At 39.5% G+C, this 70,971-nt stretch overlaps 4 protein-coding genes and 1 pseudogene across 8 annotated transcripts; 3 read left to right on the forward strand and 2 right to left on the reverse strand.

The window, feature by feature from the left end:
• Positions 1–16,964: 16,964 nt before the first annotated feature.
• LOC112935058 (U6 spliceosomal RNA) lies at positions 16,965–17,077 on the forward strand (annotated as a pseudogene).
• Positions 17,078–17,914: 837 nt separating this feature from the next.
• LOC112935026 (membrane-spanning 4-domains subfamily A member 4A-like) lies at positions 17,915–25,910 on the forward strand. 2 transcript variants are annotated; one of them, XM_072745698.1, is made up of 9 exons: positions 17,915–18,117; positions 20,273–20,337; positions 20,701–20,824; positions 21,110–21,278; positions 21,625–21,759; positions 21,942–21,998; positions 22,291–22,419; positions 23,184–23,285; positions 23,614–25,910. In XM_072745698.1, exons 4-9 carry the CDS (start codon positions 21,159–21,161, stop codon positions 23,701–23,703), a joined length of 633 nt encoding a protein of 210 aa, XP_072601799.1. In that variant the 5' UTR covers positions 17,915–18,117; positions 20,273–20,337; positions 20,701–20,824; positions 21,110–21,158; the 3' UTR covers positions 23,704–25,910. The 2 variants fall into 2 exon arrangements, with proteins under 2 accessions (XP_072601799.1, XP_072601800.1); XM_072745699.1 differs by lacking the exon at positions 21,942–21,998.
• A 654-nt stretch (positions 25,911–26,564) lies between these two features.
• LOC140593661 (membrane-spanning 4-domains subfamily A member 3-like) lies at positions 26,565–40,854 on the forward strand. 3 transcript variants are annotated; one of them, XM_072745694.1, is made up of 7 exons: positions 26,565–26,646; positions 29,602–29,776; positions 30,971–31,102; positions 31,831–31,887; positions 32,702–32,845; positions 33,936–34,037; positions 38,681–40,854. In XM_072745694.1, exons 2-7 carry the CDS (start codon positions 29,621–29,623, stop codon positions 38,819–38,821), a joined length of 732 nt encoding a protein of 243 aa, XP_072601795.1. In that variant the 5' UTR covers positions 26,565–26,646; positions 29,602–29,620; the 3' UTR covers positions 38,822–40,854. The 3 variants fall into 3 exon arrangements, with proteins under 3 accessions (XP_072601795.1, XP_072601794.1, XP_072601796.1); XM_072745693.1 differs by having other exon boundaries at positions 26,584–26,646; positions 29,439–29,776; XM_072745695.1 differs by having other exon boundaries at positions 26,586–26,646; positions 29,609–29,776; positions 38,681–39,831.
• Positions 40,855–43,081: 2,227 nt separating this feature from the next.
• LOC112935041 (membrane-spanning 4-domains subfamily A member 4A-like) lies at positions 43,082–49,004 on the reverse strand. 2 transcript variants are annotated; one of them, XM_072745701.1, is made up of 7 exons: positions 48,886–49,004; positions 46,091–46,226; positions 45,569–45,703; positions 45,308–45,364; positions 44,641–44,757; positions 43,686–43,787; positions 43,082–43,302 (listed from the first exon to the last, which is right to left on the reverse strand). In XM_072745701.1, the coding sequence occupies exons 1-7, from the start codon at positions 48,954–48,956 to the stop codon at positions 43,219–43,221; spliced, it is 702 nt and encodes a 233-aa protein (XP_072601802.1). In that variant the 5' UTR covers positions 48,957–49,004; the 3' UTR covers positions 43,082–43,218. The 2 variants fall into 2 exon arrangements, with proteins under 2 accessions (XP_072601802.1, XP_072601801.1); XM_072745700.1 differs by lacking the exon at positions 43,082–43,302 and having other exon boundaries at positions 43,424–43,787; positions 48,886–48,990.
• A 15,074-nt stretch (positions 49,005–64,078) lies between these two features.
• LOC112935035 (high affinity immunoglobulin epsilon receptor subunit beta-like) lies at positions 64,079–70,913 on the reverse strand. Its single transcript, XM_026018615.2, has 7 exons — positions 70,762–70,913; positions 69,367–69,490; positions 68,706–68,840; positions 66,748–66,804; positions 66,071–66,226; positions 65,625–65,723; positions 64,079–64,747 (listed from the first exon to the last, which is right to left on the reverse strand). The coding sequence occupies exons 1-7, from the start codon at positions 70,821–70,823 to the stop codon at positions 64,649–64,651; spliced, it is 732 nt and encodes a 243-aa protein (XP_025874400.2). The 5' UTR covers positions 70,824–70,913; the 3' UTR covers positions 64,079–64,648.
• Positions 70,914–70,971: the final 58 nt, after the last annotated feature.

Raw genomic sequence — 70,971 nt, forward strand, 5'->3', positions numbered from 1 at the left:
CAGGCCCGGGTGGCCTCATAGGTGAGTTCTGCCAAACATTCAACGAATTACTATCAAGTTCTCATCAACTCTTCCAAAAAGTAGAAGAGGAGCAAACACCTGCAAGCTCCTTCTGTGTGGACAGTCTTACCTTGATACCCAGACCAGGAAGTACATCACAATAGAGGAAAGCTGCAGACTAGTGTTGCTGAGGCATAGAGATCAAATCCTAACAGATCATAAGCAAACGAAATCCTGCGACATGTAAAAGAATGATACACCATAACTGTGGGATATATGCCAGGGATGTAAGGTAGCTTTAAAGCCTGAAAAATCAATTAATGTACTGCACCATCATTGCACAGAAAAAAAAAAAATGCACCATTGATAGAAAATGATCATCTGAATTGATGCAGAAAAAGCACTTGACAAAATCCAACACTTTTCGTTATAAAAGCACTCAATAACTAGGAATAGAAGGACACTTTCTTAAAAGGCATCTATGAAAATCCTATAGGTAATACCATACTTAATGGTGAAAGACTGGACGCTTTCTCCCCAAGAGTAGGAATAAGATAAGGTTGTCTGTAGTCACCACTACTGTTGTCAACATTGTCCTTGGAAGTCCTAGTTAGGAAAATAGGAAATGGGGGGGAAAAGAAATAAAATAAGAGATATTCAAATTAGGAAGAAACAAAACTGTTTCTGTTGGCACATAACGTCATTGTGTGTATAGGAAATCTTAAGGAATACACTAAAAAAATCTATTAGAAGTAACAAAATTAGGACTCCTGGGTGGCTCAGCGGTTGAGCGTCTGCCTTCAGCTCAGGGTGTGACCCCAGGGTCCTGGATCGAGTTCCGCATCGGGGTCCCTGCATGGAGCCTGCTTCTCCCTCTGCCTGTGTCTCTGCCTCTCTCTGTGTCTCTCATGAATAAATAAATAAAATCCTAAAAAAAAAGAACTAATAAACTAAATCAGGAAGGTACAGGGTATGAAATCAATATACAATAATCACTGTAATTCTATACACTTGCAATGAGCAAGCTGAAAATGAAATTAATAAGACACTTTACAATAACATCCAAAAGAATAAGAGTATTTAGAAATACATTTAATAAAAGAGGTATAAAATTCAATGCTACAAAAATATTATTCAAATAAGATATAGTTAAATGAAAAAATATGTTTATGAATTATAATGTTTAATATTGCTATAATGGCACTAGCCACCAGGGACCTATAGAAATTCAATACTCTCTCTCTCTCTTACAACCCCACCTGGCTACTTTTTAAAAAGTTGATACACTGATTCTAAAATTCAAATAAAATTGCAAGAGGCCCCGTATAGCAAAAATGTTTTTGCAAAAGAACAAAGTGTAGGACTCACATTTTCAGTTTCAAAGCAATAATAATCAGGAAAGCATGGTATTGGCATAAGGATAGACATCAGTACCAACAGAATAAAACTGAGAGTCAGAAATAAGTTCATGTGTCTGTTTACAGTCAACTGATCTGTGAAAAGAGTGCCAAAACCATTCAAAGTAGGAAGAACATTTTTTTCAACAAATGGTATTGGGAACAACTGGATAGCCATGTGCAAAATAATGAAGTTGGACCTTAGTTCATACCATAAATAAAAATGAATCCAAAGTGGATTAATCTAAATTTAAGAGCTAAAATTACAAAACTCTTACAAAAATATAGAATAAATCTTCATGACCCTGAGTTTAACAATGGGTTCTTAGAGATGAGACCAAATATGTGGGAAACAGAAGAAAAATAATCAAGTGGACTTCATCACAATAAAAGCTGGGCTTTGGAGGAGACCATTAAGGAAGTGAAAAGTCACCCATAGAATAGGAAAAAAAATAACAAATCATATATCAGATAAGGGACTTGTATACAGGATATGTAAGGAACTCTTGTAAGTCAATACTAAAAACACAAATGACATAATTTTAAATGTGCAAAGGCTTGGACTAGGCATTTCTCCAAAGAATATGCACGCATGGCCATAAACATATGAGAAGATATTCAAAATCATGAGTCACAGGGATCTCCAAGTCAATACCACAATGAGATACCACTTTATATCCACTAGAACGATTAAACCAAAAGGTCAGTCAGTAACAGATGTTGGTGAGGATGTGGAGAAATTGGAACCGTCACACACTGCTGAATGGAAAATAGCTGATCCACTCTGTAGAACAGGTTGGCCATTTCTCATAGGACCCAGCAATTCCACCGCATGTCTACACCCAGGAGAATTAAAAACATATGCACATACAAAAATTTACACATTAATGTTTACAATAGAAAGATTCATAATAGTCCAAAAGTGGAAACAACCAACATGCCTGTCAACTGATGTGGATAAACAAAATGTAATATATCTTTATAATGGAATATTCTTTGGTCATAAAAAAAAAAGAGAGAAAGCACTATACATGCTACAATATGAAGTAGTTCTTTCTGGACCATCTTGCCACCTAGTCCACATAGAACTTCTTTCAAACCCAGATACAGGAGTGACAGATTTCTATAACCTAGAAAATTTCCCAGACACCTGATAAATGATATTTCTAAAGCTCCATCATTTTCTTTCTCCTTTATTTTTCATACTTTTGCTGCTAGGGGCCTAATGTGGGCGTACTGCTGGGATCTGCAATCATAGACAAACATGGCTTGGCTTGAGACCCTTTTGACTTTGAGATATAAAGTCTGCAGAAATGGGAACATTAGTGTCTACTTCATGCTAATATTCCTCATAGACAAGCAGAGTATCGTGAGTAATGAGTAGTCAATACTGGATAGTGAATCTGACGCTGGTAACAGATGGTTTCTTTACAGAATGGGAGAAACTGTGGGTACCAGTGGGATAACTGTGGATATCTCCTTCAATCAAAACCAAGGTATCCAGTTAGGGAAGGCTGGGACATCCAACGCCTCAGGACACACACCAGGCAAACTGCAGAGATTCCTGAAGGAGCATCTCAGGCAACTGGGGGTACGTGCATCTTAGCCAGGTGGAGTTTTGGAGAGGAGAGACTGGAAGCTTTGTTTAATCTTGATGATGGCGGCTGGGTTGACTGGAAGGTGGTAGAGTGGAGCCCTGGGAATCCCTTGGAGGAGCCTTGATGGACACCAGAGTGTGCCTGTCGGGGTGACGTCAGCCAAGAGGACAAGCCTTCACAGTGATGCTATTTTAACTGTTGCCATTAGAGGGAGATGTCATTGCACTGGGCTCTACTGAAGAGCTTTTTTTTTTTTTTTTTTTTTTTTTTTTAAGTTCAATTTAGTTGACATATAGTGTATTATTAGTTTCAGGGGTAGACTTAGTGACATCTGAGGGTTCACTCCATGAAAGATCTCTATGTTTGAACAAAGAAATCTTCTCTCTTGGAATGTTCACTGACGTCTATACTTTATTCTGTTCTGTCTTTTATCCAGGTGGTTCAGATTATGATTGGGGTGAAATTCATCGTCTATGGGACACTTGGAATTACGGTTCTCCATTACACAATACACAAAATTGGTTTCTTCTCATTTCAGATAGGCTTCCCCATATGGGCAGCTTTCTCTGTGAGTACATCTGACTTATGTCTAAAATAATTAATAGTCAATTAACTCTTCACTCAGTCATCCATTCAGTTGTGCATTAGCCTGCAAATGCTGCAGAGTTTTCAGACATGCTAATCGAAGGTTCAGTGTTCAATCTCAGCCATTCTAAACCTTCCATTGTAATATGAACCTTAAGGACTACGTGCTGGGGATTATTTGTTAAATTCTAGGTGTGTACTAGGTGTGTAGCATGAAGCCATACAGTAAAATCCTGTTCACTTGCTTAGGAGACTATATTGGGTTGGGTTACTAGATAATCCCTGGTTCATCCACAGAGTTATCTTCAAATGTGCAAGGGGTATTGAAGTGTTGAAGATAATGGTAAGGTAGTGAACTATTCCTTTCAGCTTCTCTGTTTTCCTGGCCAAAATTACTGAGATGAATATCATGTTGTATGAGTGCATATAGTCCCTTCTCTGAACCTCAAAATAATTAATTTGTATCTAGCTCTTTTTTTTTCATTTTTCTCCACCTTCCATTAAAACATTCACAGGAATCCTTTGATTTCACGCCTCTACTTTATGTAAGGATTTTTATTTTTTTATTTTATTTTATTTTATTTTATTTTATTTTATTTTTTATTTTATTTTACTATTTTATTATTTTTTTAATGTAAGGATTTTTAAACCTTTAAATAATGTCAATTATTTTGATAATAATGTGAATACAGCCATGAAAATTTAGTCAATCATCTACTTGAAGTTTTTAAGGGATTTCCATAGGAAAAAATATACACTAAGGATGAAGTTAGTCCTTTAGAGGTGGACCGTAAATGTCCAGGAAGCAGTGCTAATATGCCCATTTCTCTCTCATGAGCAGTTTATTATTTCTGGATCTGTGACAGTTGTGTCTGCAAAGAAGCAAACAAAAGCTCTGGTAAAGTATCAGTGAATTCACATTTATGAATAGTATGTGGCCACTAACACTCTGATTTCCTATAAAAGCCCAATGAACCAGAAGTTCCACAGCTTTCAGTACATTTGAGAACAAGTTCAAACGTCTTTTCTTTCCACTAATTCATCTGATCACTCCGGGTCTGGATATAATCAGAAGCTCTCTCAGGTTTAGATTACATATATTCCCCTGGAGTTTCAGAACACAGACCTCCATGAGTAAACCTGGAGATAGATTTTATGATCATGAATGGTGTTGATATAGAGAAATGAATGCCTTTAGCCTTGAACAGGGTAGACATCTATTTGGGCCCATCTAGAGCAAGCAAAGGAAATAATAAAGGTTTATGGGGACCTGTAAGAATATGGAAGTAAGAGTGGCTGGGTGGCTCTAACTCTTGATTTCTGCTCAGGCCCTGATCTCAGGGCTGTGGGATGGAGCCCTGCCTTGAGCCTGTGTCAGGCCCCATAATGGGCTCCTCACTCAACACAGAATCTGCTTGAGATTCTCTAGCTCCCCCTGCCCCTCCCCCCACTCAGTTGCCCATACCCTGTCTCTAAACGACATAAATAAATCTTTATAAAAAAGAATATTGAAGTAAAGTGTCCTGAATATTTTCAGTGAATGAACTTTCTTTCTATTTCAGCTGAGAGGAAACCTGAGAGCTAACACTCTCAGCACAATTGTTTCAGGCACTGGAATTCTTGTTCTCTCAAACAACTTAATAAAAATCAACTTCCTGAAGTTTGAGAAAGAAGATTTATGTTCTGGCATTACATCAGTTGCAACTGTAAGTATTTTCCTTCTGAATGCTGAAAAGGCTGATAACTTCTGAGGCCCAGGATCAGGAGATCAGATAGTCTAGGCACAAATCTAAAAAAAAAAGTTCCTGCACTTGAGTTTTATTCATAAGTTCTAGCTAAATTTGATGTCCTTTTAACAAGAGGCAACATATTCCATTCAATTCAATCGGGCAGAGAGCCCAATATTCCTGTATCCCAATTGGATAGCTTCATGAAAAATGGCAAACTAATGGATCAACGTTATTTATTTCTTGGTCCATGACTGCTGTGATTTCCATTGTCAGCTTTATATTAATTCTTTCACAAATTTTCTACAATAAGTATGCATTACTTATACAATTAAAAACAGTAAATAATAATAATAATAACTGCTGTACAGAATTATATTTTATCTGTATTACCAGTACCTGTGAACAGACTTTCTACTATATGGCCATGTAGAAGAAAGGGAGAATGAATGTCAAAGGAAGAAGAAAAGAAATATGTACTATACTTGGGGAAAAAAATTTTTTTTTAACAAAAACAAGAAGATTAGAGGATTACTACTGGTGGATAAGTTAGAATAACAGGGCCTGGGTGCCTCCTTTCACTTGAAACACCCCCAACAACAAAACTCAAGAAATAAATGAAACAATGATTCTTAAGACACTGGACATTGATGGTAATAAAGAACTCGATCCCTGAGTATGAAGTAAACCTTACAAATGAAGCAAGCCTAAAAACTACTCTCACGTACTGACTTGTGAGCATTTCCTGGCCAGAGCACAGGGTTGGAGAATCCAGGCAGACCCAAGAAGACTGTCCAAATTGAGGAGATGGGGGAAGCTGAGAGTCAGGAGAAGCTACAGCATCTAGAGTCTACAGGAGAGAGCACCTGAGAAAAGAGATCTGCAAACAGAGATAATTCCAGATATATTCAATAGGTCTCTTTTGATATTAATTGCAGTACTTATCAGTGCATGCTCATGAAAGAATACCAAAGGCGGAGAAAGCATCGCCCCAAATGATTAGAGGGAACAATACCCGATATTCACATACGGCCATGAACAGTGTCTGTTTCTACCTGCAAGTCTGTAAAAACATCCTGTATCCAACAGGATAAAAATACAATGTCCCACATCTAATAAAAAGTTACCAGACCTACAAAGAAACAAAATAAAATGTTTTATAATGAGATAAATCAATTGAAACAAACTCAGGAAAGACACAGATGTTAGAATTAGCAGACCATGATGCTAAGAATTACTTTATTCTGCATCTCATATTTTCAAAAATTAAGTACAGACATGGAAAATATATTTTTTTAAGTCCCACATCAAACTTCTAGAGAAGAAAACAGCTTTGTTTGGGGCGCCTGGGTAGCAGAGCTGGTGGAGCATCTGACACTTGATCTCAGCTCAGGCCTTGATCTCAGGGCTGTGATTTCAAGCCACACACTGAGCCCTATGTTGGGCATGGGGCCTACTTAAAAAAAAGAAAAAAGAGTAAGAAAACTATCATATTTGAGAAGAAAAACCGGACGACAGGATTAATGACAGAATAAACATTCAAGAAAATAAATACTAATAAATAAAATATTAATAATGACCTTGAAGAATAATATTAAAAACTCTGCAAAGTGAAAAATAGAGGCACAAAATAAGAAAATATTAAAGGAGCATCAGTGACTGATGAAATAACTTCAAGTTATTGAAGAGACATGTAATTGGGGTCCCCACAGAAAGAGAGTGTGGGACAGGAAAAAAATATTTGAAGAAACATTGGGTAAATGTTTCCAAAATTTAAAAAAATCTCTATATTTATAGAATCCGAAGTTTAATGAACTTCGAGTGTAAGAAATCAAACAGGAACTATGTCAAGGTTCATCATAGTGAAATTTCTCAAAACCAATGACTGAGATATGAAATATTAAAATATGAAAAGCAGCCAGATGTGAAGAAAAACACAACATAAAGAGAATTGACAACAGATTTCGCATCAGAAAAAACACAAAGGAGAACAGAGTGAAGAAAAAATTTTAAAGTACTGAGAGAAAAAAATTTGTCACCCTAGAATTCCATGTCTAGTGAAAATATCTTTCCACATGAAGACACAATAAACATGGTTTTAGACACACAAAGGCTAAAATAATTTCTATGCAGAGCCTAACAATACAAAAAAGTGTGAAGTACTTCAGGAAGAAGGAAAATGAGCATCTACACAAAGTATGAACACCATAGATGGTGACAATGGGAAAATATATAAGAATTTTGTGTTATTTAGGGGATCCCTGGGTGGCGCAGCGGTTTGGCGCCTGCCTTTGGCCCAGGGCGTGATCCTGAAGACCCAGGATTGAATCCCACGTCGGGCTCCCGGTGCATGGAGCCTGCTTCTCCCTCTGCCTGTGTCTGTGTCTCTGCCTCTCTCTCTCTCTCTCTGTGTGTGACTATCATAAATAAATAAAAATAAAAAAAATTATAAAAAAAAAAAGAATTTTGTGTTATTTAGATATCTTTAAAAGATAATTGACTTTTTAAAAAAGATTTTATTTATTCGTGAGACACACACAGAGAAAGAGAGAGAGAGAGAGAGAGAGAGAGGCAGAGACACAGGCAGAGGGAGAAGCAGGCTCCATGCAGGGAGCCCGACGTGGGACTCGATCCTGGGACCTCAAGGTCACACCCTGGGCTGAAGGCAGGAGCTAAACCGCTGAGCCCCCCAGGCTGCCCAAGGATAATTGACTCTTTAAACAAAAATAATAGCAATGTATTTGGGAAACTTAAAAATATGTATAAATTATGTGTAAAATTACAAAAGCATCCAGTCCAAGAGGGTAGAGACTATATTATTATATAGTCCTTATATCACAAATAAAAGCGTTATAATATCAATTGAATATAGATTATGATTGTTTAAATGTATATAATATAAATCCTAAAGCAACCACGTTAATAAGCACAGTTATATCTAATAAGCAAAAAATATTTGAGATCACAAGACTATATAAATAATCCAAAAAAGGTAGCGCGGGAAGGCCACAGGCGTGAGGCCGCCGGAGGTCACGGTAGGGCGGGGGGAGCAGTCCTGCTGGGCCCTGCACCTTTCAGATGAATGATTATAAGGGGATCTTCAACCTGTAGGACGCTCCTGGTTTCAGTTAGGAGGCCAGGTTCAGGAAAGGGAATTTGGATCCCCTTCCATCTCTCCTTGAATCCCCTATCCATTGAGAACACTTGCTCCTATAAACACTGCATCTTTCCTGCGGAGAATGAACAATATCATGATACCAACAACTTATAAAATGATCCTAACACAGGAAAGTAACCAAGCTATTTTTTTTTTTTTAGCGCAGGCATTGTTGTGCTAAAATTCATAGGACCGCTGGCTTTCTTTCTTTTTTATTCCTGAAATTCAGTTTGTCAAAAGCAACACGTTACATCTTTAGGCTCAGACTCCACCCGGCAAATCACTGCCTTGGGGACCACCTAGATGGAGTCCAAAGGCCCGAGTGGGCTCTGGCTGGGGGGTCCAGAAGGCAGGGGAGCAACATCCAACCCAGTGCGCTCTACTCTCTTAACAGGGCCTGGTGGTCGTGCTGATGCTACTCAACTGTCTGCAATTTTCAATCACACTTGCTCTGTGTGTGCTCACCTATCACGTGGATGGCGAGAAAATTGATTGGGTAAGTGGCAGTTCTTGAGAGAATGGGGATGTAATGGGTTATTTTATTTGGCGACCTGGGCTGTGATTATTTGCATGATCTTGGAGAGAAACAAAGACAAAACAGGTGGTATAGAATTTCCGAGAACAGCTTTATATATATATATATATATATATATATATATATATATATATAAATTTGTTTTTTATTGGTGTTCAATTTTCCAACATATAGAATAATACCCAGTGCTCACCCATCAAATGCCCCCCTCAGTGCCCGTCACCCAGTCGAGAACAGCTTTTTATACGCCGACCGTACTTTTGAGCACAATGATCGCTGCTTAGGGTAATCAGAAGCTTTACCCGACGGCGACACCAAGTAATTCCGTTTTGTTGCTAGTTTATGGATCCACTGACGTGCATATTTAACAAATGCAGGCGATGCACTGTGTGACTCAGCAAAGATGCAAACACCAGTCCTTCCTTGGAATGACTCCAAGCTGCAGGGATGAGTCGTGCCCTCGGGCACCGGGCACCGGGCCAGGAACTCAGACCACCTTCAAAGCGCCTGCAGGGTGTGATTTTCTCTTCCTTTCCTGCCCCAGCTCAGGAGTAGGCGGCCCGCACCCGGTGGTGTCACCCTCGCCTCCTGCACCGTGTGGTCTCTCTCTTGGGTACAAGTTGCTGCTCTGGCTCCTTCCTTTCTGCCTGCATCACACCCCAGATCTTTGTCATGAGGCCACACACGGTTGCAAGGGACGTTCAGTCATTAGCTGGACGTCATCTGTGTAGGTGAAGCCCAGGGGTTCTGCTACCCAAGGACACAGATGGTATCAAAAGCGGGTAGGCAACCCTGTCACATTGGGTCCAACCTTCCTCCCCCAACTGAAGGTCCCTCCCCACTCCTCCAGGAGAAAATCCTTGAGAAAACACAAGTCTGCTGCATCTGTTGTTCTTGGCTCAAAGTCCAGGATTCTTGAGTGATTTGCCATCCTCCCCTACAACCCTGGAACTACTTACTAGTTTAAGAAGCTACTAAGTAGAAATCCAGCTTGCATGCACGTATCCTCAGAGCCAAGAGGTAATAGTTGATGAAGAGGATTAAAAATAATAACAATCCCCAGTTTGAAAAACAAGCCCCGGTAACCTCCCTGTTACACATCCTTAGGAATGATCTGACGGTGAGCCGTCCACGCGAGGGCATGGCTTTCCCCTCTGCTCTTTTCCTAAATAGCCCCTTACTGTCACCTGTCTGGATACTGAAGCGTTCTCCCTGCCTGGGGCTGGGTTGCTGTGCCCCACCCTCTGATGGGGCAGGGGCATCCGGGAAGCAGGTGTCCACCGTTCAGGTTTCTGCAGTGCTGACTGCTGAGTCGATGAAAAGAGTGTCTTAAAAAAATCCGGGGTGGTTTAACAGCCCTGTTGTCTTCAGCCTGAGCTTCCCATCTGTGATCTGTGCCAAGCACGCTGTTTCAGACCCAGCAGGAGAGGAAACGCACATTTACTTTGCGTGTGCCATTCAGGAGTGGCTCACAGTGTTCTTCCTTGCACTCCCTTGGCTTCAGAATCTGGCCACTCAGAGATGAAAATAGCCTTGAAAGATCAAGTCACATTCAATGTTAATTAATTGAAGTCAAATAAAATTAAACATAAAAAAAAAAGAAAGAAAAAAATCACAAATCGACAGCTGCTTGCTCAGGTAAATGCAAATGGATTTTTTTTTTTTAAAGGAGTGAGAGAGAAAATGTAGCCTTACCCCTCCTATAAGTGTCTTAAAAAAAGGGTGCTAAATATATTTTTGGAAAACACAATGGTCCTCCTGCATACAGGTAGATCTTACATATATTCTCTTGTGAAATCTTCTTTACACATTTATGTGTGAACGGACATAAAATCACACACGTGCAAATATATATTAAGCTTCTAACAGGCACAGATGATTTCTAGGCCCTCATAAATATCCAAGGTTCCCAGAAATAGCCAGGCTGACTTCCAGGTTAAGGACAGACAAGGAGGGTGGCGACATTGTATCCTTCCCTAGTGTGTGTCATCCTGACTATCTTTTAAGGGGTAAACTTTTTTTTCCGTTATATTCCGCAAATTCTGTGGACATGGGCAAATGGGCTGGTCAATGGCCAGATGCACCCTGACACAGGGGTGGACCTTGGGGTAACTTGGCGGCGTCAGTGGTGCCTGGAGTTGACCCCCACTGGGCCGTCTCTGGAGGGAGTTTCCTAAGTAACAGGCACTCAGAGTAATGTGGGGTAGACTTCGGAGGCCAGGATACAGCATCAGGAATCGGACTGGAAAAAACTCTGAGGATTTAGGGGAAATGATTCTGAATGATGTTTTGGCTTATTTGCAGCTTTCGGCATTATTTTCCCGGAAATCAGCTTCAGAGAGTCCTGATGAAGGCTTGCTGCCTCACCCTTCACTCTACCAGAATCTTGAGAGGAAGGACACACTGTTATACTACAACACCTGAGACAGGAGAACAGGACTGAGAATGTGCGGTCATGGAGGTGGAAACTGGAAAAATAAAACAACAGAAGGCTGAAAGCTTGTCTGGATCCTGTTTTATTGACTCCTGTAATATTAACCGGCATAGACAATGATGCCGTAAGAAGATCTAATCCCCAAAATGCTTTTTATGCTCATCATAATTGGATCACATGAGTTGCATATCCCATGTGACCTAATAGATCAACAGGTGCACCTGCCAATTAAAATCATATTAAGTCAAAACAGACTGAAGGATTTAGCCGTGGTTCCATGGAGGCCTGAGTACAGGTGGAAGCAGATGAAAGACAGGTCCATACCATGGGCCTTCTTTGCTGTCATGTCTAACCGATAGAGCTTCTAACCAACAAAAGATTTCTCATTCTCTTTTCATGTAGGCAAATCTGAATAAACATTACAGCCATTACCAGTATCAGAGGCAGCTTCTCAAATGTAAAAGACTAGTAACTTATTTTGACCAAACACTTAGGATGATTATTTTTCCTGACTTTCCTTGGGATAGAGACACCACATAACAGTCACAAGCCTCCCTCACAAAATCCTCCTGGATATAATTTTTAAAATTCTCTTTACTCTAGTAGTCTTTCTCCTCCCTGGCTTTATTGAGATATAATTGACAAAATGTAATATTTTTAAATTATACAATATGGTGACTTGATATATGCACACCTTGTAAAATGACCTCCAGAACTGAGTTAACGGACACATCCGTCACCTCACACAGCTGCTGTGTGTGTGTGTGAAAGCTTACAATTTACTCTGTTAGCAAATTTCAAGTATGCAATACAGTATTATTAACTATCGTGACTGTGCTGTATATCAGGCCCTCAGAATCTTTCCACCCTATAACTCTTTTTTTTAAGTTCTTAATTTAATTGTTTACTTAAATTTCAAATAGTTTACATACAGTGTAATATTAGTTCCAGGTGTAGAATTTAGTGATTCAACACATAACTCTTTATTGCAAGTCTTCCCTGAACTCTTAGCACCACAGTGAGGCTTGGGTGGCCCATGGCACACTTGAGGAGAATGACAATATGACCCCGCCCAATTATATATCCAAATTAAATGGAACATCTAGCACTTTCCTTTCTGAAGTCATACTCTTTTTACCTTTATAGAAATAAAAATAAGAGCACAAATGCTTAACAGCACCCTACTAAAGTGCGTGTAACTGACCTGCAAAAAACTGTACATTTAAACTAGCAATCTATTACAAGAAGAAAACTGGGAAATTCAAAAAGATGAAATTAAACAACATGCTGCTACTAAACAACCAGTATGCCAAATCAAAAGAGAAATTTAAAAATATCTTGTGACAAATGAAAATGGAAAGAAAACACCAAAACATGGGATGCAGCAAAAGCAGCGCTAAGTCGGAAGTTCATAGCCGTGAATGTCTACGTGAAAGAATAAGACCTCAAAAAAGCAACCTAACTTTACACCTCAAGGGCTAGACTAAATCTCCTTTTACATATTGTTTCTAGAATAATTTTCTAGAATAAATCTTAGCAGTGGATTGTGGAAATCTCAAATTTATGAGGATAATCCTCAGTATTCTTCCCAACAAGAGGTAGTCTATGGACTAATTAAGCTTTCATATGTAAGTTAAAATATCTCCCTAAACAGAAAACACATGCTTCATCAGCAAGGCCATTGGCACATGATTGGTAATGGGGACCTCAGGTTTGTGCTCAGAATGGAAAGCAGTGATCAAGGCTTTGTTACCTGAAACCGTGACTATCCAAATGTATTCCAACCGTGGAGATAGGAGCTGTGTCACCATCCTGCAACCGACTCCATCACAGAACACCATCTGCTAGAAATGAAGTTGCAGAAAGATGCTTAAGGGCAGTACGTCCTCAGCTCCCCAAACAGCAGGGAGCTGTGCCTTGCTCAGTAAAACCGCAACACAGTGAACCTCATACCCATGGTCTCAAGTGCCTGGTAGGGATGCAGCTCGTATGCCTGCCTGCTGTGTTTGGGGAATCTGCCAGGAAAGCTTCAGAAATGGGCTTTCATGAAATGATGCTCCCTAGTCTTCACCAACATCTAGGTAAGACTGAACGGTGTTTGGGGACAGAGCTAGGTATTTCTCCTATTTTCTTACATATGCAGCTATCCTCTTAGATTCTCAGAGGATCCTCAGTCTGGGCCAGCAATTAAGGCTCATATAAGTTTTCATTGAGTTGTCCCATGCAAAGAAAATATAGAAGAATTAGTTTTACAAAAAGCTCTTGTTATGGGACTAGTTATTAGAGAAGGCCATTGATGTCTAAGGGCATTTCCCTTTCCATAAAATATTCATATATATATGACACCTGGGTGACTCAGCAGTTGAGTGGCTGCCTTTGGCTGAGGGTGTGACCCCGGGGTCCAGGGATCGAGTCCCACATCGGGCTCCCTGCATGGAGCCTGCTTCTCCCTCTGCCTGTGTCTCTGCCTCTCTCTGTGTGTCTCTCATGAATAAATAAATAAAATCTTTTAAAAAAATTACCTGACTCTGGTTGCAAACAATGTGACTATTTTATAGACTCTCAGAATACTTCTAAGCTGGGCTTTGAAATGATCGCAATCATGGAGTCATTCTTAAAGGGCAGGAGAGAATCTCCTAAAACCCGTATTCTGTCCAGAATGTGCAACCCTGAGTACTTTTTCAGTGGCCTTCAATGTTGGCTAGCTAATTCCCCTTTATCCAATTAGCCACTTCATCCAATTCTATGCAACAAATAATTCTTTTGAAAATGTATATCAATGTAAGGACTGTGATCCATGAAGGAGGTGTACTTGACGTGGAATCATGTTCTCCAAGTACTCATTGTTCTTGCTGAGAAATAGGATATTGCACAAAAAGGCTCTCACTCCTGAAGAGTGTGTTTTGTAAATCACAAGTCAGTTGAAGAAAAATTGTAAAATATGCACTTGATCATCATGAAGAATGAGTCACGGTTTGTCCGGAGAGAAATAATTTGCTTTTAATTCAGATATGACTTGATGATGACAAACTAGGATTAAAAGATTTAAAAAAAAACAATAAATTAAGTAGTGAAGACAGAAAGTAATGAGCTACTTATAGTGTTATGAAAATATAAGAAAAATACACTTTTTCCTAACAAAACACAGAATTAACACAAAATGCATTTTGTTTGTAGGGTAAGCCAGGGTGGAATATTTCATCGCCATTGAGAATATGTCCATCATTTATGAAGGAGAGTAAGCAGGGTCAATGGCAGAAACTCACTGTGCTCCATCCCTCAATCTTTTCTTTAGACAGGATTTTATTTTATTTTTTAAAAGAGTTACTTAATTTTTTTAAAAGTTTTATTTATTTAAGGAATCTCTATACCCAACATAGGGCTCAAACTCAAGACCTCGAGATCAAGAGTCACACGCTCTTCCGACTGAGCCAGCCAGGGACGCCCCTATCCATGATTTTAATTGGCAGGGGATTATGATTTTGAGGCTCATCCTCTTTGTGCTTGGACTTGTCAACTCAGTGTCTCTGGATTTAGGTGCAAGTGCTGTTTGCTATGATGTGAGCTCAGTGAATGTGGTCTGGAGGACTTGGAATGTGTTCTAGGGCTTCTCCGCCATTCTCATATTTACCTCTATTGTTATTAGGCAGTACGCAACATATAAAAGCCCTGAGCCCCTGTTTAATGCTACACATCTGTGCGAGGAGCCCATTAGTGCTCAGTTTTGCCCCTGGGATCCACAGGCATAAGATTGGACTGGGCACAAATTGAGGAGGTGCCTAAGGTGTACATGTTTGGATCAGAACAAGACAAAAGTAGCCCCAGGAAGGATCCATAAGGACATTAGGAAATCTACGGCCTTGAGCAAAAGAAACCCCACATGCTCATCTGTGGTGTGTCCTGATATCTCCACAGGCGGTAGTTGACTTATCTTCCAATGAGTAGGAACTCCCCATAATACCTCCACGTCATGATGATGATGGTGTGGCTTCCCAACCCACCTGCATTGCTTGATATATCTCTTCAATGAGAAAATCCTTGATTTATTCTAGTTTGTGCTCTTGAATTTATATCAGTCTTCACAGCGAGAGGAGCTGACGTGTCCTCAGCGATATGACGGTCATAGGTTTGTTAATGCTGACTTTGCCAGGGTCATCTACTCTTTCCATTAATGTATCACCTTTGAACATAATGAATTAAGCATACAATGCTCATGGCATCTGGACTATCATCACGCCACAGCCTTCTTAGCATGAAAAAAGAGGCACATCAGGAAGTCTGTTGAAGGTTTCGGGTGCCGTCTGCTCCTAAAGAGCAGGTCTCAGGACCACTGATCTGTACAATTTCTAGAAAGTCATTCACTTCAGATCATACTGTGAATACCATTTGGAGTCATGCAATAGGCCATCTGTGCCAGAGTGTGATTTTTCTGACTCCTTCTGCACAAAACCATGTGATACATTTCACATGTAACCATGAAATATAAATAATTAAAAATGAACCCTGTCCTTAGCACCTGACCCTATAGTAGGCTCTCCTGTTACTTACTTAGGTCTTTGGACTTGGACCCAAACTAACATTGGCTCTCTGGTCTCCAATCTGCTGATTGTGGAACTTCTGACTTCTCAGCCTCCACAATCACACATGCCAAATCTTTATAATAAATGTCATTGTTCATATCAGAGCATCTTTCTGGTTCTGCTTCTCTGGAGGACCCCGATCAATACAGATAGACTTGTATCGTGAAAATAAATTGAATTCATAATTACAAGACTTGTCATGCACGGAAGGTTGGGCGGAGATGGCTTTGCTGGTGAATTCTCCCGAACATTCAATGAAGAAGTAATACCAATATTAACAACTTTCTGAACATTGAAGAGGAAGAAAAACTTCAGAGCATATTTTTGAGGCAAGTAGTAACCAGCTCTCTCACTCTGCAAAATGGATTAAAATATCATAAGAAAATAAAATATGCATCTATTTACATGAACTTAGACCCATATATCCTTACCGAGACTAATAAATTAAACCTAGCAACATATAAAACAGGTATGTCACAGGAAAACTGGTTTATGCAGGGTGTGGAGGTTGTTTACACCTCTGAATAAAGGGGAGAAACTATATGGTTGTTACAATAGGGGAGAAAAAGCTATTGAAAAGATCAAACTCTTCTTTTTTTCTACTACCACCAAAATCTGCACCTGCTGTGGCTCCACTGGTGTCTTCTGGGCTTCAAGGTTCATTGCATTGGCCCTCCTACTAGTCACAGCATGGAGACCACAGGGTGGGGGTTGGGGGGAACCGCAGTACCCCCACCTAGGACCCCACACCCTCCCACACCACCCCCCTCCAGCCCATCCATTTTCAGGGCTAGTTGGCTCACAGGTGAGTTGTTACCCAATCCTTAGTGGATTCTGACTTCCAAGGCCACTGTCCTGTTGGTTAAATTCCTTTCACAAGGAATTTGTGAAATTTATTCAGCGAATAAAAGAATATGCTGAAAATTCTTAAAGTTAAGAAAAGGAGGAGCAGGGCTCGCTTTTGCAGCACATATGCTAACATTGGAACAATACAGAGACGCTTCACGCAGCCTCTGAGCAAGGATGACACTCACGTTTGTGAAGAAAAGGCAGAGCATTCCTTTTGATGGATATGAAACAAGAACAGGGACAGTTAGTCCTTCTTTTATTCAGATACAAGGATAGGAAAAGAGCTTATTTTTTCCTATTAGAAGCTTTACCTCAAATTATTAGGCCTTGAGGGAAGGCAGGGGTGGTATGGAACACAGAGATTCTCCATCATTCATGATGGAAACTATGGGCAAGACCATAAAAGAACCCAGAGGGGTCACAGAGTGGAGAGAATGACAGTTAATGGATGATTGAGCCAAGATGAAAGAATATGCAAAGGCTCCCTTTTACGTTTGAAGACTATAATTCCAGAGATATGGACAAACAGCACATTACTCCCATCTTTGGATTTCCTGACTTGGGCTCTATAAATATTATGTGCTGTTTTTCTAAAATTATTTGTCAAATGGTAGAAATGGGAGTAAGGAAGCTTGCTAACATCATGGCGGAGGAGCAAAACATCATGGCATTGTTAGCAAAACATACAGAGTATAATTTGGGAGCCAACAGAGTAAAAATCCCATATTTATGGAAAAAATCCCATATTTTCTAACAAAGGTGAGGACTTCTATGCGCAAGTTAAGGTTTTATTTTAAATCAAAATATTTCCCCAAACAGAAAGCACGTGGTTCATGGACAAAGTCTTTGAGGAGTGGTGGGTAAACAAGAATTAAGATTTGCCCTGGCAAAAAGAAGAGTGTGCCAAGCTTTGGCACTCAAATTGCAGCTATCTGAACAGCAGAGATAAGCCGTTATCTCTGTCAACATCATCAATTTACTCCATCATAGACCCATCTGCAAGAAGTAGAGTGCAGAAAGATGCCTTTAGGGTGGTGCGCCGTTATCTCTTCATAGGACAGGGCGATCTGTCTTGAGCAAAACTTGTGTACACCAAATACCCAGGGCCTCGAGTGCCTGATGGAGACACAGATCATATACCGCTTGCTCTGTGGGGGAACTTCCTTGGGAAGACTCTGAGACCGACTCTGGGTACTGAAGTTCCCACGTCCTGTGTGGATATCAAGTTAAGACTCAATGTTGTTTTGGGACAGGGGTATGTATTTTTCTTTTATTCTTACTTAGGTGGCTATTCCTCTGGGCTATGAGAGGCATGTCCATTCCAAGCTGGTCCCTAATACTCATGAGAATTGCTCCAGGGGATGAAACCATGGAACAGGAGTAGAATAATCTTATAAAAACTACTTTTTGTAAAACTAGTTGTTTGAGAAGGACATAAATGTCTAAAGGGATTTTTTTCCATAAAAAAAATGCTTGACTCTCTGGTAGCAAATTAAATCTTACAGTTGTAAAGAAGCATTCCAGATTGTGCTTTGAGATTATCTCGGCCATGTAATCATTTTCAAAAAACAGAAAACAAGTAGCCTGAAAATCATATGCTGTCCAGAATTTGCAACACAGAGTTCTTTCCTAGTGGTAGGGACCACTAGTGTGGGGCTTTATTCAATTTTATGTAATGAATGATTACTTTGTCCTTTTTTTGTCAGTGAAAGGATTTGATCCAAAAGGAGGAGGTTCTTGATCTGGAATTATATTCTCTGTATAATCATTACTTTTTTGAGAAAAAAATACAGGACTGAGTGGACTCTGAGAGTCCTGCTTTGTAAATCAGGAATCAAGGAAAACATATTTTTTAGGGTGTTGACTTTATTATCAGAAAGAGACAGTCAAAAAAAAAGAAAGAAAGAAAGAAAGAAAGAAAGAAAGAAAGAAAGAGACAGTCACAGTTTGCTCAGAGAAACATATTTTTGCTTCAGATATGATTAATAATATGGAACAGAACTAAAGTTTTTTTTAAAAGTAAATTAAAGAGTCAGGACAGTAGCATACTAATTATAATGCTATCAAGATGTAAAAAAAAAAAACACATTTGTTTCCATACCTATGTATGGTTGGTAATAATCTCTGTTGGTAATAAAAACAGATTTTGCATATGAGAATTCAGTATTCAGAAACTCATAGAAACAAGGGTAGAAATAAAGTCAGAATTCTATATAAAAGATCATTGGCCTGCATTAAACACCAAAGCTTCTATTCCCACTTGACTCCTCATGCAAATTCAACATCTAAATACCAGCTTTCAAATGTGTATGACTTTTCCCCACCCATTTTCCATTTGAAAATAATTACAGTTGACCCATGAACAACACAGGGGTTCTGGGCACCCTCTCTCCCCACAGTAGAAAATCTGGTATAACTTTAGAATCCCCCAAAACTTAAGTATTAATGGCCCAGTGTTGACTGGAAGCTTTACCGATAACTCATGCATCTTATGTTACATGTATTATGTACTATATTCTTACAATTAACTGAAGAAAAGAAAATGTTACTAAGAAAATCATAATGAGGGGCCCCTGGGTGGCTCAGTGGTTGAGCATCTGCCTTTGGCTCAGGACGTGATTCTGGAGTCCCGGGATCGAGTCCTGCATCGGGCTCCCTGCAGGGAGCCTGCTTCTCCCTCTGCCTGGGTCTCTGCCTCTCTCTCTCATGAATAAATAAATAAAATCTTTAAAAAATAATCATAATGAAGAGAAAATACATTTTCAGTACCGTACTATAAGAATCCACAGGTAAGTAGACCTGTAAGGTTTGAAACTGTGTTGCTCAAGGGTCAACTGTATTTTCTTTCTTTTCTTTTCTTTCTTTCTTTCTTTCTTTCTTTCTTTCTTTCTTTCTTCTTTCTTTCTTCTTTCTTTCTTTCTTTCTTTCTTTCTTTCTTTCTTTCTTTCTTTCTTCTTTCTTCCTTCCTTCCTTCCTTCCTTCCTTCCTTCCTTCCTTCCTTTCTTCTTTCTTTCTTTCTTTCTTTCTTTCTTTCTTTCTTTCTTTCTTTCTTCTTTCTTTCTCTTTCTTTTTTCTTTCTTTTTCTTTTTTTCAATCTCCTAAGAATAAAAGGCATTTATTTCTATTAAAGGATCACCAGATTTTATGGAACTCAATAAAGGTAGTAGAAGAAATATTTGTTTTATTGTTATTGTTTTATTATATTTTCCTGATAAATTCGAACGTACCTGTACACCATATAGCTAGAATTTTTTTACAGTGAATTCTAGAGGAAAAGTGGAATTGTAGCTCCATGGACTATACCAAGTGTCCTATGATTTCACTTCAAAGAGGAATGTATGCAAGACAGAGTATCCATTGCCATCATAATGAAGACAGAAAAGGTGATAGTATTTCTTGTTTATACTCAGGATGGTCCATGTGTTCAAATAAAGAGAGATTTCTTGTGGTCAGAGAAGGGAAGCATTTCTAATATGTGAGTATTTTGCTTGACGTTTCTGTAAGCAGATCATGAGTAGAAAACAAAGGTTTGGGCTCGGGCAGATGTGGTTCCCAGCCACCGACCCAGCTTCGCCCGTGCGGACATATGGTCCCTTCCAGGCTTTCTGTGAGTCGTGTGTCGTCTGTGTGGCGAGTCAGTTGGAGGCACCAGGAAGAAGCAGCTCTGAGTCTAGGAGCACACATGTTACACGGTGGCTTGTTGGGTCAAGTGCTGTTAGTTCTGAAACTTCAGAAGGAGCCTGAACCCAGAGACAAAACAAAAATAACTATGCCAGAGCTACCTAGGAACAGAGGTGTAAAGAAATAAACTAATAAATACTGTCTTTCCATGGGACAGGAATACCAGGACCAGTGGACAATATTTATTTTCAGCTTCATGGTCAAGATGGTCAATATCGTTTCAAGACAATAGGATCCATAAGGCACATGCTCTCGGGCTACCATCCTCAGTTTCCTATAATGTAAGTTTATGTTACTTAGATAGCCTTTCTGGAACTCAACATAATAGTGACTATGTCATTCTGAACTGCCCGAAGTACACTGTTAAATACTTAATAAATGTCAGATTTCCTACCCTTAAGAACTGAAACAATTGCATGGCCCAATTTCTTACACTTAGCACAGCACTTACTTTTACTTTAAAATATTTATGAACACTAACTATTGCATGGAATCAGAGACTAATCCTTTTACCTGATCTTTCTGACCAACATATGCTTCACATGTGTCATGACTCAACGCCACAGTGAGGGGAGCAACAGGTTGTGAAGAGTGACGACATCAAGGGACACAACCATGGATCTTCAGCAGAGAAATCCAGCCATCCACCAGGGCCAAACTGGGCCAGGGCCTCTGCCTCAGGAGGCACAGAGAAACCTGCAGAATTTCCTAAAGGGGCAGCCAGTTATTATTGGGGTAAGTACAATGAAGGTCATCTAAGGATTTTGAGGTGGCTCATATTCCCCTGAATTTGCTCTGGGTCAAAGCTACATGATTACCTGAGACAAAAGTTTGGAGTGGTCACAATAATTACCATATCAAGAAGAAAATAGGACTTTAAAATGAGAAAACACATATACCATTTAGCCAAATCACCAAACTATTTTATATTTGGGAACACTGAATGGAAATTTAAGCGCTGATCTTGGAATTCCCCCAAGTTAAAGGGCTCCTGAGCCATTTACGCCTCCACATGTGGGGCACGTAATTCTAAGAGGAAAGCTGATTCCTCCTAACTCAGAGGCACTTTCTCATTTTCTAGGTGAGCCAAATCATGATTGGCCTAATGAATATTTGCCTGTGGATTATGGTAAAAGTCTTCCTTTCATTCCATAAACTACATCTATTCCTAGAGGATACTGTATATACCTTCATTTTCCTTTTGGGACCAACTTTTGTAAGTAAAAGATAAGTTGGAACAACTTGTCTCTGTATCACTTAGGATATATGTAAAATCCTTAATAGTTATATGTAAGCACAAATAAGGAGGAAAAGTATTGAGAAATATTTGGTGTTAGGAAAAAAGACTACAGAACGAGGTATTCAAAGACTAACTCCTTGAACTTTATCTTTGTACAGTTAATCACATCCGGAACTGTGTCTATTGTGTCAGGGATGAAGACAACAAAACGGATGGTGTGTTTATCTACAGTTTCAGAAAATCAAAGGAGGCATAGCATAGATTGACCTTCATTTTCGAAATAATCAGGCTGTCTTTGATTCTCGGGGTTTTTTTTGCCTTGAGTTGTGATCTCAGGATGATTCTTTCCCTGTTCCCTATAGGTCACATAGTAGATAGCAACCCTGTGCATAATTTTTACAAATTCCAATTTTACCTCCACTTTAAGTAAAATGTTCACATGTGTACAATCAACTTGCCAGGTTGAAGAGTGTCAGAACAGGGACTCAGTTTCTGATTCTTTTTCAGATCTATGGCAGCATTGGAACAAACACTGTGGCCGCCATATTGACAGGAGTGTCCCTAATAATCGTTGCATTCAGAATAGCCATATCCCTTTACTTCCTACCAAGCACATCAATTCGTTATTTCATGATTGTAAGTATTGATAGATCTGGTGAAAAAAAAAAACTCCTGATATTTATCCACATGTATAAAATTTCTTGTAGAAATCTTTCTCATCACAGGTGGGCAATAGGGCACCACTTAAAACTGACAAATCATTTGCAGAAAGGTCAGGGCCTTGACTCCAAGTGAATATCTACAAAATATAAATTATTGATGATGTCAGGACTTATGTACATCAGGTGAAGCTAAATAAGACTCTTATTTTAGGTAAGATCAGAATGGGCGCCAATGAATTCGGTCAATGATTGTGATTGTCTTCACTGAGGTAAAGACAAGTCTAGATGTTTAGTCCATTCAGCACAGTGATAGACAAAGTCCAGGATCCTTTCTAGAAAGTATATTTAACAAAACTGACATGGATCTACTGATCATATGGTGAAAATTACTATGAGCTAGAAAGGAATTCTAAAACATTCTAATTTTTAAACACCTCAATAAAGTAAGGTTTGCAAGTGAGCAGCTTTATCAGTTGGTTATGTCGAGAAAAAAATGGATAACAGGATCTTGTGTGAAAATTACAAATGAATGAAATTGGAAATTTGGGAGTCTGTAAATTGGAATAATTATGTGTACCTTTGCTCAGATTTTATCTGAAGGTGAAGCCAGAGTGTAGTATCTTACTACCGCTGACAATTTGTCAATGAGTTAGGAAGGACAACATTCAGGGTCCGTGACAGAAGCTCCCTTGCTCAGTTCTTCAATCTTTCCTCTCCCTGCATGATTTTAATTTGCAGGGGATTATGAGTATGAAGCTTATCCTCATCATCCTCGGACTCATCCTCTCAGTGCTGCTTTCTGCTTTTGGATGCAGCGCGGTCTGCTGTGGTACGACCTCGGTGAGTGTCCGTGATCTAGAGGACTTACAATGTGTTCTGAGATATTCTCTGCCACTTTTCCATTTACCTCTTTAAGTTGTCCTGAAACAGTTCAAAGCATACGAAACATCTAAGACCCTCTTTCACTTTAGGAGCCCCTCACATTCCATTTTGCCTCTGGCAGCCACATGAGCAGGATCAGACGTGGCACTAGCAGAAGATTGCTTGGATGGATAGAGATGTTTATGTCAGAAAGAGAAGAGTGGCCCCAAGGGAACTAGGGCCATGGGCAAGTGAAATGTCATATCACGTCATAAAATATCATCTCCTGTGTGTTCTTCCTCCACAGGTGGTTGTCGACTTATCCTCCAATGAGTGTGAACTTCCCATATCTGCTCTTTATCATAATTATGATGATGTGGCTTTCCAACCCACTTAGTTGTTTGATATATTAACTTCTGAGCTATCTCTGGAATTACTTAAATTGCATTTTTGGGAGTAAATTAGTAATCAAGAAGTAAATAGTCTTCAGTGTTCTCAGGAGGAGAAAAAGGCTACAGATTTGCTGATGTTGACACTGCTATGGTCTCCTACTCTATCCCCAATCATGATAACATTTGGACATGATAAGTGAAGCATATGATTCATCCACATCAGCACTGGCATCATCTCACACCTCTTGTAGTGTGAAATAAAGGGAACATATCAAAAAAGTTGTAGGTATTTGGGACTCTGGTCTGGCCTCGGAGGATATGTGCCAACTGCTGACCTACGCAATTTCTGAAAAGCCATTCACTTCAGACTATAATGCTAACGCTGTACTGGGAGTTGTGCAATAGGCCAGCTGGGTAGATCATGCTGTTTCTGACACTCGCTCTCTTAAATATACAAATTTCCAGAAATAAATGAATTAAAATAAGCCCTGATCCTATCCTTTCACCTTGAAGCAGCCATTGTTTCTTTTCATTTTATGTTGTAGTGTTATCTGTATCATGAAGATTTGACATCATGAAGTCAGTTACCACCTTTTAACCTCAGGGTTTTATAAAGCCTTTCAATGAGTAAAGTGTGACTGGTGTATTAAAATAAGAAAATACCCAGGCTGGGTGGCTCAGTCAGTTAAGCGTCTGCCTTCAGCTCAAGACATGATTCCAGAGTCCTGGGATGGAGCCCCATGTCCAGCTCCCTGCTCAGCCAGGAGTCTGTTTCTCCTTTTTTCTCTGCCACTACCCCCATCCTCCCACTGGTGCTCTCTCTCACTCTCTCATTGTCTCAAATAGAAGAATAAAATCTTTTTTAAAAGTAGGAAAATACATACACATTCTGCACACAGGTAGTGCTTCTTCGGTGACTAATCCCTTGCAGGTCCTTATTCTCTTTGCTTCATGGATCCTGATGCAGCCTGAAACAACCTACACACTACTTGACAAGGGAACAGTCATTATCACATGTTGACTTTTTTTGACAGGCCTGGAACTCTCTCAATTTGTAATCTGTCGTCAAAATATGCATGTGGCCTCTCTTAGTATATGTCTAACCAAAATTTAAGGAGATACTAACAGATGGCTTAATGCAATCCTGCCCCTGCCACCTGCAATAGGATCGGAAAACGGCAATCCGCTGTGTGATTCTGACTTGACTGTTGTCACAGTTTGATAGCATGTTGTCAACTACAGTACATTTATTGGCACTTAACACTGTCTTGGACATTAGACTCTGCTCTATGGGAACAACAAAAGACTGTAGAAAAAACATCTAATTGTGGCCTAATAGATTAAACTTTCTTATTTTAATGCTCTTTTTCAGAAAGCAAAGTCTACTTTACATTTTCTAATTCTGGATTTTTTAAAAGATCCTTTGGGACTCTCTACATAGACAATTATATCTTCAATAGGGACATTTATATTTCTTACTTTCCAAATTCTAAGTCTTTTCTTACCATATTACACTGGCTGTGACTTCCAGTAGATGTTGAACAGGAGTGGGGAGGGCAGATACACTAGTATTGGGAGACAGAGGAGTACATTCAGTAGGCTACTATTGGGTATGCTATAACTGTAGGTTTTTGTATATGGCTTTTTTCAGATAATGGGAATTCCCACCTACTACTAGTTTTCTGAGAGTATTTTTCTTTATCATGAATGAATAAGTTTTGTCAAATGCATTTTCTGTGTATTGAGAAGACCATGTGTTTTGTATTTATTTTGTCAACATGATGAATTGTATACATTGATTTAAAAAAAATCAGTTTTGCCTTCTTGAAATAAATCCCATTGGTTGTGGTGTATTATCCTTTGATACATTTTTGGATTTGATTTGATAACACTTTGTTGAAGATTTTTGCTTCCATATTGAAAGTTATTGTTTTGTAGTTCTTATGATATCTTTGTCTTGTTTTGATATTGCAGTAATGCTGACCGCATAAAGTACAACAGATTATGTTAAATTATTATTTTTTCCTTAAATATTTGGTGGAATTAGTCAGTGATAATGGCTAAGCAGTTGGAGTTGGTTTTGCTGTTGCTGTTGTAATGGTTTTGTCTATACATTCAATTTTTTAAATAGATATTAAACTATTGAGATCATCTATTCTTGAGTCAGTGTTTATAATTTGTGTCTTTCAAATAAAGATTCTATTTCCTTCAAGATGTTAAATTTATTTCATAAACTTGGTCACAGTATTTATTATCCTTTAACTGTCTCTGAATTCTGCAGTGGTATCTCTTCTTTTATTCCTCACATTGATAATTTTTGTCTTCTCTTTTTCCCTTGGTCAATCTGGACAAAGTTTAATCCATTTTATTGATTTTTATTGTAATGTCATCTTAATATAGTTATATATTAATACTTTGCTTGGTATATTTGAGCTAGATCATTGAGATAGAGTCCTGAAATTTAAATATTATTGGAAATATATTTATTTTTCTGGGGTTTTAATGTTTATTTTACTTCAGTGAAGGTATAGTTTATAAGGTGCTAAAGCAAAGACCAAGAGAAGTTGGTTGAAAATATGAATTTCCTAGAAATTGCTCCAAAGGAAAGAATTTTATTTAGTAAGCTAAAAAAATACATTCTTTTTTAGATTAATAGAAAGAAATGGAAAGACAATGTGCAGAAATAAAACTATCAATTGGTATTGCGGATTATGGTAATAAGGCTTCTAATTTTGTGCAACAAAATATGATATGTATCAACTTTCTCTAAACACATGAGAACTGCTTATCTGGAATTCTATGTGTGGAAATACAGCAAATGAGGAAACACAGAGATCAGAGCATAGATTTTCCTCCCCCATATGTTGTCACAGTCCTTGATAGATACAGAAGAGACGTAAGCTTAAGGAGACTACAGGCTCCCACATCTTGTGGTGGAACATATCTAGGTAGGTAACCTTTTTTCCTCCATTATCCTGAACACCAGAAAGTACTTTTGTCTATGTTCTGGGAGGCACAGGTGTGAAACCTGACAGACTGAGGCTGGACTGAATGTGGGCTCAAGGCAGAGACCATTCTTCCTTTTTTTCCATTGGTAGATACTCACTGCCCAATATTTCAGGAATTTTTTTAAGGTAATGAGAAAGTTCCAGTGACTTACATACATTTGATCTTGTCTTCATTCCTGCTTTCCGACTTTCTGATTATGCAAGCACACCTTACTCATCAGTGGGTAGAGAGTAAGGCTTAGCATTAACAAGGAGGTTTGTCTCCAGCCCTATTTTCTAGGGGACGTAATTAAAGATACAAGGGAATAATTTGGTTAGAACTGTGACAGAAATTTTTTGGTTACAATCTGCAAGTGCAATTCAGCACTTCAAGACTGGATATGGTAAGCCAGCTAGGTTCACAGTGGCATTCTTAGTGAGAATCATGAGTTTTATAACTAAGCTGGTAGAGGTATAATGAAGAGGATTTGGTGGGTTTGAAGCTATATTAACTTAAAAGGTTAATAGGGCTTTGATGTCAATATTTAAGGTGAGGACAATGTGGTAAGCAAGGTGAATTTTTGTACTGTGGAGTAGCCAAGAAATATTGCAATGTCATTCTCTAAATAGACAACAGAGATGGAAGAGCAGCATTTGTTAGAAACATGATAACTGTAAATGTGAAAATCTTACCAAAATATTGAACAGTTGGATGGTGGCTTCAAGGAGCAGTCAAAGGCTAAATTACAAGCGTAAGATTGATAGAATATTACAGTATTTAATAACATATATCTGTAACAAAAATAATTAAAGTGAGTTTAGTGAATCAAAATGTGTCCAGTAAATATTATAGTCAATATTTTAAACCTAGAAAATAAATATATTTATTGAGTGAATGAATGAGTAAATAATGACATTTGCAATGAGGAATAATGGAAGATACTTTTTGGAGTCAACAATTTATTCCCCCCCAACAAAGTTATACTGAAAGCTATGGCTCCCTCAAAAACTCAAACCTATTATATGGGAGCTTCAGGAGGCTGAATAGGGGATGTATTAGTCTGAGCCAGGCTTGATCTAAAGAGAAGATTTTTACTTATCAGACCTATGGCTCTTTGGTCTCACATCTATAAATATGTCTGTGAACTTGGGCAAGTTTTTTTTTTTTTTTTTTTTTGGTTTGTTTGTTTTTTACCATCTTTGGATGTAAGAGTCACATGTTAAAAAGATATAATAACTGATTGAATAGATATTTTTTTAATGAAATATTGACAAGACTCATCCACTTAAGAAATAGAAAAAGAAAGTTCTTGTTAGCACTTCCAGCGTTCTCATATAAGATAAATTCCTTGTTTCAACTCCTTAATTGAAAGCAACTAGTGGAAATAGAAAAATTGAATACTTAGGATTAATCTTAAATATCCCATAAGAGTCCATGTCATGATATCTTAATCTTTTCATTGGGGCTGCAAAGAAATTTACACACACACATTATTGGGTCCAGTGTACACTGCTATCTCCCCCCCACACACTTTTTTTTTTAAAAGAAATTTGGCATGGACCGCAAAAGTCAGAAACTATGTTTCCACTTTGATCCAGGAATTTTGTACAAAAGCAGTTATATTAAGGGTCTAATTCCTTATAATTAGCATAATGGGAGGAGGAAACATAAGAAATTGTACAAAGTGTAAGCAGAACTAAATTAAAACATACTAGGGAGAGTGATAGAATTCATAGATACCAATGCAATAAGGAAGAGTCTGCCCCTATCTCTCAAACTTAACTTAATGTTAGCACATAGTCATAAAGTTGATATGGTAGAAGATTATATAGAAATAAAAAGCTAATATTTGGGGAGAAAAGGTTCAAAATGAGCTAGTTTTCAAAGATGGCCATTCTGGGATTTGCTCTTCTATGGAAATCCATCACTGTTTTTGACAAGTACCAAAGCATAGCCTAACTTCTTGAGAAGATAACTGAGAATTTATGCTACATTTATCACATCTCTGATGATACTGAGAAAATCGGTTGCATCATTTCTGGTGTCACACCTATGAGGCATAAACATAATTATATTTTATGTTGACAAACCTGGAGCTTCAACTAAATTCTTTGTCACACAGTAATTTTTTAAAAAAGATTTTATTTATTTATTCACGAGAGCCACAGAGAGAGAGAGAGAGAGAGAGGCAGAGGCACAGGCAGAGGGAGAAGCAGGCTCCATGCAGGGAGCCCAATGTGGGACTCGATCCCCGGTCTCCAGGATCACACCCTGGGCTGAAGGCAGGTGCTTAAACCTCTGAGCCACCCAAGGATCCCTTGTCACACAATAATTAAAGGTATGGTGGCTTTTATCTAGTGTATCCCCAGGTGTCTATTTCCTTAGCATAATTATGGATACTACTCCTATTCTCTTTCATTCTCAAAACTATCTTGGATTGGATGATAAATTACCTATACATTTAATTAAATTAAAGAGAAATGTCTTTAATTCAGATCCGTTTGCCTCTAAATCCCAGGTTATTTTCACTCCACCAAGAATAAGGCTAAATAGATATATCACAATTCCCATGGTGGGTACTTTTGTACAAGTCTGTGACCACATGCAACTTAAAAAACAAAACAAAAAAAAACAGACTTGAGATTTACAAATTTCCTTAACTTGGGAGGATATCTTACAGTTATGTAGGCTTTGATATTTCTCAACCTCTGTCATCTCTCTCCTTAATTTACACTGTTGTTTATCGCATCAGTGGTATCAGAGTTAGCAGCACGGACACATGAACATCACATGGCCAGTGGCTTCTCTTCATACGTGATAAAGACCTCAGATAAAGGAAACCCAGTATCTACTTCCATTGCGATAAAATGAACAGTATTTGGCATATGACAGTACCTAACTGATGCTATTATCAGATGACAGATCTATTACAGAATGAGCAAAACTTTGAATTCTGATGGGATGACTGTGGACATTTCTTCAAACCAAAACCAGAATACCCCATTGGGAAAGACAGAAACATCTGGTGCCCTGAAACATCCATTAGACAAGCTGCATAAATTCCTGAAGGGAAACCTAAAAGCACTGGGGGTAAGTAAACCACTAATAAAGAATTTTGAATCAGGAGAAGCAGGAGGATATATTCAGGATGAAGGATTATTCTGGCTAATGAAGTGGTTGGCATAGAGGCACCAGGTTATGACCTATGTCAACCATTCTGTGTCAACCATTCTGTGAAGTGGAAGTACAACACTTTGATTAAAAGCAAGGGACTAGAGTTTCCTCAAAAAGTTGAAAATAGAGCTACCTTATGACCCAGCAATTGCACTATGAGGTATTTACCCCAAAGGATACAAACATAGTGATCCCAAGGGGAATCTGCATCCTAATGTTTATGGGAGCAGAGTCCACAACAGCCAAGCTGTGGAAAGAGTCCAGAGGACGTCCACCAACAGATGAATGGACACAGAAGATGTGGCATAGCAAGGCAGCGGAATAACACTCAGCCACTAAAAATGAAATTTTACCATTTGCAACCATGTGGATGGAACTGGAGGGTGTTATGCTGAGTGAAATAAGTCCATCAGAGAAAGACATTTATCATACGGTGTCACTCATGTGGAATTTAAGAAACAAAACAGAAGATCATAGGGAGAGGGAGGGAAAAATAAAACAAAACAAAATCAGAGAAGGAAACAAACTTTAAGAGACTCTTAACTCTAGGAAACAAGTTGAGGGTCACTGGAGGGGACGTGGGGGGGATGGGGTAAATGGGTGATGGGCATGAAGGAGGGCACCTGATGGGAGGAGCCCTGGGTGTTATATAAGACTGATGAATCACTGAGCTCTACCTCTGAAACTAATAATACCCTATATGTTAATTGATTGAATTTACATTTAAAAATAATAAACATTAACAAAGAAAGAAAGAAAAAAAGCAAGGGGCTGTGTTTATATGGGCATGGGGGGGGGGTACATTAAGAAGAGACCATAGAAGTCCTAAGCTCTTGGATAAGCCTCATACTGACTATATCTTATTGAAGCAAGGTGGGCCCACATGGGCTGGCCACTGAAAAAAAAAAAAGGCAGATTCTCCGGGAACTGATTCTTCTTAGCAGATCTTTTAATAATAGTCAAGGGGGTCAACCCTATGAGTGACCACAATATTTGGACCAAGTGATTCTCTCTCTTGAAAAAGGTTCACCATTGTCTTTAAAACATGGATTTTTGGATTTTTGATAATTTGGGTGGTTGGTAATTTGGCTTGTTTTATCTCTTGTCCAGGTGGCTCAGATTATGATTGGTGTGAAATGCATCTTTTATGGGATAATTGGATTTCTTCTTCTTGATTCTGAAATGTACAGAATCATTTTCTTCTCGATTTACACAGGCTTCCCTATATGGGGGGCATTGTCTGTGAGTATCCCACATCTCTAATTATAACCATTTAATCACTCATTCATCAACTCAACACAGAACTTGTATGGCATCCTGCCAATTCTCGAGTGCTTGCAATGATACTAGGTTAAGATCTGATTTGCAACCTGAACTTGAATATATATTCTCCTATAATAATGCCCTTAAGTTCTGTTCATTACTGTATAGCATGAACCTATTTGGTATAATCTTGCGGTTTTGCCTGAGGAGAATATCCTGGGTTTGACACATAGAAGAAGAGTCTCTGAAATGTATTATTAATATGTGGATCAGAGAAGATGCTGGGGATAGGGAGATGTTCCTCCTTTTAAGTCATCACGCTTCTTGGCCAAACACACTGAGAAAAATGCCATGTAATTTGAGCTCGCGTTTTCTCTTTTCTGCATCCCAAAGTGTATCTTTGAGTTATATCTACTCTCTTTATTTCATTTTCTCCACATTGAATAAATTGTTTTCCCCTGTGATTTTTACATCCACTTCTTTTATTTAGCTAAAGGAATTTTACTATTCATAAGAATAAAAGGATGACCCTGGTACCTTAATCGTGTGGTGCACACACTTTAAGGATCTGCTTTCCTCCAAGTTCTGAAGGGAGGCCCAGGAAGTAGGGGAGGGAGAGGGAGGGCGAGATGCATCTGGCAACGAGGAGGAAGGGTGAGTTGAAAGTAGCTGCTACTCTGCAGACATCTTTCTTATTTTATAAACAGTTTATCATCTCTGGATCTCTGACTGTTGTGTCTGCCAAGAAGCAAACAAAGTCACTGGTAAGCTAACAAGTTTTCCATTTGTCGTTCAGAAAGAAAATGAGAACTTATAACGCTCTGACTTCCCGTGTGAAGCCCAGTCCCCCAGGGGATTCATTATTTTGTACTACATTTCATCCTGTAACTGTCGCGTTGGCCCAATGACTCAGTGATCATCCTATGGCTGGATCTCCCTGGATTTTAGAAATTGTGATCCTCAAATCTTGTCACCTAAGAAGAATGAATAAAGATTTACGTAGCTACTAAAACCTCTCTATGGTATGAGGTTGGGCGATGTGAATAAAGAGAAAACCATGTCTTAGGGTTGAGCAAGGCAAACTTTTATTTTTGGTGGAGGGAAGAGCTAATACAGAGTCAAAAACTACAGAGGCTAAGAGGTCTATAATGCTTTATATCCTATCCATGGTATGTGCTTAAGAAAGATCAGGGATCCCTGGGGGGCTCAGCAGTTTAGCGCCTGCCTTTGGCCCAGGGCGCCATCCTGGAGATCTTGGATCGGGGGCCCCCCCGCAGGAAGCCTCCTTCTCCCTCTGCCTACGTCTCTCTCTCTCTCTCTCTCTCTCTCTGTGTGTCTCTCATGAATAAATAAATTTAAAAAATCTTTTTTTAATAAATAAAATCTTTTTATTAAAAAAAATCAATCCTCTGCAAATTTTCTTCTCCCAAATGTGATTTGCCATTGAGGTGAATTGACCATATAGAAATGATGAAAGCCTGTAGATCCCATGGCTAAGTCAGAATTCTCCCCTCAGCTTACAGGGTCTAGAAGCCCCTGGCCCTTAACTTAGAAGCTCATTATTTACTTTTTTTTCAGCTGAGAGGGAATCTAGGTGCCAACACTCTCAGCACCTTCATCTCAATTGCTGGGATCTGTATTTTGTCGTACAATTTAACAAAAAATATCCACCATGATTGCAAGAAGGAAACTCTCTGTTTGGGCATCAAATCAATTGCAACTGTAAGTATTATCCTCCTGAATTGTGGGCAGACTGAATGCTTATCTGAGCATGATGCAGATGAGACATGATCATTGGTATATATGAGGAACAAAATTCTTGCTTCCAAATGCCTGTCTACAGGTGTCACATTTAGGGGAAAAAAACCCCAAAAACTATTCCTTTACAATGGCAAAGATCCCCAAGTTCTGGGATCTAAATTTTGTTTTTCAAGAAAAAGCAGTGAAGAAGTATAATGATATTAAAATTTGAGTCAAAGATTGGGGTAGTCTTTACGTTATTCTTTATTATTATTTAATTATATTCTCTCATAATATTCATCACTGCTAGGAATTAAAAATAAGTATTTCACAAAGCTACATGGAGAATGAATATTTATTCTGACTTGCCACCACCTGAGAGTGGACTCTTTTTTGCAATAAAGCCTGTGGAAGTAATGGAGATGAATGGTCTGAGGCAGAGGAGAAAGAAACCGGTGGGAAACCAGTAAAGGAGGCCAAGATCACTGGAGTGTTGACACATCTCACCTATTAGAGCAAGGACAAAAAATTTCGCAACCGTCATTTGATTTTTAGCTTAAAGTGTATTCCAAATTTGGGAAACTTTCTGGTTTTAACTAGAATTGAGTTCACTGGAAAACTAGAAGAATTTAGTATCTCACTGGGGAGATCTGAACTCCTGCCATTTCTGCTTTGTATATTGAGAAGAGCCAACTTTGTAAGCATTGGCAACATTACCGATATCTATGGCAAACTAATAATAACTTCAATAATAGTATAACTAATAACCCACCACTACCACCACCAATAATAATAATAATAATAATAATAAGTGGAATAATCATTGTGAATTCTGAAGTCTCATCAAGTTTTACTTCCTATCTTATATTAATATATTCAAGAATATTGACTATGCTAACTCTTGTTTCCTACAGCAGCACACGTACATCTGGGTTCAGATCCAACCTCATGCCACCTTTTGTATAATGTAATGTGTCCCCTTTTGAGGGCCTGATGTGAGGCTCTGAAATAAAACTTTCCAAACTATCTTCAGGGTGGAAGGTAATGCGTGACATTTTATTTTCTTTGACAGGGACTTGTGATTGTCCTAATGATCCTAACTTGTCTGCAAATTTTAATTTCACTTCCTCTCTCCATGCTCAGTTATAATGTGGATGACGAGAATATTCACTGGGTAAGTGCAATTCTTGGAAGAATGAGGATAATTTCAACTATTTCATGAAGTGGTCTGTCAGTAACTCTTTTTACCTTGGGTAAAACAAACAAAAACAAAAGCTATAACTGATTCTGTGGATAACCTGGGAGCTACTAGTTGTGTGTTGAGCACACTTGGAATACACAGTGTATAATTCTCTAATCCATACAGAAACTCTCACCCATGGGTATATATCCACGAATTCAAACATCCATCCATCCATCCATCCATCCATCCATCCATCCATCCATTAACTTATTAGAGAAGTATACTCTTTAGTGTGATGAATATACAAAGTACATATCATCCAAAAAATAATAAAATCAAAGTATAATTAATTTAAAAACCTGTAACAGATTAAATATATTATTGCAGGTACACACAGTTGAAAATACTAAGCAGACTAAGAAACACAAATAGAGTTGGAATTTTGTATTTTATTATCACATGTAACAAATATAGGTAATACAGAACTAGTAGCATACTTTCTCAACCTCATTACTTGATTCTTTTTCTGTGTTGAAATTATTGCCACAGCTGTGCGTCAGGGTTAATTCAAATAGAAAATGGAAAGATTTATGGCATCAAAACTCCCCTCATTTCAAGTATATAACATTTATCATGAGCATTGAATTCCCTGATCCTAAGGGAAATAATGCAAGTCTGAATTCCTCAGGAAAGGAAGACCATGGATGGGAGGGACCCAAGGGCATGGCAAAAGGCATCACCCAGAGGTGGAAATTCTTCCCTTTCACTTTTTATTGTAAGCAAGAAGCTGGGTGGGCTTTACCTTCAATGCTTTGAAAATCTCCTCAGTTTGTTATCAAAGTTCACCATTTACTAGTTGTGCTTCCCACATGACCGTGAGACAACATTCTGTTAGATTTCTGCTACTCCACCGCAAGACCTTCCCTTCAGTTTCTAGTAATGTGTTCCTCACTCCTTTCTGAGCCACACTGACTGCATTCTCAATGTCTTTATTTCCAGTAAACAAAGAATTTGAAGCATTTTAGGCTTTCTCTGTACTTTTTATTTCTCAAAATTTTGTTCTTGAAAATCTTGCTCCTCAAAATTTTCTTCAAACTTGTTTTGTCCCACTGCCCACTTCCACAGCTATTCCCATATCCTAGACATTTATTCACATACCTTAGATATAGTAATAGTACTGGATTGTTACCCCATTTCCGGTACCAAAATACATAATAAATGTTTGTTGTTGCTTGACGAATTGCCACAAGTATACCAACTTAAAACAATACCTACCACCGACTTACCACCTCGCAGCTCCATAGATCAGAAGCCTGGGTGGACCTGGCTGGAAGCTCCACGCAGAGTCTCACAAGGCTGAAGTCCAGGTACTGGAGACATCAGACCCCTGGAAAGTCTCGAATGGTCTGCTAGCTCATTGTTGTTGGCAGGATTCTGTTGCCCGTCACTATGGGACTGAGATGGTTGGCCAGGAGTCACTCACATTCAGTTCCTAGAAGCCACTCTCAGACATTATCAAGGTGTTCCCTCCATTTCAGCAACAGATGACTTGCTCTTTGTCAAATGTTTCTCATGCTTTGAATCTCTCTGACTCCTTCTTCTACTATCCTGAGAATAATATGCTTTTAAAAGACTCCTGTAATTAGATTAAGGCCACCCAAATAATGTCTTCTTTATCATATGATATAACATAACTATAGTAATGACACCATATTATTCTGCACACCACAGCTCCTCTCTTCATACTTGTACAGCACCCAGTGAGAAAAGATACAGAGAAGGGGAAGACGTGTTTATTCTTGTAAGGTCATGGATTTGAGGTGAAATGTATCTCCCCTCTCACATTGCACTGGACCAACACGTGTCATGTGATCTCACTGAACTATAATGTACGCTGCAGAAGTCCATCAGGCTCAAATTGGGCTAAAGTAGATAGAATTTCTATTATTAAAGGAAGATGGGTAATGTTCTCAATGTCATTCTTCTCTTTAGGCACCACGTATAAACATCTACCGTCCTCCTCATGCCTAGAATACACTCATCAACTCAGAAAGGACAATAATCCAAACCATTTATTGTGCTGGAGTCTTTGTATATTTGTAGCTCTCTTCAACAAGTCCAGGCGTAGCCCATTGCAGTGCTGGCTGAAAGACAAATCACTTGCCCCCACTCTATTCACATCCTTTATGTGAGTGTGGAATGGACCAAAGATAATGTTAGTAACAGTTCCATAGGTTAAGTATTATTTAAAAATTATAAAGATACAATAGTCATCCTTTATTTTAAAAAAACCCTCACATTTTTTCTCTTATCAAGTAATCATTCATTATAGAGACAAATATCAAATCACAAATACAAAATACAAAAAGACCTCACATTTTATATACATAATCATACCTAATGTGTTCAGACACTCAAAAACTTAGTTCTATTATCAGCTCATTATTTTCCAGCCCATCAGCAATGCACCAAATAAGCAAAGTTCCCAGCATTAGGTGGACTGGCATTCTCTATACCCAAATGATAAAAGAAGGCAAAAAGCCCTATCATCTCTCCCTATTTCTGTTGTTCAAGAATTATTTTGATGGGTAGGCTTATATTATCCTTTGTCTTCCTCAAGACTAAACACTGATAAGCCAGGTAGCCTGATACCTGGTTAAATATCTGGGAAAAAATCATCATTAGGAAGTTTTCTTTCTTTACTCATTCACCTTCATGGTGAACTTGGTGCTAAACCATTCATAGATGACCTGCTTCTGCATGATTTTTTGTCTTTGTTTTTGTTTTTGTTTTGTAGCAGAGCAGTTCCTTTGCTCTTTGCTGCAATCTATTATTGAAAGTCAGCCCTTGACACAAGGGTTTGTAAATAAAATGTAAATAAAACTAAAAAACTATTAGCAACAATGTCCACAACAGCCAAACTGTGGAAGGACCTCGACGTCCTTCAACAGATGAATGGATAAAGATTATGTGGTCTATGTATACAATGGAATATTACTCAGCCATCAGAAAGGATGAACATCCACCATTTACACCAACATGGATGGAACAGGAGGGTATGATGCTGAGCAAAGTAAGTCAATCGGAGAAGGACAATCATCATACGGTCTCACTCATATGGGGGATATAAGAAATAGTGAAAGGGATGATAAGGGAAAGGAGGGGAACTGAGTGGGAAAAATTAGAGAGGGTGACAGACCATGAAAAACTCCTAACTCTGAGAAACAAAGGGTTGCAGAAGGGGAGGTGGGTGGGTGATGGTATGTCTAGGTGACGGGCACTGAGGAGGGCACGTGATGGGATGAGCATTGGGTGTTATACTATATGTTGGCAAATTAAATTAACATTTTTTTAAAAAAGGAGATTGATTTGGGAAAAAAAAAACTATTAGTCTCAGGTGTACAATATAGTGATTCATCACTTCCATACAACACCCAGAGCTCATCATGAAGAGTGCCCTCCTTAAACCCCATCACCTATTTCACCCATCCCCCCTCACCTTCCCTCTGGTAACCATCCATCTGTTCTCTATCGTTAAAAGTCTATTTCTTGGTTTCTCTCTCTCGCTCCTTTTTTCCTTTGCTTATTTGGTTTGTTCCTTAAATCCTACATATGAGTGAAATCATATGGTATTTCACTTAGCATAATGCTCTCTAGGTCCATCCACATTGTTGTGAATGGCAAGATTTCATTATTTTCTATGGCTGAGTAATATTCCACTGCATATATATATTCCATATATACTATGTATATATACACCACATCTTCACAATCCGTTATAAGTTGATGGACACTTGGGATGCTTCCATTTGGCCACAAATGGCTACTATTTGGCCATTGTAAATAATGCTGTTATAAACATTGGGGTGCATGCATCCCTTTGAATTAGTATTTTTGTATCCTTTCATAAACACCTATTAGTGCAACTGCTGAATTGTAGGGTAGTTCTATTTTTAACTTTTTGAGGAACCTCCATACTGTTTTCCAGAGTGTTTTTCTGCCCATTTTTTAATTGGATTATCTGGTTTTGAAGTCTTGGGCTTTATCAGTTCTTTATATATTTTGTATACTAACCCTTTATCAGATATGTCACTTGCAAATATCTTCTACCATTCTGTAGGTTGCCCTTTAGCATTTTTATTTCCTTCATTGTGCAGAAGCTTTGAATTTCAGTGAAGTTCCAATAGTTTATTTTTGTTTTTGTTTCCCTTGCCTTAGGAGATATATCTAGAAAGAAGTTGCTATGACCAACGTCCAAGATGTTGCTGCCTGTGTTCTACTCTAGGAGTTTTATGGTTTCATGTCTCACTCACATTTAGCTCTTTAATCCATTTAAAATTTATTTTTGTGTATGGCGTAAGAAAGTGGTCCAGGTCCATTCCTTTGCATTTTGCTGTTGTTTTCCCAACACCATATGTTGAATCATTGGGTACTTTTAGTCATGATTGAAATTGACCTTATCTTCTACCTTTTCGGAGAGCAGCCAGTGGGCTCCTCTGGGCCCAAAGTCCACCCAATTTATCTTTGGAGTAAGAGAGCATATATTTGGAGACAAATCATTGAGGACTTGGATTATATTATTCTTAATGGCTTATGTTACATACTTTAAAGATTATTCTTTGTCTTATTTACAGATTTATGTATTGCTTTGCTGGAAATCACCTTCTGAAGGTCTTTATCAAGACTTGTTGCCTCAAACTATAATCTATCAAGAACTTGAACGCAAAGAAGATACACCTTCACATTACCCCACAGATACTAACAAACAAATATGAGGCTGCACCTCTGTATTTTGGATCCACAGTGATAGCAAGAAGCTCATACTGTGGCCACTGAGGCATGAATACACACCTGTGAAGATACATAAGCATAGAGTTCAGGGTCACAAAGAGAGCAACTAGCATTTATAATATTGAGATTTTGGTTGTTGCCACTTTTTTTGTTATGGTTGGATGTCATCACAGACTAGGTTTATGCTCTGTTACAAAACTTAACCTTGAAATATCGGTGGCTTAACACATTAGAAGTTCATTTGCTATCTACTTTACATGTTCTTTATAGGTTGGTTATTCACTTTAGATGCACATTGATATGAGTTCTACCAAATAGAACACTATCTGAAAAAGTATTTTTTTTTATTTTGCCAAGATAGGGAAAGAAAATTTTAGAAGTTGGACCTTTAGCAATTAGTTGTTCTAGAAAAAGCAAGTGTCACTTTTTGCCACAGTCTTTTAAACACTCATCTTCCCAGCACTGTGTGGGAGACAGGAAATGTAGGCCGACCTCAAGTTCAGAAGCTTAGTTTTTGATGAAAACCAGTGAAGTAAACATAGAGTTTCCTGAAGTAATTGTGAAAATTGTTTACATGAAGTCTGGTCCATCATTTTTTACGCTCTGTGACTTCGGATGTGCATCTTCCCTGACTAAAGATCAGTTTGCTTATCTCTCAAATGGTCTAGCTTGTGCTTACTCATTTCAGATTGGGATATCTATCAAGGAAAATAGTAAATATAGGTTAAAAAAAACCCACCCCAAACTTTTAACTATATGAGATACTACAGATTATTATAATATTTTATTAATATCATGTTAGGTTAATTAGTTATACTGCATCATTCTAAGTACATTAAGGTTTTCTGATGATATTTTATGTAAATAGTCATATATAAAAACTTGCGTTGTTTAATTGACCCACTGACAATTAATCAAAGCGTTACCCCATTCCTCTTGAATAATACAACCAAAACTTTTCAAAGTCTAATAAAATTAATACTATGTCCCATGAGATCAAACAATTCCATTCCTGTTCTACGTACTGCAGTAGCCACTAGACATGTATAGAAAGTTAAATTTAAATTATTTAAATCTTTTAAAATTTAAAGTCTGTTTTGTTAGTCTCAGTAACCGTATTTCAAGTGTTCAATGGCCACTTGTGGCTGGTCCAAAACATTTGAAGAAAAAGATGGAGAAAACTAAGAGGATAAATAGACAAATACACCATTATATTTGGAGACCTCAACATCTCTTTGACAGCAACTGGTGTATCAACAAGCAGAGAAGTAGTAAAGGTATAGATGGTATAGATGGCCTGAGCAGCAGTTCAATCAGGTTGATCTAATTGACATTTATAGACTTCTTTATCCAACAACAGTACATTTTTCTCAAATATTCATGGAATATTTACCAGTATTGGTTATTTCATGTGTTGAAACACAACTCGACAAATTTAAAGGAATAGAAATCATACAAAATATGTTCTCAGCTAATAAGAGAATTGTGATAAGTGGAAAATTCAATATATTTGGAAATTATTAAACAGCATACTTCTGAATAGCCCATGGGTCACAGAATAGTTTTTAAAATGTGTAAAAATTGTGGAGCTCCTTGTGCCTTTTTTTTAGCACTTCTCATGATTTTTTTTTTCCAAAACCAGATGTAACATATATAACAGATGGCTATGGATAAAAATTTTTATAGATGTGTATAAACATGGTGCTATGGACTGAGTGCCTGTGCCACCCCCCCCCCCCCCCGCCGTCCCAAATTCACAGGCTGAAACTCTAATCCCCAATGTGATGGTTTTTGGAGAAGGAGCCTTTGGGAGGGAATGAGGTAACAAGGATGGATCTGGAATGAATACCTCATAAGAAATGATTTGAGAAAGTTTGCTTTCTCTCTTTGTTCTCTACTATTTGAGCATACAATCAGAAAATGGCTATCTGGAAGCCAAGAAAAAACCTGACCATGCTGCTACCCTGATCTCAGACATCCAGCCTCCAGAACTATGAGAAATAAATGCTGTTTAAGCTACTCAGCCTATAATATCTTGTTATAGTAGCTCAACCAAGACATGTGAGTTAATAGACATATGTACATTTCTTTGCTCTGTTAACTTAGAGAACCGGAAAGAAATGATATACCAATAGCAACAACCATACCTAGAGTCCAGATCTTGATTTCTAATCCCATTCTCCAATAAAAGGAAACAGGGCTGCCTGATGAAATGGCTGATTCCAAAACTGGAGCAGGAGCTCCGTAAGATGAGCCTGAGAATATGGTGGTGCCGTAAAACAGGGAAGGGCTCACACACAGTGAGACACAACGATGGGGTTCAAAGGGACACAGGAGCCACTGTGACCGAAATAGAAATAATTTGAGCAATAAAATAAGGTAGCATTTGATTATAACCCAAAGTGTATGTAAATATTCATGAATTCATACAAATGAATAATTGAGTGCATAAGTAAGTGGGAGAAAACAGACAAAATCCCAGCGTAGAATATCTAGTAACTTATGTAGCTACTGCACCCTCAACGCAGTAGATTATAACTCCTGACTCCTTGAGTCTGGGCTGTACGCAATGGCTGTATAGTGACGTTTTTCCCAAGAGTACAGCATAAAAGTCAGGAAAAAGCTAAGAGTGGAAAAAAAACCGAAAAACTTTACTCAGGGAGGTGATTAAAGTCAACATAAACAGCGTAAGTCATGTTGATAATATATGTCCTTGATTGGTTATGATAAGAATGATATTTTACTTCTGCAACCCTCTTCCCCAAACTCAAAACACTAGTCTAATTATGAGAAAGAAAAGTCAGACAAACTCCAGTCAAGGGCTATTTTACAAAATACTTGACCAGGATTCCACAAAACTATCAAGGTCATCAAAACCCGAGTCTTGAGATTCGTCACAGCCAAGAGGAGCCTAAGGAAACATGGCAGCCAATGCAATGTGGTGTCTTGGTTGGGATCTTGGAACAGGAAAAAGGTGCTAGCTGCAAACTAAAGAAATCTGAATAATAGTAATAATGCTTAGTTAATGATAATGTCTGAATATTGGTTCATTACACTAATGTAAGATGTCAACTGATTTAGGTTGTATGGGAACACTCTTTACTATCTTTCGCAATTTTTTTTTTTTTATAAATCATATTATTTAAAAATACCATTTATTGGGCAGCCTGGGTGGCTCAGTGGTTTAACACCGCCTTCGGCCCAGGGTGTGATCCTGGAGACCCAGGATCGAGTCCCACGTCAGGCTCCCTGCATGGAGCCTGCTTCTCCTTCTGCCTGTGTCTCTGCCTCTCTCTCTCTCTCTCTCTCTGTGTCTCTCATGAGTAAATAAATAAAATCTTTAAAAAAATAAATAAAAATTAAAATACCATTTATTTTTTAATAGATAATATTAAAAGTATTACAATTTGAACAACTACATCAAGATGGTTAAAATGAAAATCACAAATGTCAAGGTGAAAATGTACAATGACTGGAATTCAGGGACTGCTAGAAGGCATGTGCGTGTGATATGCAATTTGGATATGACCTAGCAATTCCAGTGGAACTGAACACATACCTGTACCAAGCTATAGAGGTACAGTTTTCGTGCACAGCACTGTTCATCCCGAATGGAAGTATCTCAAATATTCATCAATACTAAATAGGTTATAGCTTGTTCCATAAGTCTTAAAATAGAATATCTTGCAGCGGCATGAATAAACTACTGCCACTGGCAATGGCATGAGTGAAGTTGACGAGCACGCTAGAAGAAAGGAGCCATATTCAGTACGCATACTCAGTTATACAGATCCCAAGATTCCATTTTATATAATTCAAAGACGGATAAAACTCACATTGGTTGTAAAAGTCAAGACTGCAGTTACCCTGGGGATCTTAGTGAGTGAAAAGGAGCACTCAGTCTTCAGGAACTTTGATAATGTTAACTCATTGAAACAAGTGATGTTCACTTCCTATTTATCTAAAAATTGGAGGTGCCTGGCTGGCTTAGTTGGTAGTGCATGTGGCTCTTGATCTCTGGGTCATAAGTTTGAGCCCCATGTTAGGTGTAGAAATTACTTAAAAATAAAAATCTTAAAAAAAAAAAGAAATCGGCCAGGTGTTATAGTGATCTGCTCACTTTCCTGTGTGTGTGGCATAGTTTCTTTAAGAGTTATCAAGAGAAATGATACTGTGCGTCCCAGGCATATGACTGGTTATGGGATGATGTGGGAGGATGGGATTCAAAATCACAATCAGCACAATAGAGGGAAAAAATGTATTTTATTTGGTTTTGTAATAACTGTTCTTGTGCGCAGATGTGAGCACTTCCTGACAGGCAAGCTACTATTGACTTAGTGACGCACAATGAATGACTTTTCTAAAAGCAGGAACAATTCTGTTAAAACTCCAGCTCCTCATAAACATGTTCATAAGGGGCCGTTACTGAGGGCACCTTGTCATTGGTTGACTGGATGACCACCACCTGTTGGAGATTGAGAATCATACACAGAGTTATGCACGTACTCTTTCAGCTAGAGGGATTCACATCTATCCTGGGAACACCTTCTTTTCTGTATCCTGGGACCTAAGAGTTAAATATCTGTTCCTCGGAGCCTTAGACCCTCACTCGATAAAGATCAATATCCAGCAAGATCTATGAGACTCCTGGAAACACCTGCCATCTCTCTATCTTGTGTTCTGCTGTGTTCTCTAGTTTCAGGAAGAAGTCACATCACGGCCGTCCTTCCTCCACTCTGCTCCTTTATCTTTCCCATCCGTTCGGACAGAAGAGACAGTGAAAGAAACAAACACAGACTCAGCATCACTCGCCACATGTGAACCCTCCCTCAGGTCCTGAGCACTCACCTGCGAGACAAAGCAGGTCACCTTGCACCCAAACACAGAAAGAGAGATGGCGATGCTGACTTCCAGGAGGGAAAGGACCAGTATCACAGTCTCAAATGCCCTCTATAAAGAAACAAATGCCACAAGGAAAGAGGGAAAAAGGAAAGGAACATAATTAATAGATGGAGCTTCTGCAGGCTCTGGATTATCTGATTCCAATGTGACTCTTCCTCCACTTTAGAAACAGGTACATTCTCTCTCATAACAAACCAAAAAAGAAAAATTGACAAGAAGATCCTACAATGACTGAGAGGAGTTCTACTCCGGATCTCTGTAAGTGCAGGGAAATTCAGATTAAATCAGATGTGTTTCCTTAGGTTTTTTTGGCTTAGAAATTCTCTATGTGGTCTGCTTCAAGTTTTTTTCCTTATAACCACTTCCCTGTATGAGTTTATGCTTTTTTCTCATCTAAAGATCAGAGAACCTCCAGGCCTAGGAAAGGGACATCACTGTCCTTTCCTTTTACATAGCACACCCTAGAGGTTCTGAGCATCTCAGCTTGGGGCCCTGCCTCTCCTCCCCACCACCACCCCCTGCAAATGACACTGAGCTCACTGAGCCAGCACAGCAGCCTGCTGCCACCTCAACTTGAACCTGGAGACTTTATAAAAAGATCCTTAGGAGCACTGGATGGTATACTATATGTATAACAAATTGAATTTAAATTTTAAAAAATGTAAAAAAATTTTTTTTCTAATGTAACTGTGTTCAGTGAAGAATGAGAGAAAAAAGGTAACCATCCTGGTAGGTCCCAGCAGAAAGGGGCTGAAAATTCTCCCCATGAGATCAGAGTCCTGGATCTTCTGGCTTGTCACGATACGCCAGGATCAACTAAGAGACAATCACCTCGGGCAAATATACATTTAGATAATATAAACAGAGTTTCAGAAAATCAAAGCAGCTCGCAAACACTTACAAAAATAAGACACCTTCTTTCTGACTTAAGTTCCACAGTCAGTTCTCCTGTTGATATGATTGTCCCTATTCCTCCAACCACAGCACTGAGCGTGTTCATTCCCAGGCTGCCCTTGATCTGGAAGACAATGATCGGTGTCACCTGTTTCACGCTCTTCCTCTCTTTGGAAAACACAAAAACATTCACTTATTTTTTTTAAGATTGATTTATTCATTTATGATAGACAGAGAGAGAGAGGCAGAGACACAGGCAAGGGAGAAGCAGGCTCCATGCAGGGAGCCCGATGTGGGACTCGATCCCAGGACTCCAGGATCACGCCCTAGGCCAAAGGCAGGCGCTAAACCGCTGAGCCACCCAGGGATCCCCACATTCACTTATCTTTAAGGGGTTGAAGACACATTCTCAAATAATTCTCCTAAGTCTAAGAAAGAAGGAGGAGCATGGGCTGAAGCATTGGATTCTATGTTCACAAATTAATTCCAGGGACGGAATGTCAGATGATAGGGGTGGAAAAAGTACGTCAAACCTCAGTTTCCTCATGGAGGAATTTGCCACGACCCCGTAGAGCCCAGATGATTCAGAGAATTGGGGATTATTTCTTTTGTCTTGAGCTAGAGTGCACCTGCTGCCTGATTCTGCTTGTGCTTTGGGCCCCGGAAGTACTTACCAGGTTCAGTGTCCTGTTTCTTCCAGCAGCAATAGACACTGCTCCGGATATGAGGAACTAAAAATGGAGGGAGCCACTCAGCCTGGTGGGCCTGCCCCTGCACTGCCACCCGAACCAGAGATCATCCGAACCCCAATGCAGTTAGTCACATATTTCGCTCTAAGAAGTAAAATCCCAGGTCAAGTCATTGGGTTTTGGAAAGAGAAGGCTGGAAGGAGTATTTGCAGACTGCGATCACTGAGGGAGGTAAGGTGTACTCACAAAGAAGGATCCCCATATCGGATATCCTGAGATCATGCTCAAGGGATGACACCAATAACTGAAGTCAGAATAATAGAAACACTGATTTGTAGCAAACAGGCACACTTTCATCAGACCAATCAGAATCTGGGCCACCTGGGAGCGAAGAAGAAGACGCTCAGAGCATGAGGCTTGCAGGTCTCTAGGAAGAAGGTTTTGTGGTCTTGACACACAGCTGGTTTTGAAAGGGCTCCCAGGATGAAACCCCTAGGAATCCATGGCCTTTCCTCAAGTGCAAGGCTGTTTAGAAAGATCTTAGGATAACTTTTTTTTACCCCTTTCATTACAGAAATGCATTTTCCTTTCAGATTACAGTACTTCTGATTTTTTTTTTTTTTTTTAAATCTCTTTCCTGCCACTGAGAGGTTTATGGAGTCAGCTTAGGACACAGTTAATCATGGCTCAGGCGTCACAAAGGAAAACTGTTCTCTCTGGAATCCGCTATCTCCGCAAATACTATGCTTGGAGGCCAAGCTCACTCACCCCCAGGATTTGGGGCTCCCCCTTCAGGAAGGTCTTCAGGTTGTCTGTTTGGTCTTCTTGGATGACGTTTTTCTGTAGAGGATTCGGGCCAAACCCTCCAGGTGTTCCTTCTGGTGTATTAACACAGTCTCTAGCCCTGTAAATGTAAACATTTTACAGAAAACAGACTCATTCTCCAACCCGTTTCTTCTAGACATGAAAAGCGGCCTTTGGGGAGAATGGTATCATGAGGCAGTCTGCTGTGATGGTAAGTTACTCTACCGGAGTTATAATTCCAGTCACGCGCTGTATAAACCATCACCATGCTCCGGTTTTTAAAATTATAAAATGGTGGGGGAGGGGTACCGGGGTGGCTCAGTCAATCGAGCATCCAACTCCTGGTTTCAGCTCAGAACATGGTCTCAGGGTCATGAGATGGAGCCCCAAGGTGGGCTCCATGCTTGGTGCAGAATGTGCCTGCCATTCATTCCCTGTTCCTCAGCCTCTCCCCCTCAGCTCTCTAGCTCTTTATCTCTCAAATAAATAAATTAATTAAATATTTTAATAAATAAATAAATCATAAAATCATAAAAAGGGGGTGATTGTGGTACCTGCCTCCTTTTGTTTGTCATACGTCTATGATTTCACAGATCTGTATGCATAAAACTTGGAACTGGGTGCCTGGTGCCTCCTAAGTACTTAGTAGATAGTTAGCATCATTTTAAAAAATTGTATTATTATTAAAATTTGATATAATAAATATACACACAGAATGCTTACATTTATATCTTCTAGAAAAAAATGACTGATGGAAAATGAATCATGTAGAATCCTGTAAGAGCCATGTATCGTGGCTGCTGTTCACAAGAGTACTATCCACTCATTCAGTCAGTCAACAAATATTGATTAAATATCTACTATGTGCCAGACCCTATTATAGGTTTTGTTGCTAGGAATATAGCAATGAACCAAACATACGTAATTCCTGTCAATGGGAAGCCTACAATACAGTAAAAGGGAACACATTTTTAATTTATATCATGAATGTGTAAGTGCATGGGAATAGAAACTATGTAAAATGAGAATCTTCACTTTCCATGTACGGAAAATGTCAGTCTGCGTTTCCATGTTTGAACCAAATGAGACTTCACCTTCTCTGGCAAACTGGCCTTCGCTAATGTTGCCCTTTGCTACAAGCATAGTGACGATTTATTAAGAGCTCTGATGGCCGGGCCAACTCCGAATGGCCTTCAGGGCTCTTGTTCATTGTTGCATAGCGGCCCTGCAGATAGGTTTGCACCGACAGCCTTTATCCTTTACCTTTCCCTGCGTTCAGACCAGGGCCACAGGACTTTGCCGCTGCCCCCATTAAAAGGTGGAATATATTTTCTTCCTCTCTCAGTGTTGATGTTGGCCTTGTGATTGACTTTGGCCAAGGAGATATCAGCAAATATCTTAAAAGCACAGGCTCTTGAGCTCATGCATGGCTAAGAAAAACTAGCTGGGCCCCCTTGCTCGAGGATAAGAGACACTGGAAATGAGAGAAGTCGTAGCCTTCATCTCGGGGGGAGTCATCCCAAATCAGGTAGCAATTATAGGCCCTCACGCATGTGAGTGACCCCAGGGGATTTCAGAAGAACCATCCACACCCACGTGCAGACTCGTCAGCAATATGCATGTTTGTTGCTTTAAGCCAGTAAGTTTCGGGGGCTACTTGTTATGCACCGTTACTGTGGCAATAAATCACTGACGCACCCTTGTTCACGCTGCCGGACAGACTCTGCCTTCATTCTGACGTGACCTCTAATGAGTCTCGTTTGTCTGTATCTCCTAGTTTCTGTGTCATTTTTTTGTCTTAAAGGAAAAAAACCTTGCTCATTCCTGCATATTCTCCCACACAAACAGGGTCATTACAAATGGACTCAAACAGTAGCTTTACTACCTCTGTCTGGGAAAAAGAACATGGACAGAGCCTTGGCGACTATCTGTTCAGTGATCAGGATCCAGGTCTCAGTAAAACACCCTGAAGACAAAACCTAAACTTGCCACCTCAGGTTACATTGGGTCCCAGATAATTTTTGCACGTGTTTAAAACTCATAGCTATGGGGCAATGTCAAAACATGTTAGCATATGATCTTCTGTGTCTCAAGAAAGAATAATATTTCTTTTACTTTTCTTTTAAGTACACTCCATGCCCAGCATAGAGCCCAACACAGGGCTTGAACTCACCACCCTGAGATGATCAAGATCTGAGCTGAGATCAATAGCTGGACACTTAACCGGCTGACTACCCAGGCACCCTAAAAGAGCAGTATCTCTACCATTGCACAGGGAATACGGATGGGCTAGTGAAGTTCCCTTACATCATCAAGTTTTCACAGTTTCCCTCTGAGATCAGGTCAAGGGTGAAGCCGGGGTGTGTTGAGCTGCCTTCCGCACGTGAATAGACTCAGCAGAGCCATTTACCAGGGGGGGGGGGGGGGGGTCTACTGATACCGTTAACCCGCCACTTCTTCCTTTTCCTTTCCTTCAATTTCTCTGGCTCAGATTCCATTTATTCTGGAAGTTAGCTAATATTTTCCCTTTGAAGTAAATGTTGAACAGGGCACAACTCCGCAGCCTGGACATTCACGCCCACGTAGGCGAGAACCTGCCCTTCGAAAGCCTGGTCAGGAGCAGGCCAACTCATCCCAAAGCTCATTCTCACCTCGGCCTTTACCAGACACCTTTGACCCACCTTCCAGCATGTCACCCGCCAATAGCTGAACCCAGAACTCTTCCTGGAAGCTGGGAATAGAAAGTGAGCTCTGCCTACCTTTGCATCTCTCTAGAAGTGCACCAAATGGGAGGTGAGAGCTCCTCCTGACCATCGTTCCTTAAAACCATCTCCCCTGAAGAGTCTGATCTGAAGAGTAGTGGGATGACCACCTTCAGCTCTGCAGTCACTGCCGCTTCCTGTGGGTCATCGTACCCGCCTACCACAGGGCAGCTGCGAGGAAATTTCCTGAATTAAACCAGTGCTCGCATGAGATAGCGAAGCAAGAATAAACCAACAGAAACTTGCTTTCAGATCTTGATTGCCCTCCTGGGCGGTTTTCTTAAGTATTTAAAGTGTTTCATCTCAAAACCTCAGTCACATGAGGACAAGTGATTGACTTTTATCCCAAAGCCCAAACTGCAGCTAAGAATAAGTTTAAATTACCACAAATTAACACTTGTTAACAAACATCAGGACGAAAATCACTAACCACTATGACTGGATATACTAAAAAAAGATGCTGGGGTGCCTGGGTGGCTAAGTAGGCTAAGCCTCCTGCTCTTGGGCTCAGGTCTTGAGCTCAGACCCCGCACTGGGCTCCATGCCCCTGGGTGGAGCCTATTTAAAGTCACTAACCAACCCTTGTGATAGCTCTTGGTCACACTAGAGAACTCTTCAACCACTACTCTTATTGATTATGATTATGATTTTACTTGAGATGTCACATGTGATGTTCTAGCGTCTTTTCCAAGACAATTTTTCAAATATTTACCCACAGCCCTGGGTCCCATCAATTGGGAAAATCAGGGGGGATATTCCATTTATTTTATGGCTTATTAATTCATTTTTTTAAAATCAGAGAACCAATTGCTTCAGAAGATCAAGAGATAGAAATCAGATCCAAAAAGTTTGGGTTTTTTTTTTTTTTAATTCCACTTATTTTCTACAAAATATAACATTAAATACAAATCAGATTTTTTTTCCGGATTGATTTTCAGTGCTCTGCTCCTTACATCTTTCTCCAGTTTTGAAAGTCTGTGAAAGGGAGTGCATTCTGTTAGGCTATGGGCAGACTAAAGTAAAGTTGTCCTTAATCAAGTTCACTAATATATTATGATTGTGTTTTTAAAATATGCATTTTATCATGTTTTCCTTCATCTTCGAAGAGCATTTTTCACTCTCTATCATAATGTGTGGCTTTTATTCATATTAATTATTTTACCATATTTAACTGTGTAAATACAAACATTTTTTTCCTCACATGTTGATAAAATTTACAGTTCTTGCAATATTTTTATTTCAGCAGAAACCCAACTCAGAACATTCTGGTGCATGTCTCTTTATATACTGGGAAATAATTTGCAAGGTCTATGTCTTAAATTGTGCACACCTCCTACCACAGGATATTCTTAAATTATTCTCTAAAGTCATCTTTCTAATGATCTTACTTCCTGGAATACGTGATGACTGCTGTTACTATTGCTTCACATCTTGTCCAGTTCTTGGTTTTATAAGAGATTAAAAACAAACAGTATACAAGAGATCAATTTGTACCCATTCTATGGGCTGAAAATGGTGGCGAGCTTCTTTTCATATATTTTTTTGCTTTTATTGGAATTGACTGTTGTGTCTTCTATTTTTCTGTTGGTTTGTTTGAATTTGTTGTCTTGAGTTTAAAATCTTCTTTAAATAATCCTGTGTTATTTTAGTCTTTTTGGGCTGCTCTTTCTAACAATACTATACTGAATTGCTTATACACAGCAAAATTTTATTTCTCACAATTTTGGGGTCTTGGAAATCTAAGATCAAGGTGTAGGCAGATTTAGTGTCTGATGGGGGCCCACTGCCTGGTTCACAGATCTCACAGTCCTTTTAGGGCAAAAAGAGGCAAGGTGGCCTTCCGGGGTCTCTTTTGTAAAAGGCACTCATCTTATTTATGAGGACTCTGCCCTCATGACCTAGTCACCTCCTACAGGTCCCACCTCCAAATATCGTCACATTGGAGATTTAGCTTTTCAACTTATTAATTTTGAGGAGACAAACAGCCAGCCTACAGCATGCATTAGTGTTGTCAGTCAAGTGTAAAACTACTATACACAGATGCTGGAATTGAACAACTAAGTGGATGGTGGATGGTGGATTGCGGAAGCCGGGTTTCTCATTGTTGGAATGGGACGTTATGGACGGGCCAGGGGAGAAGTCTAGAATGATCGACGTGGCAACCTATTAGAGATGGAGAAATCAGTATGGACTCATGTTTCAGCTAAGATAGACACAGGTGGATATACCCGGGAATATTTATAGATAAAGTTTACAGGGGTCAGCGTGCACACCTATTAACCTGCTCTTTCCGTTGAGAGTACTTTAAAGAACAACACCCCAGTAACAAGCACACCTAATTTGCAGATTTTTGCTTCAAATACCACGCTCCAATAAAGAAACAATACCTTGAGCAAGTGGTATATTCTAGGTCTTGGGTAAGAAATAGACAAGCTAAGCTTGGAGTATGTTTCCATGCCAAAAAGTAAGAAAGTAATCAAAAAGAAACAGTGATAGGAGATGTCAAGGGGACAGAGGAGACAATTGAAAGAGCTTATAATGTCCAAAGCTGGAACTTTTTTAAAAAAAGATTTTATTTATTTATTCATGAGAGACACACAGAGGGAGGCAGAGACACAGGCAGAGGGAGAAGCAGGCTCCATGCGGGGAGCCCGACCTGGGACTCGATCCCAGGACCCTGGGGTCAGGTCCTGGGCTGAAGGCAGTGCTAAACCGCTGAGCCACCCGGGCTGCCCAAAGCTGGAACATTTTAAGCAATAAGATAAATAAAGCAGTACTGGATTAGAATCTAACATATAAAATAAATATCCATACTGGTATAACATAAATGACGGAGTAAATAAGTAAAGGAGGATAGGCAATTCTGCTGTGTAAATTCCAAATAATTTTGTCTACTGCAAGGAGGTGCTTAGGAAATCAGGCAGCAGATAAACTAATTCTCTCCAGTCTCTCATGAAGTGAAAATATTCTATTTTCCTTCCATGAGCTCAAATCGTCTCAATCTCAATGCTTACTGCCCACTTTTTCCACCCGCTCACCCAGCCATGCCCCACTACCAGCCAGACAGCTGCCTGGACTTGGTGAGTAACATTGGGAATTAGGGAGAAGGATAGAAGATCATAAGATTAGAGTCACAAATATATAAATATCAGTGCTAAGCTCATGCTACATCAGTAACCAGGTCTGTAACCAAGGTAACAATAAACCTTTTCTAATCTTTAACTTCCTTAATGTCCTTAAATGAATGTCAATGCTTTTTTTTCAGTTTTTGTTTTGAATTTGAGGAGAATACATATAGAGAGATACGTATGCATAGATAAATCATATTACATGTATAATCATATATGATTATATTTTTATGATTATATTTTATTCGAATTTTATATTTTATATATTACATATATAAAATTATTGACAGGTTGCTTATTTCCTTTTGAGCTCACAAAATTCTGATTTTAAATGTTTGTTCTGTAAATTTGGTGATGAAAAGACGGGAAAGAGACATATTCTCCACTTTTATTAACTCTGATCATAGCCACCCCTACTTTGGTTTTACTGTAGGGTATAATTAAGAAAGATCCAAAGCAAAGTCATAAAGGAGAGGTAGAGAAGAAATGCACTATTCTCAGTATCTATCTATTTCAATGGGAAACATTAACTTCCAGAATAAGTGGGATCTCAGCCAGGGAAACAGAGGAGTGAAAAGGGGATGAGGGAGTGGAATAAAGCTTCAGAGTCTAACTCTAGGCAACAGAGATGAGTAATTATCTACTGTACTAGAAGTCTGGACACATTGCAGCTGTTTATCAGAGAGCACCAGGGGCTAAAACCAAGATAAGGAAAGCCCCACAGGGGTTCCTGCTAAAGATTTCTTGGCCCAGATGCTCAGACTATGACAAACACAGAGTTTCCAAACACAAGAAGGCTCCTAGATATGACACCCAAGCACAGCCCATTGCCAGGTCTTTATTCTTTGGCTGCCAAACAAAGAGAATCCTTAAGCTGGAGAAATGTCATTTTCTAACTCAGGTTTTTAGTCAGACGTTTTAAGTAAAAAATTCAAAAATACCTTTTATATTGGATTTTGGTTCATAACAGCGACCATGAGCTCTCATTTTCTGTATTGACTTTTCCTCTATTCTTTCCTCTATTTGTAAAATTTCATATAATCAAAACTTGCAAATGAGATATCTTTTTTCTCTTAAACTCTTTATTTTGGGTTGATCACATCCAGTTACATAAATGTAAGTAGCATTTAAGTGCTGGTGGCTTCCACCATTTTATCCCCAAGTCTAGACACATATTACAGAATGCAGACTCTACACTTAAACACTTATCCATCATTTTACACTCTTATCCGAGTATAAAGGCCCAGTAAAAATCTTTTATTTCCAAAAGTAGCCATTAGTCTTTTTATTTTTTTTTAAATTTTATTTATTCATGTATTCATGAGAGACACAAAGAGAGAGACAGGCAGAGGCAGAGGGAGAAGCAGGCTCCATGCAGGGAGCCCAAAGTGGGACTCGACCCCAGGACTCCAGGATCACGCCCTGAGCCAAAGGCAGACACTCAACCGCTGAGCCACCCCGGCGTCCCGCCATTAGCCTTTTTAAAGTGTATGATTCAAAGGCATTTAGTACATTCAGTGTTGTGCAGCCATCACCTCTGCCTGGCTCTGGGAACTCTTCACCACAAATGGAAACCTTGTGCCCATTGCTTCCCTACCCTTCATCCCTGGAAACCACGAATATGCTTTCTGCATGTATAGGTGTGTCGATTTTAAGGGTTTCATATAAATTGAATCACATAATATGGGATCTTAAGAACTACAAACAGTCAAACAAATACTTGTATACATATGTTCATAGCAGTTCTATACACCATAGCCAACAGGTGGAAACAACTCAGGTGTCCATCAACAGAGGAATGAATAAACAGAATGAGGTATGTCCATATAATAAAACATTATTTAGCGACAAGAGGAAATTAGGAACTGATACACGCATCAAAGTGAATTAACTTCGAAAATATTACACCAAGCAAAATAAATCAGAAACATTGTGAGTTTTTATTATACAATTTGAAAAGGTTTTTTTGTTTTTGTTGTTTAGGGACGCTGAAGGGCCCAGTCTGTTAAATGCTTGGCTCTTGATTTCAGCTCAGGTCATGATCTCAGGGTCTTGAGATCAAGCCCCGTGGCAGGCTCTACACTGAGTGTGGAGCCTGATTGGAGTTCTCCCTCTCCCTCTCCTTCTGCCCTGCCCCAGCTAGGGCACACATGCACCTTGGCTTGCTCTCACTCTCTTAAATATTAAATAATTAAATATTAATTATTAAATACAGCAAACCACAGCATTTAGTACCTTAAAAATAATCATGCAGATGAAAAATAAAGGCCATCTGGTATACCTGGGTGGCTCAGCAGTTGAGCATCTGCCTTCAGCTCATGTCATGACCCTGGAGTCCCAGAATCAAGTCCCACACCTGACTCCCTACATGGAGCCTGCTTCTCCCTCTGCCTGTGTCTCTGCCTCTCTCTCCCTCTGTGTCTCTCATGAATAGAAAAATAAAATCTTTAAAAACATTTAAAAAAGAAAGGCCATCAATTTGGAAGTAATATTTGCAAGATATATAAATTGCACAAGATTAGCACATGCTACAGACTGAATGCTCACATGCACGCAAAGAAAGATGGCTAAATGTCTCAGCCTCCTGTGCTCTGACAGTTCTGGGAGGTGTTTTACACACTTCTTGAAGATATTTGGGAAATTGAATCCCAATTGCCCCAAATGGTGGATTTAACCATCATATTTTGGCTTCCTTTCTCCTTTCCTATCTACTCTCCCCACTCCCTCTCACAGCTTTCTGAGCAGATCACCCAATAAACCATCTGCACTCAAATCCTGATCTCACATGCTGCTCTTAGGGCAAGTGAGTAGAAAGGAACCAAAATGGCTCTACAAAGTAGACGTTCTTTATCAAGTTTTGGGAGTGAGTGTGTCTACACAGTCAGACAATCATAAAGATCCCAGATTAGTGGAAATTATAATGATGATGTCTAGATTGCTGTAATGTCCCTACTGAGATTCGAGCCAGCAGTGGGTAAAAATGAGGTCCATGTAGAAGAGAAGGCTTTGAGTTAAGCAGTGTTAGAGTTTTGAACAATATGGGGAGATGATAAGTATTGTCTCATTGTCTGGTGATATTAGGTGCATTAGAAACCTTAAAGAAAATGAATAGAATTCTTAGGTTATTTAAATATCAACCAAATGCACACCAAGGGAGTCACAAAGCTTCCCCTAAAACACTTATATATACATACACTCTGCAACCATAAAGCAGAGACTATGATGGAAATCAAGGCCAAACATTAGATTTTGAAGGTAATACAACTGCAAAGGATACTAGATATATGCATATTAATAAGTCTCTTATTATGTTGTCAGGGACCTTAATGATAAAAACAGTGTGATGGTGAGACTTGGAATGGGGAGATGGTCGTGAAAATGCCCGGAAAACTTTAATTCCCAGATTTTCCTGTAACCTGTAAACTGGCAGAAGCTTTCTTACTTGCTAGGGAAAAATCTCTCTCTTGCTTTTGCTGATGAACTTGGAGAAGTGCAAGCATGATCTGCTTCAAAAAATGCAAATTGGACTTCAAATTATAAAACATCTGTTCCTTGAAATATGTAGATGTAGAATAAAAACAAAAAGCTGAGAATTAAGAGTTTCAAAGCATGTTTCCAATAAAGGACTTGAATGAAGAATATACAAAGACCTCACAACTCAATAACCAGAAAACAAGCAATTCAGTTTAAAAGGAGGCAAGAGATATGAATAGACACTTGACCAAATAAACAAGAGATATCATGAAAAGAGCTCAAAATACAAGTTAAACTCACAAGGAGACTGCTTTGCATCCATTAGCGTGGTAAAATGAAAAAGACTGGCCATTCCAAGTGCTGGCACTGATGCGGGGAAACTGGACCTCTCCTATGCCTCTGGGGGGACGTAAAACAGTACGATCCCTTTGGAAGCTACGTGGCAGTTTCTTAAGTGTAAAATATCTTTCATGGGACTGAGACTTTCCACTTCTAGATATTTACTTAAGGAGATTAAAGTGTGTGTCCATATAAAGGCTTGAACATGAAAGTTCATAGTAGCTTAATTTGTCATAGACCAAGCCTGGATACAGTCCGATGTCCATCAATAGGCAAACCGATGAATTGTGGTAAATTCATACAATGGAAAACAACTCGGTACACGCAAACAAACATGAATGACCATCAATAGAAGTTTGCTGAGTGACAGAAACCCCAAAAAAGAGCATGTAGCTATCGAGAGAGATTACCCATCTTCACACATAAAGGAAGAGAGACGAGAAAGATAATGTTGTTTTGCAGAGAGGTTCCTCTTTCTGGAATAATCTATGAGGTCACCTATTCCCACACAGGAAACAGAATTATCTTCAACACCATCACGGGGAACATTTAGAATCAACGTGATGTAACAATAACCACAAGGAAAGATTTTTTATATTTAGTGAGTGAATATCTTCTCCAAGATGCAAAAGTCGGGCCACACGTTGTGCATACATAGGGCTATAGGCCCACAGACACAGTAGAGCATTTTCACAGAGACATGGATAAAAGACGGTCTTGAACCTATCTGTCCATGGCTTATAGTTTTCACTTCCACACGTACCAAAACCCTCAAAGTTAGTGCTAGAGAGTCATCAATGGCACAGACATCTGCTTCCATCCTGGCATCCTGTTCCATCCTGACCTTCCCTCTTCCTGATAGAAAAGAATATAAATTCGTCCACAGAGGAAATGCAATATGCAAATAGGCGAACACCAAGCACTTAGTAAAATTATCTTGAGTATGTACGTTGGATTTTTTCATGGAAACCAGGGGGTCCTTCTCATTCTATTTCCTACTTTGTGTGAAAGGGGCTAGAAGACTAGAGCCAATACCTACCAGATCTCTCAGCTAAGGTTCTAGAGGCAGTTCATACTCTGTCAATGATGCGTGCTAGAATAAGGTCGGGTAGGGGAAGGGACATAGAAGTTACACACTTTTTTTCTAGATTGGCAGGAAGAGGTGTAGACACACACTTTAGCAAGCATGAGGAGTAACAGCAATGTTGCTTTTCCTACCGGTCTCCTTCCTCAGTGCTCTAGGGGAGCCGTGTGGCCACTGGTGGGATTTCTGCAGCTTCCTATCATGGGCAGCAGCAACCACATCTTGATCAGCTGTGACTGACAGGCAACAGCAGTGTCTTCCTGGATCTGGTTCCCCAACAATGTCCAAAAAATATTTTTTAATTTTTGATTATGGGAAAAATAATATATAAAACTTACTATCTTAACCATTATTTAAGTACAGCGTCAGCACTGTTAAATATAGTTAAATGGATGCGCAACACCACTTAGAACTATTTCTTGTTGCAAAACTAAAATTCTGTACCCACTGAACAACTCATTTCCTACCCCTAGCCCCCGGCCAACGCCACTCTACTTTCTGTTTCTATGCATTTGACTTCTCTAGATCCTCATCACAGCGGAATTATATGGCATTTGTCTTTTTTTGTTTGTGATTGTCTTATGTTATTTAGCATAGCATCCCCAAGCCTCATCCATGTTGTACATTTGACGAGATTTCTTTCTTTCTTAAGACTTAATAATATTCCATTGTATGTATACACTCTATTTTCTTTATTCATTTGTCTGTTGATGAACCTTTGGATTGTTTCCACCTGTTGGGTGTTGTGAATGATGCTGCAATGAGCATGGGTGTGCAAATATTTCTTCCAGATCCTGCTTTCAGTGTATACTCAGGAGTGGAACTGCTGGATCAAAAGGTAGTTCTAATTTTTTATTTTTCAAAGAATGTCCGTACTATTCTCCACAGTGCCTGCACCAGTTTACATTCCCACCAACAACATAGAAGAGTGAAGAGGGTCCCCTTTCCTCTGCATCCTCATCAACATTTGTTGTTCCAAACTTGTTAATTTTAGCCATTCTGACTACTTCATATCTGAAAGATAATTTTTCTGTATACAGTACTCTTGGGGGGCAAGTATTTTCTTTCAACACTTAAAATGTCATTCCACTATCTCTTGGGCTGTAGGGTTTCTGCTGAGGAATCTGCTATTAGCCTAATGATGATTTCTTATAGGATGGGCTTCATGCTGGAGTCCTAAATGTGGTCAACAGGAGCTCTGCCCCTTTCATTCCCTTTGATACTCTTATCTGTCTCTTTAGGGATCTCCTCCATATCCTCAGTCATGGAGCCTCAAAAATCAGGCTGCTCCAGGACTGGAACCATTTTCTCTAGCAGTGACCCACACAGCTGCGGTAGCTGGGAACTCAATCATTGCTCTTGCTTTTCCCCAACAGAGAGAGAGAGAGAGAGAGAGAGAGATCGCCACCAGCCACTTCAGCCCCATGCACTGCCTCTTCAAGGAAGGGGCGTCACTGGAAGTTCCTCTTTGCCCTCTCCAAGGTATCAAAACTTAGCATTTCTTTTGGTTTGGTTTTGCTCAATGGAGTGCTAGGATCTCTCCTCGGTAAGACTGGACTTGTACAAAGTCTTTCACTTATCAACGCCAGGTGAGGCCTCCTCTGATTTTCCCCTACTAAGGCCGAGGGAGGTTGTGGCCAGTTAGCCAGCTCCTGCTGGATGTGGAGCCCCTACTCAGATCTGTCTGCCTGGCACCAGATGCCCAGGGCAGCAAGACTCCTCCTAGGTCCCTTGGTGTGTGGTACTGAAGCTCCCACAGAGGCACTTGTGTTCAGGGGCAGATCCAGGATTAGTTGTTTTTAAATAAAGGGGAACAACGGTACCTGGATGGCTCAGTGGGTTAAGTGTCTGACTCTTAATCTCAAGGTTATGAATTTGGACCCTACACTGGGCTCCATGCTGGGCACGAAGTCAACATAAATAGTAAGTAAGTAAGTAAGTAAGTAAGTAAATGGAACAAAGAGGAGTGACGTCTTATGCTTTATGATGCTGATGTCACTCCAATGATCCAAGTTTTCTGTGAGGAACCAGTGAACAACCCCTTGGAAGATGACAGGACTCACTTATCCCACACTTCCCGTAACCGAAGGGGCAGTAGAGCCAAGAGGAAACAATGTAGATATTGAATCCAGCTGGCTTGGGTTGAGATCCCAGCTCTGTCCTCTCCTGGCTAGGTGACCTTAGGTGAACTACTTTTATTCTTGTTATATACAGGAACTTGCAGATTTTAAAGAGAGATATTGCTTACCTCACAGTTTATTTTATGGAATAAAATGAACTAAGAGAAGATAGAAGGCTTCCAGCAGAATTTCCTAGTGGAAATTCAGTGAACTTTACCTTTATTCTCTTTCTTACTCTCCCACGAGAGTTCAAACTCCAATTCAGCTTTTGATTTTTTTAAATTTTTATTTATTTATTTTGTTTTCAGTTCAGCTTTTTAAAATTTAATTGTTGGTTTCCTGTGGTACCTTCCCAGCTAGCAATACTGTTCCTCTGCATTCTAATAGCATCTTCTATTCACCCAAGTGAATGTTTCTTTCTTTTTCTCTCTCCCTATTTGAATATAAAACTCTGAAGGGCAGGATTCACAATATATTGATCTTCTGTTCTGTGATGGATCAAAATGTCTGGAATCCAACAGAGGATCACTGTTTATTCCATTGCCATATCCATAGAATCCTGTTAGATAAAATATCAGTTCGTTTACAAGTGACAAAAACATGGCTGGAAGCTGGAAGTGATGGTTGTCTGTCCCAGGATACTTGTCTTCGGGAAAGGAAGCACTGAAAACTATCACACCAGGTAGAAAGCCGTTCCTAACTTTCTCGCGTAGACTAATTGTCAGCCCTCCTGCCTCCCCTAAATTTATCCCAGTGACCAAGTCCTCACAAAATCATAGATCAGAATCCAACCCAAAAATTAGCAGGGCCACCAAAGAATAAGAACAGAAAATGAGTTGTTTCATCTGGTACCTTTTTGGCGCAGCTGAACGTTAGATCCCAGAATCTCCCTTGATTATCCATCTCTCTGTTCCTTGTGTTGGTTTCGGACTGAGGCTCTTGCACTGCGTTTTCCTAGCAGCTCATTCTTACTAGGTTGATAGCACGTGTTCATTGCCCAAGAGAAATGTTTTTAGAAGTTTCCCAAACCTCATCTGGTACCATGTTTCTCTATGGCCTCACCTCTTCTACATCTCTGCCTATTTAGGGCTAAGCCAATGCTATCCTCCAATGTACATTTCATGCATTTCAATTTACCAGAAGCATAGTATGTGAAGCCCACTGCTAGTTACCTTTCTTGGTCCCTTCCAGTCCCATACCCACTTTCCCGAACTGGAAATGACAAGATATAGGTGAATTTTGTCAAAAGCTTCTGAGAGGTTGGGGCAATATCTCTTTTCCTAATTTTAAGTTTATGATTAGGCATCAATATTTATGAATGCAAAAGTATGTCCTATACACCATTCTAGACACTTGGCTACATGATCTTTGAACATATACAACGAATTTGAAATAGTTACATTTAATATATCAGTTTAAGAAATAAGAAAAATAAAGTAAGATAAAATTGCCCAAGATAGAGAGCTGGTATCTAATGTGGCTACTACAATTTGGCTCTGAGGGTTTTACATCCCAAAGTTCACATTCTAAACAGTCTCTTTCCTCGATGTCATTCACCAAAACTCTATGCAGGGTGTCCCAGAGAGAAGCTGTTGGGAGATACCAATTGAGCCCACTTGACTGTACAGTGAGTAGAGGTTTTCCAGGGGAAATAATATTCATGAAAAACAGCAACTATCAATGGATTTTCACACTCTTGCATGTATAAATTCACCTCAACACTCTACATCAAGCTGAAATTATGAATACAGTGCTCTATTTTATTAGTTTTTTTTTTTTTTTTTGTAGGTAGACCCAAACCTGATAGAATAGGAATTATTTGGGAAATTTTATTTCTAAGACAATTTTCAGGAAGAAACCTTTGGTTAGCTTTGGTCAGAGGAGTTTAGAACATGTATTATTGGCCCAGGTGCCTTGCTAGGCCCTACGTCAGCTGGCATCAACTAGCTCTGATTGCTAAAGCTAGCTCAGCCACAAACTTAATCGCTGTGATTACCAAAAGCACAGAATATGGAAAAGTGAAAGATCAGTTGGAAAACTTCTGTTGCATTTTCAACAACTTTCTGTTCATTTTCAGACAGAGAACCCGAGGTCCACAAAGGGAGAAGATTATTCCAAGTTCAAACAGCAAAAAATTAGAGTCAGAATGAACTTGTATATGAGATTCATCATCATATATTTTTTTACACTTTATCCCTCTGTTTATTGGCAGGGGATGGCTGACAATTGCTCTTACAACTGTTTTCTGTCTATAGGATTATTTGGAGATTGTTCTATTTGATAAAATATTGATCAAAAAGGAGGACTCTACAAACTGTTCTTGGTCCTGGACATCACTGAACTGATGCTTTGAGTCTCTGTTACTCTTGGTCAGACCCTTACCCTCATGCACAAACACAAACACAGACAAGAAATCAATTTAAATTATTCCAATTTATTGCACAAATACTAGTGAGATACTTTGAGACGACCACAAGTACACTAAGTGATTATATACTGCATCATGGGGTAAAGTGGTTATGAAGCAATAAACGAAGGCTGGATAAACAGGTGTGCACCTGGCATCTTCATGCAGAAGACTACCTTTAAGCTGAAAATTTTAGAAAGATAATTTGAAACCAATGCATGTGAGAAGAACAGGCCAGTTGTGTGCTCGGTGTATGCCTGATGTGGGCACACCATAAAAGGTAACTGAATGGTCTTGAGAGAAAATTGTGTCACGTAACAGGAAAGACAGAGTCAACAATGTGGCTAAAATATGAATTGAGAAAGAGTGATGTATGGTACAGTTGTAAAGATAAACTGGATGCATTTTTTGAGGTCCTGGTAGACCAGGCTTAGGAGTTTGAATGCATATATATATGTCACGGAAGTGACGTGCTCCAGAATGGGGATATCACTTAGCAAGCAACACAGTGAAAGGGGACATTTTAATGCTGCTATCGAATTTTGAGACACACAATATCATTTCAGAAAAATTAAGGTAGAAAACCTGAGGTACTAGGATTAGATACTAAGGTTATGTGATCACTTGTAGAGTCTAGGGGAGTTGATGTCTACCTGCCACTTTTTAATCTTGGCACTCTAAGTACATAAAACAAATATTTCATCAATGAGTTGTGAATGTTACCCCAAGATGATTTTTCGGGCTCTCCACAGGACCCGTCTGCTTGGCCTAAGATGTGAACCACTTTTTCCTCCCTTTAATAACAAAAACAGCAACAGCAACATAATCATTTTGCTTATTTTTCTTCATGAGCTGCTGCTCACCATCTCTTCTCTTACTCCTCACATCACATCCTCCCTTTCTTCTGCAAATGTATTCACTTACTCACCACCAGGTCCTGGTTTCAATTCATTTGCATTGTCTCTGCCCCATCTCGGCACCTCACCCTGAGGCCGACTTCTCAACACGCCAGGGCCAAGTCTTCTCTTGGAGGCTTCTCGGTGGCCCAGGCCAGCACATACTGTCTCTGTTGGTGAGTTAGTCTCTCTTTACCAGACCTCTCTCTACTCCGAGCTACCTGCTGTCTACTGTTTCACAGTGTAGTTTTCTGACTAATTCTCGTAGTTTCGACCTTGGTTTGTTTTTCCTTCCTTTTTTCCCTGTGACTATAGGTGTGCGAGGGTTAACTTGGCTTCTCTTTTATCTCAAAATAATTCAGAGTGTTAAACTGCTTCATTTAATAATGATCTCTCTTCTAATGACACCAAATCTCATCTTTCCCAAAACTCTGTATTGGACACTGTCAGGCTTTCTCCATTGCAACTCTCTTTGGTTTCCTAAAAATGAAAGTCTAAGAGTGAGCTTGATTTAGGTTTCTCTGTGCTCCTCTCTCATCAATTCATATTTCCGACTTCCTATCAGTTCTCTCAGTCTTAGCAGGTGTCCTCCTTTGACCCGAGACCCTGTGGCAGAATGTGTTTATCAACCAATTGCTTGTCTAACTTTACCCTTTAATTCAACTTGTTAACAAGATCTACCAATTTCTCTTTTGCTCCATGTTTTAGATATAACCATTTCTCTCCATTCCCAGTGACTCCATTTTAGCTCAGGGCTTCATTAATTCATTTTCAAGTTCTTCATTAAATGATCTTTTCATTTATGGTTTTCCTGTTTTTCACCTACCCACCTCACCAGGTACTGAGTTACTTAGTAAAACTCCCCACTGCCCACTCATCAATCTGCAAACATTATTGAACAAACTGGTGTCAGTCAATTTGCTGGTGATTCAGGAAATATACAGATTTTTATGAGACCTTGTGTGTTTGAAAAAAATATATTATCATTAAAATATAACGTAAAATATTTGCATGTGGAAAGTTATATATAGTGTAAGTCATGTGTGTGTGTGTGTGTGTATGTGTGTGTGTAGGGGGGTGTGGGTGTGGGTGTTCCCACAACAGACCTTTAATACTGGCAGGTAAATCACCTTCAATATCTTACTTTTATAGATGAAAAAGACAAATTAATTTAATTTTTTTTAATAATTTGCCACAACTCACTCGACTAATAAGCAATAGGCCTGGAATTCCAATGCATTTTATAAGATCAGTGGTCCTTCTAACATTCCATATAAGATCAAACTTCAAAAGGAAGCATCCATTGCTAAGCTGAAATGATAAACAAAATGATTAATACAAGCTTCTAGGATCCTATTCAAACCTCCATCCAACTACTCTCTTAATACAAACTAATTGCCAGTTTCGTCTCTTTATCACCTCCACGTTCACTTCAGAGTAATTTCTTTTCCTTGTCTACTCTTCCTCTTACCTGACCTCATGGGATACCCTCCCAGAATGTTCCCTCATCCACTCTGTAAATCCACTTCGAGCTCCCACTATGAGCGAAACTGGGAAGCACAAAGTGAAGGAGACAAGCGTGGGAAATTTCAAACACCTAATTGGTCCTCAGTGTACATTTGCTGCATGAGCTTTGCCCTCTAGGTGTTTCCAGTCCAGGAGGGGGACATGTATCACACATGTGTGTAGCTCTTGTGAACTCTGAAAAGGGCTAAGAACCAAATATTATCAAACTGTCAAAGTTTTTTTTAAAATTATATTTATTTATTTATGAGATTGGGAGACAGAGAGCAGAAGAAGGGATAGAGGGAGAAGGAGAGAGAGAATCCCAAGCAGACTCCCCACTGAGTGAGGAGCCTGACATGGGGCTTGATCTCATGACCCATGAGATCATGACCTGAGCTGCAGTCAAGAGTCAGACTCTTAATTGACTGAGCCACCCAGGTGTTCCGAAACAGAAAGTTTAACTCAGCTCTCAACCAGCCTCCCACTTGTTCCCTCTATTTGTACAGTTATAGGCGCAGAGTAAATGCTTGCTGACTACATGTTGACTTCCCATAAAAGTTGCTACACAAGAGAGCAATAGAAAACAAGAAAAATAGGAGTCTATCACATACCCATAAGTGGGTGGTGGGGAGGGGGAATTTTAGGTGAACAGAAAAATAGGCAGCATATACCACTTGGAGAATAAATCCTAATGTAAAATGAGCAGATCATAGACAAGAATCAAAATTTTGCCTGTAGCCCCTTTAACAAAGATCTTGGCTTATTCTAGACCCTTTGCTGTGAGAATGTTCTGAACACATTGATTCTTATGAATCAACGGGAGAAGATTCCTCCACTTTGTCTTCCAGCTCACTGTAAATCGGTGAATATATGTTTAATTCTTCATAAAGACGATCTTCTACAATCTGATGAGGGAAAAATGATTTAATATCAATCACCAGGAATTTTCTGCCACTAGATGACTCATTTGCAAGAACTGGATCATCTCTTTTTGCCTTTCTGAGTCTCATACTCTCTCTCATTACACTGTGATTATTCCCCCCATCTCCAACAAATCAAACCAGACTGGCTGGCCAAGTGGGCCCAGAAGAAATTACATCCATCAATAACAGCTTGGAGAGACTATTATGTGTCTGATCTTTGGTATATCTGCTGCCTTATTTATCTTTGGAGGAAAGTTATATACAAAAAAAAAGCCACCAGTTGAATGTTTCAGGCAAGTGGACAGATGGAGAGAGTGTGTGTCATCTGGAAGATCTGAGTAAGTGTGTGCACATCAGGTATTGGTGGTTCTTTCTCATGCATTGAAGGTGTAATGATGGGTAAGGCAATTGGAAATGCAGCTGGTAGCCGTGAATTAGGAAGGAAAGAAAATTGAGGCTTCAGAGCAAGCACGAAAGTAAAAGCCAAGAAAAAGGAAAAAGCAGGAACAAATATCAGGGAGCTACGCTGGAAGAGAAAATGAACCCGGATACCTAAGTGTTTCCATCATATGATACTGCATATTCGTCTCTTATGCTCAGCACATCTAGAAGCATATCTGCATTTTCTAAAATTATGAAAATTCTACTCTCCTAACCCTTAGTCATGAGGATTATACTATGAGATTTGCGCTCTTATGAGTGGAAAGTGTGATTTAAAATATAGATTTGGAAACCAACATACTAAAACATGGACAAAAAATGTTCTAGAAGAAAGTTTCCAGGAAATCAAGCTGTATTTTTAAGCAATGAAGCTCAACTGCTTCAGCTTATCATTCAGGATTATCAGGCCTCTACTTACCTTGTTCCCTTGGACTAATTCTCCAACTCCATAGATCGTCAGTGACACGGCACTGCAAAACCCCAGAATAGTGAGAAACAGGATCATCGCCACAATTTCCTGTTGAACAGTAACCAACAAGACAAGTAGAGTCACAAGGCGGGTGCCCCAAAGGTGTGTTCCTAACAGAAGCCCCTGATTTCATCACCCCGATGTGATCACTCCCAATGAAGTGACACATACACGGGAAAGCCACAAAAAGGGAGGTTAAGGTGGGTGACTCCAGCCTCACAGAACCCAGCTGGGGAGGGGGCGGCAGCCAGCATCTTTGTCCATGAACCCCCTCCCCTCCCCGAACACTACACTATGTGATAGAGGTTACAGCAAAGGATGACGTTTGTGGGAAAGGAGAGGGCTTGTACTTAGAGTAGGACCCAGACCTTAGCCCCCTCACAAGAAATACGTACTGTGGAAAAACAAGCCACAAAGCAGAAGTCATCTCTGCGAGCTTCCTGGCAGTTGTGGATGTAAGCCGAGCTCCTCTGCAGGTTGACCGTCAGGATGAAGATTCCTATTCCTGCAGCTATGCTGCTGACAGTGTTGGCTCCCAGGCTTCCCCACGCCTGATGGTGGAGGACAGCGCGCAGGCCTGAGCCCCCACCTGCCAGTGCGTTCAACAGCCCTGTCTGTATTTTTAGGGCTGGTTGCACCCAATAAACTTTGCATTGGTTCAAAATGTAAATTAAAAAAGGAAATCTTGGAAACATCCTCATTGTTTAACAAACATCTATAACCTTCTTGCGGGTCTGTGTTCGGGAAGACCCATGTGGACGCACGCCATCCTCCTCAATCTCCTTTAACCAGAAACAGATCATCCATCTGATCATCTGATTGTCCTTACAGGGACAAGGCCTGGTGGGGCGATATTTTTTAAGCAAGTGCCAAGGTAATTATGCTTTATTGTTTTCTAAAGAAGACAACTGATATTTTAATGATTATATCCAACACAAAATATGGGGAAAAGAACCCCACATATCCACATTCACTCATAATATGAGACATGATGACACGTCTCCCTCAAGACTCCTAAAATTCCATCGTCCTTATCTTCTCAAGGATGGATAAAGACTGAATGGCAACTCACCAGATATGTAGCATGTTTCTTCTCAGACATAATTGGCAAAAATCCAGAAATAGCAAACTGTAAAAGGAAGAGGAAAAAACACAGTGAGTCTCTGCCCTTTATTTCCTCTTCAGCCCCATCTTCCAAATATAAGGTAAAGTGGTGAGAACTCTTTAAAGCTGAGTTAATATTCCCTATAAGCTATTTTCTTTGTCTTATTTCCTATAGAGTGCTTCTCAAAATTAAACGTGCATATGGAATCATGTGACAGTATTGTTAAAATACAGATTTTTTTTAATTGAAGCATAGTTGACCTGCAATGTTACGTTAGTTCCAGGTGTACCACATAGTGACTCCACAAACCTACCCACTACACTGTGCTCACCACAAGTGTAGCTCCCGTCACGCCATACAACGCTATTACAACACCATTGACTGTGTTCCCTAATATTGCAACACCATGGACTATATGTGCCTTCTATGCCCATGACTGATTCATTCCATAACAGGAAGCCTGTCCTCCCACTCCCCCTCACCCATTTTGCCCATCCCTCCAACCTCTTCCTCTCTGGCAACCACAAGTTTTTTTCTCTGTATTTATGGGTCTGCTTCAGAATGCAGACTTTTATTCAGTTGGTCCTGAAGGGGGCTTGAGATTCTTAATTTCTACCAGCCTCCCAGGTGATGCTGACCCTAACAATCCATGGGTTACTTTCAGAGCAGCAAGGTCTGGGAGACCTGGTACATGACTGTTATAAAATGATTCCAATTTATCGTAATTATTTCTCTGTATGAGTGTCCTGGGTCTTAGAGTGTCAGCCTCTCTGGGCAAGAAATATGTGTTTGTGGCATGTATCTCGAATCTGACGTATGTTGCGTAAACATAATAATTATGAAAATGTACATGGGAAAAGATTTATTGAAAATATAAATTAATGGCACAGATGCAAAACAATTTCAAAGTTTCAGAGTGTATGATGGGTTGAGAGACACCTAATAAGCTAAGTGTATGGAATGAAGGACAATAGAGAGAAGTGTCGAATAAAATATGGCAGAGGTTCGAGGAGAGTCATGAACACAGGTAGGCAATCTGATGAGTCCTAAGTGTTTAGCAGAGTGCCAAGCTAATGTGATATTTTTTTAGAGTTAAAATATATCCTTGTGAATGAAATGTTGATACAAAACACCATGGGTTAATAAAAAAAATTATTGTGCTGAGTGAAGGAAGACGGATTGTAGAGAGAATATGCTGTATAATTCTCTTTATATAAAACCCTAGAAAATCCAAACTAATCTGAAGTGACAGAAAGCAGATCAGTGATTGCTTGAGGATGGAAAGACAGAGAACAGAGGGAGGGATTACCAAGGGGCGCAAGGAAGTTTTTAGAGGTGATGGAGATGTTCCTTATATTGATGTGATGTTATCACGTGTATACACGTGTCAAGATGTATCAGGTTGTAGACTTTAAACATGTGCAATTGATTGCATGCCAATTACACGTCAATAAAGCCATATATTTTTATGATCTCCTTCAGTCCTCTAGTTTAGAAATAGCACAATGATTAAAGGAGACATAGTGAGAACACACCTAAAGGAGTTTCTAGGATGTAGTAGTTCATCAGATGCCTTTGACCTAACTTCAACTTACTCTCCTCACCTCCTCAGTCTTCCCCCTGACCTCATGGAGATAACTTGATCGATGAATAGGTTTAGGGATGTTTTCCTGGAATTGGTTTCTGAAAGTTTAGATTCAATTTTTTATTAGCTAAGTGCCCCTTGGGCAATTCATTTAAGTTTGATCAATCTCAGGTTTCTCATCTGATAAAAGTGTGCTAACGTGTTTAGCCCAAGTGCTTTGTAAACCGCAATATGTCCATACACCCTAAATACTGGAGTAAATGGTTGGTTAGACCTGGCCGAGACAAGAGAAAAGCTATGCGCAGTATTATTTCCAAAGCAACTGTAGATATTTACTCACAAACACTGCTCCCCAGAATGGGTAGCCTGCTTTAAATGATGAAAAAATGTCTTCCTTAAATTCTGAAATATTGATCACGGAGCAGACAATTGTTCCAAAACAAAGACATATCAAGGCAATCAGAATTTGTGTTACCTATAAAAAAATGCATATGTTTTGTAAAATAAGAAGGTATTTTCCCAAGATCACATCAAATTCCTTTTGACTGAGGCCAAATATGAGAAATCGCTTTGGTGTCTTAGGCAGTCCTGAGACAGAATTCAAATGCAGCATGTCCCAGTATCACCTGGCCACTCTAAGAGTGGATACAGGCGTGACCTGATGCAGGGGCAGCCAATACATTTCCATACGCCTTTATTTACATGGAGTGGACAAGCAACTATTGTGCTTTCCATCGAGGTGCAGACAAAAATTATTAATTGGATATTAATGATATTAATCCAAGAGCAACTGACCACAGTTGGCAGATCCCATTTGCCATTCTTACCCTAGTCTTCATGAGGAAATGCTTTTCTCCACTCAGTCAGACCCAGTATCACCTCTTCGTCTACCAGGCTTTTACAGCCTCATGAATTCAAGTGGGGAAACTGTGTTCATGTACCCAAATACTCTTTCCTAGAGCCGGTCCCACTCTGGTTGAGGTAGGCAGATGTTCACTCACCCCCAGAAATTCCAGCTCCCTCTTCAGAAACATCAGCCACGTATGGCACGGTGGGGATGAGCCAGGCTTCTCCAGTAAGGGGTTTTCACGGAGAGGTACTTCTGAAAGTTCAATTTCAGGTGTGCTGTGAGGTTTAAACAGAAATCCAGCCCTGAGAAAAATTCTCTCTCTGTGAAAAGTTCTCAACTGACAGAAAGGGGAGATTTTGATTATTTTTTAAAAAACAATCTTGCAATTAAAATCTTCATTAGGGGATCCCTGGGTGGCTCAGCGGTTTGGAACCTGACTTTGGCCCAGGGCGTGATCCTGGAGTCCCGGGATCGAGTCCCAAGTCTGGCTCCCTGCATGGAGCCTGCTTCTCCCAACTCTGCCTCTCTCTATCATGAATAAATGAATAAACCTTAGATAAATAAAATAAAATAAAATAAAATAAAATAAAATAAATAAATAAAAAATAAAATAAAATAAAATAAAATAAAATAAAATAAAATCTTCATTAAAATGTATAGGAAGCTAAGATTCAGAGGGTCAAGGTTGGTGGTCAAGATCACTGTCTAACCGGTGATGAGATGAACAAAATGGAACAAAAAAATGAGCCAAGTCTTGATTCACGATTACTACCAAGTTCTTTCCCAGTGATCCATGCTGATGAGGAAAAATAAAAACAGGCATGCTTACCTAGGTATCTCCCAGTCTTTTTAACACAAAAATACATTTTGTCAATGATAAACTGTGCCCAAAGGAATGGCTCTGAAGGATTAGTTGAAGCTCTCTTCTTGTTTTCATCCTCAGAGAAGGCCCCTCCTAAATTGGAGATACTGCCCCTCCTAAAACCCCGGAATATACTTAATATTTTGCAATGGTGTTCAATCCAATACTGACTCTCAAGGCTCTATCATCAGCCTCTCTAAAGACTTTAAAATGAAACTCTTAATAACATGCTCATCCTCAGAATGCAAGTGAAACCTGAATCGTGCCCCTCTACCAACCCCGCTCAAGAATGTTTCCCTCTAAACGGTGGGGCAGGATCCCACAGCTGGAGGTTCACAAAGAGTGACCAGGAAGGTGCCCCAGGTCACGTTGGAAAGTCTCCCTTCACAGACATAAAATGCAGAGGCAAGAAATCCCCTTTGGTAGGACGAACTCCCCTACCTCAACCCCAGAATATGAGCCCTTGTTGTAGGAAAACTTTATTCCTAGTGCACAACTGAATTAAACCTTCCTCCCCATCACCCAGACAGAACCACTGGCAAAGTCAGTGAAGAGCTCCTTTATACTCCATATGTTAATTAAACCAGATGGGTCCATGCCTAAATCCATGGACTGGTGTCTCCCCAGCCCTGTGACTATCTCTGTTCCCCTGGGAATAGGAGAAAACCAGTAGTTGGTACCTACCTGGAGGGTCCCTGCGGGTCCGGGAGAGCAAGGCCTGCCCTGCCACTGTTTTCTGGCTCCATCTTCTCGTTAGCCGAGCTGTGGGCCAGGGAAGGACGTTGCTGCAGTGACTGGGGGGGCTTCCGCCCGTTAGGGTTTGTCCGTGACACCGATGACTATCTTCATACCGAAGACACTGGTCAGATAAGTTTCCCAGCTGATTAAGAGAAA

Source organism: Vulpes vulpes, unplaced genomic scaffold (genome assembly GCF_048418805.1).
Source record: "Vulpes vulpes isolate BD-2025 unplaced genomic scaffold, VulVul3 u000000659, whole genome shotgun sequence".
Classification (NCBI taxonomy): Eukaryota; Metazoa; Chordata; class Mammalia; order Carnivora; family Canidae; genus Vulpes; species Vulpes vulpes.

What these genes read in the sequence shown, in the direction of transcription:
- LOC140593661 (XM_072745694.1), top strand. Translation starts at nt 29,621, where the DNA reads ATGAGCAAAACTTTGAATTCTGATGGGATGACTGTGGACATTTCTTCA. An exon ending in GAAACCTAAAAGCACTGGGG is followed by an intron (nt 29,777 to 30,970) that starts GTAAGTAAACCA and finishes TCTCTTGTCCAG; the next exon opens with GTGGCTCAGATTATGATTGG. An exon ending in GCATCAAATCAATTGCAACT is followed by an intron (nt 32,846 to 33,935) that starts GTAAGTATTATC and finishes TTTCTTTGACAG; the next exon opens with GGACTTGTGATTGTCCTAAT.
- LOC112935026 (XM_072745698.1), top strand. Translation starts at nt 21,159, where the DNA reads ATGGATCTTCAGCAGAGAAATCCAGCCATCCACCAGGGCCAAACTGGG. An exon ending in GGCAGCCAGTTATTATTGGG is followed by an intron (nt 21,279 to 21,624) that starts GTAAGTACAATG and finishes CTCATTTTCTAG; the next exon opens with GTGAGCCAAATCATGATTGG. An exon ending in TGAAGACAACAAAACGGATG is followed by an intron (nt 21,999 to 22,290) that starts GTGTGTTTATCT and finishes ATTCTTTTTCAG; the next exon opens with ATCTATGGCAGCATTGGAAC.
- LOC112935041 (XM_072745700.1), bottom strand. Translation starts at nt 48,956, where the DNA reads ATGGTTTTAAGGAACGATGGTCAGGAGGAGCTCTCACCTCCCATTTGG. An exon ending in GAAACAGGACACTGAACCTG is followed by an intron (nt 44,758 to 45,307) that starts GTAAGTACTTCC and finishes ATTGTCTTCCAG; the next exon opens with ATCAAGGGCAGCCTGGGAAT. An exon ending in AAAGAAGGTGTCTTATTTTT is followed by an intron (nt 43,788 to 44,640) that starts GTAAGTGTTTGC and finishes GTTTCTTTATAG; the next exon opens with AGGGCATTTGAGACTGTGAT.
- LOC112935035 (XM_026018615.2), bottom strand. Translation starts at nt 70,823, where the DNA reads ATGGAGCCAGAAAACAGTGGCAGGGCAGGCCTTGCTCTCCCGGACCCG. An exon ending in GGGAGCTGGAATTTCTGGGG is followed by an intron (nt 68,841 to 69,366) that starts GTGAGTGAACAT and finishes ATTTTTTTATAG; the next exon opens with GTAACACAAATTCTGATTGC. An exon ending in AATTAGTCCAAGGGAACAAG is followed by an intron (nt 64,748 to 65,624) that starts GTAAGTAGAGGC and finishes TTCCCTCATCAG; the next exon opens with ATTGTAGAAGATCGTCTTTA.